General features: G+C 38.8%; 3 protein-coding genes and 1 long non-coding RNA gene across 12 annotated transcripts; 2 read left to right on the top strand and 2 right to left on the bottom strand.

Annotated features, from left to right (window-relative positions):
• Positions 1–1,947: 1,947 nt before the first annotated feature.
• On the top strand, positions 1,948–20,921 carry LOC103434046 (leucine-rich repeat receptor protein kinase HPCA1-like). Its single transcript, XM_029101361.2, has 20 exons — positions 1,948–2,134; positions 2,746–2,852; positions 5,096–5,219; positions 5,332–5,403; positions 16,668–16,742; positions 16,848–16,919; positions 17,010–17,171; positions 17,285–17,359; positions 17,446–17,517; positions 17,616–17,687; positions 17,786–17,854; positions 17,946–18,020; positions 18,138–18,209; positions 18,296–18,430; positions 18,525–18,985; positions 19,072–19,221; positions 19,301–19,440; positions 19,531–19,750; positions 19,862–20,097; positions 20,239–20,921. Exons 1-20 carry the CDS (start codon positions 2,091–2,093, stop codon positions 20,749–20,751), a joined length of 2,946 nt encoding a protein of 981 aa, XP_028957194.2. The 5' UTR covers positions 1,948–2,090; the 3' UTR covers positions 20,752–20,921.
• A 7,010-nt stretch (positions 20,922–27,931) lies between these two features.
• Positions 27,932–69,279, top strand: LOC139195347 (probable galacturonosyltransferase 7). 4 transcript variants are annotated; one of them, XM_070820756.1, is made up of 10 exons: positions 27,932–28,488; positions 33,821–33,852; positions 33,959–34,009; positions 34,099–34,158; positions 35,252–35,429; positions 35,515–35,573; positions 35,686–35,829; positions 36,788–36,946; positions 37,996–38,137; positions 69,044–69,279. In XM_070820756.1, exons 1-5 carry the CDS (start codon positions 28,344–28,346, stop codon positions 35,393–35,395), a joined length of 432 nt encoding a protein of 143 aa, XP_070676857.1. In that variant the 5' UTR covers positions 27,932–28,343; the 3' UTR covers positions 35,396–35,429; positions 35,515–35,573; positions 35,686–35,829; positions 36,788–36,946; positions 37,996–38,137; positions 69,044–69,279. The 4 variants fall into 4 exon arrangements, with proteins under 4 accessions (XP_070676857.1, XP_070676859.1, XP_070676856.1 ...); XM_070820758.1 differs by lacking the exons at positions 36,788–36,946; positions 37,996–38,137; positions 69,044–69,279 and adding an exon at positions 35,018–35,144 and having other exon boundaries at positions 27,940–28,488; positions 35,252–35,573; positions 35,686–36,271; XM_070820755.1 differs by lacking the exons at positions 36,788–36,946; positions 37,996–38,137; positions 69,044–69,279 and having other exon boundaries at positions 27,940–28,488; positions 35,252–35,573; positions 35,686–36,271.
• Positions 59,579–68,187, bottom strand: LOC139195348 (uncharacterized). Of its 6 annotated transcripts, none has more exons than XR_011580189.1 (5): positions 67,986–68,187; positions 67,759–67,824; positions 67,582–67,666; positions 66,894–67,016; positions 59,743–59,921 (listed from the first exon to the last, which is right to left on the bottom strand). XR_011580189.1 is itself a non-coding variant. In XM_070820761.1 (4 exons), exons 1-4 carry the CDS (start codon positions 65,857–65,859, stop codon positions 59,840–59,842), a joined length of 351 nt encoding a protein of 116 aa, XP_070676862.1. In that variant the 5' UTR covers positions 65,860–66,188; the 3' UTR covers positions 59,579–59,839. The 6 variants fall into 6 exon arrangements, 1 of the variants encoding a protein (XP_070676862.1); XR_011580190.1 differs by lacking the exon at positions 59,743–59,921 and adding an exon at positions 62,281–62,301; XR_011580188.1 differs by lacking the exon at positions 59,743–59,921 and adding an exon at positions 65,558–65,818.
• On the bottom strand, positions 61,346–62,017 carry LOC114823902 (uncharacterized). Its single transcript, XR_003771978.2, has 2 exons — positions 61,877–62,017; positions 61,346–61,607 (listed from the first exon to the last, which is right to left on the bottom strand). It is a non-coding gene; the product is annotated as an uncharacterized lncRNA (long non-coding RNA).
• Positions 69,280–72,089: the final 2,810 nt, after the last annotated feature.

The following is a 72,089-nucleotide window of genomic DNA, read 5'->3' as shown; positions in this document are numbered from 1 at the left end:
TAAAATTCCAACACTAGAAAACCCGGGCCATGCCATCACTCCAAACCCTAACCACCCCCAATTTCTACCCCTCCCCAACCCCCCCACTGCCATCTTCTTATCACCCACAATGAAACCCCAAAGATCTCAGCCATCAATGTCCATTTCCCGACCTTTTGCCGGCCACACAATAGCTCTCTCTTCCATGCAATCCTTCTAACATATTTGAATTATGCCGAAATTGTCGACGTGTCGAGTCTAATTGTGTTGGACCATATGTTAATAATAATCTCATTAATTTTTCCAAATATATATATATATATATATATTTACATGTTTCTTTTGGGTTTTTTAATTGTGGGTTGTTGGGAATAATGTTCTAATTTCCAAATTGTTGTGGGTGGTAAGGGAGGTGGTGGTGGGGAGTTGGGGAGGTTAGAAATTGAGGTTTGAAGAGATAAGGTGGCTGGAGTTGCCTATTGCTAATTTTTTTTTTTTTTTTTGGTGCTTGTTGGGTTTAGAAAGAGAATTATTGGGCACATTTGGAATTTGAAAATAAAAAATAATAAGTTGGGTGTAGAAAGAGGATAAATGGGTCTATATAAAATTTTCCATATTTTATTTATTAGACAGTCTTGGTTAAGGTGGTTTGATCATCTGAAACGAAGGCATATATAGATGTTCCGGTTAGAAAATACGATTATGAGACATAGGCTTAGGGCAAAAGGAGTAGAGAAAGACTTGGAAGGAAACTTTGAGAAACACATCGAGTATTTGGAGCTAGTGGAATACTTGACTCAAAACCGAGTCCAATAATGTTCTAAGATTTATATAGCCAACCCCACTTAATGAAATAAGGCTTTATTGTTGTTGTAGACACATTCACACTCTAGAAATCGTCTGTTTGAATAAGATGTAAATTTTTATTCAACAATCATGGGGATCTAAAATTTGATTAAATGTGCTTGAATGCTAAGAAAACAAAAGGAGAAGAAGACCCTACCTTCATAAAAATGACCTCAACCGTCACCACCACCAAGTGGAGGCAATGACATTAGTTACAGACACACCATAGGTCGTCCTTACTCCTTACTCCTTACTCCTCTTATCCATTTCTTACGAAAACTGGTTCCTAGTTGCAGATAAATTAGGGTTTAACTTATATGTTGTTTTAATGCCATGTATTTCTAAAATACGAGAGAAACTTGCTTGCAAGGACTATTGGCAGCATCTCTGTTAATAACGTGTGGTCATGTGTTATAACTTGTTCAATATCTTTTAAGCCTATAATGCGTCCTCGTATGTTTTAGTGTGTCGACCTAGACACGAATACAATCAATTTACCAAACTGATTGCATGTAAGTTCTTCTCATTTAAGACGGGCAATACACTTAAGAAAGAATGACCATATAAACAATTACTATATATATATATATATATATATTATTTTACTCCTTACATATAAAAAGTTATTTTTCTTCCAAATGAACATCTTTAAAAAAATTATTTGATTTAGAAATCCTTTAGTTATTCATATGAATCACACAAATTGATGGTTCATAATGAGGATGTTACTTGTTATCATGACTGCCGATTGGTCTGACATATATGGATGACTAAATTGTGTCCAAATGAATAAATTTTTGTATAGATGGTTGTTAGATGGTGATAAAAAGAATGAACAATTTCGATAATAATATGACCAAATCATATCATGTCATGGCTGAAGGAGGAAGAATTAACACATGTATTGTCTCTTAATTTTAATTGGTCAAATTGATTTTTTTTTAAATTACAATTGTTGATTGTCGATATTTGATTGTTATGTCCTTATTATGTGATCGATATATCGTTATCTAATTTTGATTAGTTCTGAACATATAAGATATTTCCTTAGAAAACGACCAAACCGTGTTCATTATTTCATTCAACAAGAAAATGGATGAAACCAGGAATCGGTCCCAGCCGAAGGAGGAGAAGCCCGTCGCCTTTAATTTGCAAGTTGTAATCTTAATTAATTTTCATAATTTAATTGAGAGTCCCATTTGGTCATATATTCAAAAGAAACCTGCTTTGCTTGTTCATATTGCTGCCTTCACTGTATTTGTATTATGCGTTTTGTTCTCTCAAATCGCGCGGGCAGGCGGAGGAAACGGTAAAACCTCCCACTTTATTTAATTAATTTAATCACTTTATTTAATTAGTTTAATTTCATCTAATTCTATGCTAATGGACTATGATTACGGATAGAGAGTGATGAGGATGATGGTTGTTTTTTGTTCTGGACTAACTGGAAAGATCAGATGATTTTGGTTTGTGGGTTTAATCAAATTGCTTTGGCTTCTAAGACAAGGCTTAATCATTTAAAAGAAGCTGAAAAAAGCCAGCCCTAAGCCTTTCTCTCTCTCTCTCTCTCTCTAGTTTCTCTCTCTCGAGATATTGTAGCCTGCAGGGTATTTTTTTGGAGACAGTTGAAATAACCCAACTCAGGAAATCCAGCTTCATTGCTCAGAAATAAGCAGAGCTTCCAAAAAAAAAAGCACTTTTTTGGATGCTTGGTGGGAACATGGAGATTTGGCATGTACATGCATGCGTGGGACTCTTATTTCTTCATTAAATAAAATTCCAACCATCCAAGTGGTGTAGTAGTTGGTATGGTGGAAGAAGATATGTTTGAAAAGTGTTTTTTTTTTTACATTTCAAGGAAGTAAAATTTTGTACAAATGTGCTTTTTGGCTTCTGCTTACTAGCTGATCGGTCTCACAGATTCACACACAAATTTCCCAAGGCAACCATGCGGCTACTGCAGCTCTTTCTGGTTTTCTGCTTCTCTGGAATTCATGTGGTCTCTTCTTCTACACACCCGGATGATGGTATGTAATAGTCTTAAGTATCAATCAATATATATATATATATTGATCTCTTAATTCTTGGGAAAATTGGGTTTTGTGTAGTTTCTACTTTTGTCTACAATTTCAAAGCTAGCATCATATCCGTTGACTTGATAGGTTTTTTGTGATATCATGTTCATCTTCTTATTCTCCGTGACAATATTCCAAATCAATCATCTGTTATTATATGGGAAAGTAAAAACGGTGACACAATGTGATTGGTTTGGGATATCACCTTGGTATAGATTCTTTTGTGTGTGTTGACACACCTGACCCCGATATCCTTCAAATACTCGAGGTAGGCACGTGCTGGCCGACACCCGAAGGTGACAAAGCCATACTAACATGCATGTGAAGTAACGAACATAAATAAAAATTATAAATTTAATTACAATGCTTATGCTATTGAGGAACGTGTTCAGAGCATACAACTAATCCTAAACACTAAAAAAGAATAATATAAAATTGAATGAACAAAGAGATGGGTCTTACACTGAGAGGACTCGAAGATGTCGATGCGGGAGTGCCTTGACGCAAGAATTGTACGCCTTGATTCTAAGTCTTGAGATGGCACAAAACAAAACATGAGTGGACCAAGTTGATATATATAAGTAGTACAAAAATAGTTATTCAACAACGTACCAACCCCCAAAGTTTATGAAAACTCAATAACGTAATATATAATAGGTTTTCCAAAACCCTAGCATGCCATAAAAACATTCATAAAACATATATTATATATAGTGTGCTTAGTAGTCGTATATATATAAGGCATATACATATATATAATATTTCATTTGCTCGAAGGCATATAGAACACTTCTTCAGTCATCTGAAGGTTCTACATCACGCGTTCGTAGGTAGATCATTCGTCCGTAGGCAGTATCATTCGCTTGTAGGCACTACATCTCCTGGCCGAAGCCAATATAAATATCTTCCACCCGTAGGCCCTACACATGCCCGGCCGAAGCCAATCATATATCTCCCACCTGTAGGCACCAACCAAACGCCGGGCCGAAGCCAATCATATATATATATATATATATATATATCATATGTATCCAACCCACACCCGGCCGTAGCCAATCATATAAGTATTGTTTGCCCATAAGCAGTAACATTCGAATAACCACTAAGTACATAAGGACATTAACATAATATTTCCAATATCTATTTTAATCGGAGTTCAGTAGCTAAAACATCATATCGTAAAACCTATTCGTAGTATATAGTCATCAATCATATATACTACGAAGAACGTAAAATCGATAAAGCATGGTAATTCGTAAAGCATGAAACTAATTTACTCATAAACGTTTCATAAAATGTAGCCATTAAACCATGCTTTTCATGTATGCATTTCTAAAAATTAAAACATGCATTTTGGAAGGGGTCCACTTACCTTACACCGTTGGCGAAGAGCCGTGCAAATAAGCGTGGATGGAAATACTACTAACAATTGCACCTAAGCACATAAGCGTAGCAATTAATTAAACTATACTAAAATGATTTAATTCGTGAAAACGGACATCTAAACCGAATTCAGGACGCCGAATTTAGTCTATGAGGGGTCTTGGACGAAACCCGAAAAAGTCAACCCAAAAGTCAACATTGACCAGTCAACGGTCAGCGGTGATCGGAAGTCAACGGTCAAATGGGTTAGTCAAACATGTCCGGGTCAAATGGGTTCGGTTGGAACTAGTTAGGGTTTAGGGTTTTGGACTTAGATTAAGGTTAGGTTAGTGGGTTAGGGCCTAAGCTAATGGGTAGTAGATTGGGCTTTGGGTTTGGGCCGATTGCATGGCCCAATGGTTAGGTTATTGGGTTGAACCTGGGTTGGGTTTGATACAAATTTGGGCTTGGGTCACAAAGGCCCAAGGTTTGGGTTGGTTTTAGGTTGGGACTTAGGTCACGGTTCGGGAAGAAAAAAAGGGAGAGGGAATAGTGGTTCGGGGGACAAATTTGTAAGAGTAGGCCCCAAGTGGCTCTCTATTTAAGACCAATCATCAACCCCAATTTAAAATAAAATATCTCACCCATAATGAAATTATGAATTGCCCTCCCATTACATAATATCTGAGACAAGTCGTTACAATGTAATTAGCGATTAGTCCATTTAATTTTGGTCTAATGTGAATTATTTTGAAGTTTTGGTTAAATTTCGTTCTAAACCCTCATTGTTCCTATTAAGGGTAGTTGATTGATTTAAATGTGTGTTGATCCAGCTAATGCACTCCAATCTTTGAGGCAGACATGGAGCAATGTTCCACCCAGCTGGGGCAAGTCAAACGATCCATGTGGGGAGCGCTGGGATGGCATCACTTGCAACGGTTTGAGGGTGACTGCATTGTGAGTGTTGTTCATCTTCGAATTCTAATGTGATCATTGTAATTATGGGCATTCTTGCTTACTTTCTTAATCAGATTTTGAACCAGGACCTCTTTTAATGTTCACTGTGCAGGGGATTATCAGGAATGAACGTGAAAGGGAAAATTGAAAGCGACATCGCGGAGCTTTCTGAGTTGAGATCCTTGTGAGTGTGATTGTTCCTCTTTCATACCAGCATTATGTTTGAAGTAAATTATCAACTGAGCAACATAACAAATTTGATGTCTAATTATAAAAAATGCATAAAACATGTTTTATTTTTGCAGTGTCAGTTATTTTGTTTAGCTCAATCTTGATTATGGATGGAATTCTTTTTTTTTTTTTTTTTTTGTCGATAAGGGAGATTACAACCCAAAGAGAACTACAAAACAACAGCAAAACGAGTCAAAGGGACTCCAGCATCATCATCAATGAGAGCTGATCTAATCCAAATAGGAGGCTTATAAAAAACAAGAACACCAATATCCATATTATAACTCCAACTAGCCAACTGATTCGCCACAATTTTCTTTTCTCTGTAAATGTGATTCAATTCACACCTCCTTAATTGTCTCATCATTAATTTGCAGCTATGCATAATTGTCTCCAAAGGATGGAAATTATCAACTTGGGTTTGCTTCAACAACATAACAATAGCCTTGGAATCCATCTCAATATGAAGATCAGTAGCACCCTTATCAATAGCAAGCTGTAAACCAATGTATAAACTCCATAATTCAGCATCACAAACTTGCCTTTGTCCCAAATTCACAGCAAAGCCACCTAACCAGTTGCCATTATGATCTCTTAGTACGCCACCAGCCCCAATTCGACTAGAATTTGTCCTTCTAGATCTATCCACATTTAGCTTACACCAACCTACATCAGGATGATCCCAAGAGAGTGAAATTTGCCTCTTGACAGGATTAACGAAAGACTTCACACAAGCCTTCAACCATTCAGCCACATCTCTCATGATGATTGTTTTTGGATCCATAGGCATGACAAAATTGACATAAAAAATCTGCTTGTTTCTCCATTTACAAATATACCAGCAAATAAAAAGGAAAAGAGTACACTAAGCACCCTCATTGGTCCTTTTTGAACTTACTTTCAGATTTGCCAGCAGCCAAGCCTTAAACTCAAGATTTTGGGCATTCCTCAATTGCCTTAGAACTCCCATACTTTCTCAAATACACACAACCCTGGAACAATCTTTAAAAATATGAGCAATAGATTCAATTGGTCCACAATAAGTGACACGCCCGACCCTGATATTCCTCGAACACCAAGGTAGGCACGTGCTGGCCAACACCCAAAAGTGACGAAGCCATATTAAAATGCATGAGAACCAAAAATGTGAATAAAATAATAGAAATTTAAAGGCAATGAATATACATTTAAGGAACGTGTTCAAAGCATACGACTAACTAGAACACTAAAACAAATAAAATAAAATTGAATGGACAAGGTAGTGGGTCCTACACCGAGAAGACTCGAAGATGCCGATGCGGAAGTGCCTTGATGCCAGGATTGTATGCCTCGATTCTAAATCCTGAGGGGGTGCAAAACAAACATGAGTGGTCCAAGTTGATATATATATAAAATAACACTGAAACAATTAACAACATACTAACCCCCAAAGTTTTATGAAAACTAATAGCATAATATGTGATAGGTTTCCAAAAACCCTAGCATGCCATAAAACATTTCATAAAACATATCTTGTATATAGTGTGCTAAATAGTGGTATCCAATAACAATATCTCCCGCCTCTCAGCCAACAACCATGTCTCTGTGCCCTAAGCCAGAGATTATTGTCTCCCGACCCAATGCCCATGTAACGACCCAAAATTTACTTCGGAAGCTAATTACTAAGATATGCCCGAATTCCTTTTCTTAGCCAATTTTCAATAAAAGATTAATCTCAATTATTTTATTATGGCTACATCTAACCTTCTCATTAGACTGCCTACGTACCCTATGAAGGGATCGAGCCATTCGTAGTTCACCAATTCAATTTCTAACTCATTTCCGAAAATCATTCAAGTGACTAACAATCACTAACTACGTTCAAACAAGTGATCACACCAAATGCATATCAAATATGATTTCAGAATATCAAAATTGGCAGCTCGGCCCACTGGCCATGCGTCGAGTTCAATGAGAGGAACAACTTTCATACCTAGGCCAAAGTGCAATGAGAGGAATAACTTTCATACCTAGGCCAAAGTGCAATTCGGCATGGAAACACCTCAATTTCACTCGAACCAGTCGGAAACCCTAGAAATGGGTGGTTTCGATCTGTTACCTTCGGTGCTCTACCACCCCAACCAATGTTTGGGCTTTGTTCCTGGCCACTAGAAAAGTGTTTTAATGGTGGTAATTGCAAGAAATAGCTTCAAGATTTGAGGAATCATCTCACGAACCCGTCGCACCCATCGACGTTCTTCACCCATTTACAACCAATTTTCTTCTAAATTTGGATGGAAATGGAAGAGGGAAGGGCTAGATGATGATTGGGAGTGGTGGCTAGGTCCAATTCATGGGAAATCTGATGGAAAACCATCGAAAAATATGGAGAAAACGGGTTGAAGGAAGACCCAGTTCTTTCCCCCTATTTCATTCTCTCATTTCCCTCATTTCCTTCTTCCTTGATTGGTCCCGTGCTCTCCACCCTCTCACTGCCTTTCACGTGACACTCCCATTGCTCCAGATTTTCTGGAGCCTTCCAAAATAAATGGTAACATGACTATTTTGTCCTCAACTGCAATCATTAATAACTTCTTCGTTATAACTCCATTTCACAAACGGTTTTTGCCTACACGCTGGTGGAATCGTCCTATATCCAGATATGTCAAGAAATATGATAAAATATACGGGGATAAAATATGTCCTCGAAAAATTCAATATAGCCAACTAAGGGTATTTTCATCTTTTCCCCTTTTTGATAAATCTCATAAACATATATTTAAAAAATTTCAAGGTATTACAGCCAGCTCCATGTCTCTAGGCCCAAAGCTAGAAATTATTTCTCTTGGCCCGTAGCCAACAACAAATCCTCGCTCGTAGGCAAAACAGTGACCACTAGATACACACAAAACATTGAACATAATATTCTAAAAAAACATATATCATATAACTCAAAGCCACTTCATAGTATATAGTAATCCATCATATATACTATAAAGAGGGTGTGTAAAAACATGTTTGTAAGTAGTATATCGTCATCCATCAGATAAACTACAAAGAACACCAGTTCAATAAAATATGGTATTCTAAAATATTCTCAGTATAGCATAATATCTCATAAAACATTTCATAAAACGTAATCATTAAATCATGCTTTTCATATATGCATTTCTACTATTAAAACATTCATTTTAGAAGGGGTCCACTCACAGATACTTTACCGCCGAAGTGCTATGCAAACTAGCGAAGACGAAAACACCATAACAATTGCCCCTAAGCACATACAGGGTCCCAATTAATAAAACTATACTATACAATTGAATTTGGAAACGAACGTCAGAAATGGATTCAGGACGTCGAATTACCCTAAGAAGGGTCCTGGGTAAATTTTGAAAAAGTCAACAAAAAGTCAACACGGGAATACTCCACGAAATATTCCATCAGGTAAACAGCCCGTCTAATGGGCTGGGTCAACATGCCACAAGGTTGGGTTGAAAGGTTAGATGGGTTTGGGCTTTAAGCCCGGCCCAATGTTTTGGGTTGGGTTAAAGGGTTTTGGGTTATCCAATTGGGCTTGCTCTATGGCTCAAAGGCCTGAGACTCAACTAAAGGTCACCATATAATATACCAAAATGAAGATAAAAGAGTGAGGATTCGAGTAGTACCAAGATGAGACGTGTCGAGGTCGGGATTGGCCAGCAAATGGCCTGAGATTCAAGGACCTTCGCCGCAAAACTAGAAAGAGTTTTCCCCGGGTATTCCTGCGTCCAAAAATATCCCAAAACGTCTCAAAAGCTACCTAATCACTTTTCTTAACCCGATTTAGGAAGATTTAGAGGTGAGTTCGACTTACCTTGTCGGAGAGACAAGAGGGTCCGATTTGTGGTGACGGTGGTGTGATGGTAATTGCCCGTATGTATGTATGTTTGTGTGTGTGTGAGTTTGCCGGTGAGGAGAGAAGGGTGAGGTCGAGGGAGAGTTTCGGGGGAGAGAGTGAAGAGAGAGCAAGGAAGACAACAGAGAAGAAGGTGGAGAAAGAAAGAGGACTTGGTAGCCATAGGGGAAGGGAAATCGGGAAACCAAAAAGAAAAAGCGTCTCACCCGACTCACCTTTTAAGGTTTTAAGGCAATCCCAAATAAAATATCCCCTTTTTCGTAAAATTACAGAAATACCCATTCGTTCCGTAAAATTCGTAAATAAATCTGGGACGGGTTGTTACAACAAATCATACAAGAAGAATAAGAAGTTATTTGTCTTCTAACTGGCTGCTCATTAGAAAGCAATCTCCCTTTACTCATCAACCAAAGAAAAACTTTTAGCTTAGGTGGAACATTAATTTTCCAAATAAAATCCCAGTAAGAATCAGGCAAATCCTCTCCATCAAAGAAGAGATTATAAGCTAATTTAACGGTGAAAACTCCATTTGAAACACATCTCCAAATAATTTTATCCATTCCTACACCAGTAGTACCTGCATGCCGACATATAACTCTTTCAACCATATCCTTGGGCAACACATCTCTGAGCTTTTCAAGATCCCACCAACCATTACTTAAAAACTCAGAGACAGCACAATCAATATTGGAGATATTAGCAACATCAATAGTTTCAATTAAAGGGACATTTAAGACCGATGAATCCTTCCAAAATTTCACACTCTCACCATTGCCAATTCTCCAAGTCATGCCCTTTTTAAGAAGATTAGCTCCATACAGAATTCCTTTCCAAGAATAAGAACACTCGGTTCTTTCATGAATTTTGGGGTCTAAAATAGAATAACCTTTTCAAATACTTGGCCTGATAAATTTGAGACCAAAGACCAAAGTCCTTAGCATGAATCCTCTACCCTAACTTGGCCAAAAGAGCATGATTCATTACACAAGCTCTCTTAATCCCCAAACCACCCTTACTTTTAGGTCTGCAAACCATACTCCATTGGCATAGATGAACTTTTTCCTTTTGATCGGTATCCCCCTATAAAAAATCCCTGTTCAACTTGTCTAACTCTTCACACACACTAGCAGGAAGCTTGGTCATTTGCATGGCATAAACTAGTATGGACGAGGTAACATCTTGAAATAAGGTAATTCTTCCAACCATGGACAATACCTTGCTCTTCCAAGTTGCCAACCTCTTCTGAACTTTATCAATAACGCCCGAATAAGTAGCCTTTGAAACTCTAGTTTGAAATAGAGGCATTCCTAAATAATTCCCAAGACTCTAAGAGATAGGAGAAATATAAATTGCACTAATACTATTAACAACAACCTTGGACGTGTTTGGAGAACAATAAAGAACATATTTTTCAAAGTTAACAGCTTGACCAGAAGCTTTGCAAAAATTTTCAAGGAACCTTTTCATTAATCTTGCTTGCTTTGGAGTAGCTTCAGAAAACAAAATTAAATCATCAGCGAAAAAGAGATGAGAGACCCCAGGTCCAGATTGAGAAGCCTTAACAGGTTTCCACCTTCCTTTGTTCATAGTTGCAGAAATTAAATGAGAGAGTATCTCAATACATAGCACAAATAAATAAAGGGACAAAGGATCCCCTTGCCGAATATTGTTTTGAGGAGTAAAACAATCTGTTAATTCACCATTGAAACAAATTTGGTACTTAACGGTGGATACACATTCCATCATAAGTTGAACCAAATTTGAAGGCAACCCAACCTCATTCAATACATACTCAATAAACTTCCAATTAAGTCTGTCATAAGCCTTAGACAGATCAATTTTCCAAGCTAAAAATCCTTTTTGGCCTTTTCAAATTCTAAACTTGTGAAGAATTTCTTAAGCAATAAGGATATTGTCAAAAATTTGTCTACCAGGAACAAAACTAGCCTGATTATGACTAATCAGATGAGCCAAAAAATGTCTGATTCTAGCAACAATGATTTAGAGAGTACTTTATAAAGAGTGCAACAAAGACTAATAAGTCTAAAATTCAACATCTGTTGAGGATTATCAATTTTAGGGACCAAAGTTATCAGCACACTGTTTAACCTCGCATTCAATCTCCTTGACTGAAAAGCATTCCATACCATTTCAAAGATATCATTAGCACATATATTCCACTGACTTTGATAAAAGCAAGCAGGAAAACCCTTAATACCTAGAGCTTTAAGGCCTCCAATATTAAAAAGGCTTTCCTTGACTTCAACCATATCGATATCTTTGATAAGAGCTTCACGATCATCATTATGTATATTAGGAAAAAGATTAGGAAGAGATTCCATTTGCTAGACATTTGCCCATGCGAAAAAATAGTTTGAAAGTACTCCACTGCCAACTTTTTCAGATCAAAAGACTCCGATATCCAAGCACCTTGATTGTTAATGAGCCCTTCAATTCTATTTCTTCTCCTCCTTACAATAGTAGTGAGATGAAAAAAGTTTGTATTACGATCACATTCTTGAAGCCACCTCAACCAAGACTTTTGATGCCAATATATAGCCTCCTCATTTAGAACTACATTATATTCAGAAATCAACTCATCCTCCAATTTAGAAAGAGATTTATTAGGCCCATGACACAAAGCGTTTTGAATCCCATCAATTCTTGCTAGAAGTCTGCGCTTTCTCTATTTCAGATGACCAAAGACTTGAATATTCCACTTCTTAAGCAGTTTAACAAGAGCACAAGTTTTATCAACAACCGAACCTCCACCATTACGCCAATAACTATCAACAAACTCCTTAAAATTTTCATGCCTCAACCATATAGCTTCAAAACGAAAAGGACGATGCTTAGGAGAAAATGAATGATGAGAATTTAAGCATATCTTAATTGGACAGTGATCTAACTTGGTTCGGGGGAAATAGTGAACAAAAGCTTCAGAGAAAAGGCTCATTCAACTCATATAACAAATCCCTTGATCAATTCTTTCTAAAACTTTTTTATTAGTCCAAGTAAATTTAGGACCAATAAAACCCAGATCAATCATATAATTCCTATCCACCCAGGATTTGAAGCCTTTTAATCAGCATAATAGAGCACCACCAAGTTTATCTTCCACACACAACATATTAAAATCCCCAACAATTGACCAAGGCAATTGTTGGCAATCGGTTACAAAATCCAAATAATCCCACAATATCTCTCTTTTAGTAACACAAGGGCTAGCATAGACATCTGTGAAAATCCAATGGTTCTGACCAACACCTCTCACAGCAACAGAAATAGCTTGGTCTATGGTACCGATAACTTCCACCTTTAATCTAGAATCCTTCCACAACATCCACAATCCACCAGAGAAGCCAACAGCATCCACAATCTCAAAGCACGGAAAACCAAGAGATTTTACTACTGAAATAGCTTTCTAACCACTAATCATGGGTTCACAGATAACCAAAATCTCCATTTGGTGAATATTAATTAACTCTGCAACATTATCTTTAAACTTGGTGCAACCAGCACCTCTAGAGTTCCATACTACAATGTTCATCATAAACATGGAGGAGATAAATAAAACCAAAGCATAAAGCCTAGCAACCCATAAGGGTTGCCTCCATATGGGAGGCACACATCTCATCAGACTTAGCTGAATAAGAATCCTCGGATGAACAAGATCGTTGAATAATTGAACCTAGAATAGCATGATCAGTATTCATCATCTCTTCACCTGGATCCAGATCACACGTAGCTAACTCAACATCGCTGCCACTTGCATTAGATGGTTGGTGACCAAAAATACATGTTCCCTTCGACATATTTGAACCATAGTACATATCAATCTTGAAGGCATTAAAATTAAATTTGAACGACTGAGCCTCAACATTACTAATCAAAATAGAACTTAACCTTTTCACCAAAGGTTGTCTTAGCTGCCCCAAATTATTAGTGCTCGGTCAGGAAGGAGCATTTGGCTTACGACCAAAGTTAGAGATTTTAGCAAGTGCATCCCGATCACCAGTTTCCTTCTTCTTCCTAGCCACCCAAATTTTCCTTTCAATAGACCCTCACCTTTCTCACCATCTATGCCACTTCCCACATTGCCTTCATTCAGACTTTTATCTTCCCCATTAAGCGCACTGAACCTTGACCCCTACCCATTAAAACAAACATCCACACCTCCATGTCCATTATTTATTTTCCGAGGTCTACCTCTATGCTTAACTTGCACCCTTGTACCATGAATAGTAGAAACATCATCGCTACTTTAAGCAGACTTTACTATAGGCTCATCGATATTCATACTATTACTCTCATTTTCACCACCATCAACCTTTTCCGCCATAGGATCAATGCTCCAAGGACAACTCTCCCTCTTATGCCCATAGCAACCACATCTGAAACAAATTTCTGGCATACCCTTGTACTCCAAATCGTACCTTCCTTTATTAATTTGAATAAATGCTTCAAGAGGCTCAGTCACATCAATCTCAACACAAATTTTAGCAAATTTGCCCCTGTATTGAGGATTGGTGTTTACATCAATCTTCAACAGTTTTCCCAGCACACAACCTATCTTCCTCATTGCCCAAACATTAAAATACTCAATTGGAACACCCAGTATCCTAAACCATATAGCCATATGAGTAATAACCTCAGTTGCAGGCACAAATCCTAGTCTCCATTTTTGAATCATTAAATACTGACCCGCAATTATCCAAGGTCCACCAGTTAAAACAAACTCCTTATCCTCTTCCAAATCAAATTTAACAATATAAAAATCATGATCAATGTCAATAAGTTGCATACCTCATTTTAATTGCCATTTTTGCCTTAGCATGTTCAACAAAAAATTATAAGTGTGCAATCGCCCAAGAAGTTTGATGACCAGAGCATCATGCCAATCTTTACCAAATTTCTTCACAGCTTTTTCAGAGAACGTAAGACCATCTCCAATCGAAGGGTCCAAAGGGCCAAATGGCCAAAAAAAATCCAAAAACCGTCTCCAACCGAGGGTTAGGCCAAAGGGCCAACCGGCTGACCCAAATGAGCCAACCAGCCAACCCCAGGCTGGGCCAGAAATTTGAGTATTCCTGTCAGATATAACAAACAACAATATAAAAATATTGCTGTCGGTTATATCAAACAGGAATGCTAGGCCAAATTTTCATATGCAACGGCTAGTTACCGTTGGATTCAATTTTTTTTTTTGGGCCAAATTGTTTTTTTTATGAATTTAAAAAATATAAGTTAATGTTGTTTTTAAATTTAAGTTGTAGTTTTTAAATTTAAATAATAAATTATGTTTGGTCATATGGCTCTTTGGCATTCGATTGAAGACGATTTTTTGTGACAGGGCTAAAACAAGCCCTATGACCCTTTGGCCCTCAATTGGAGATGGAGGCAAATATGCCCTATACTGTTTATTAAAATATTAATATCTTGGAGGACCAAAAGGCTGAAACGAGCCATATGGCCAGCCTTCGGTTGCAGATGGTCTAACGATAGACCCTTTCACCTCACAAGAGAAGGAAGCGTCCCTGTCAACGAGATCAGGATCACACTAAAAATCAGGGACAGCAACCGAGTCAAGTCATCGAGTTGATTTCATAAGCTTGTCTTTGAAACTCACATTAGGCTCCAAGTGCAGATCAATCATGTCACGTTCAGCATCCAAATTTGGTCCATCAATCCCATGAATTCTCTTACCAGATCGGGAAGAATCAGGACCATTAGCTCCAAATTCAATCGGTGAAGAAACTGATTCTCCACCCATCCTCGAGGACTTCACCCAGAAAAAGCACGAACAGGTTATTTCTGGGTTTTTGGTTCTCAGAAAGTGAGGCGCGTTCAAAATTCTTTAATTCTCAACGCGTGAGGTCCTAAGTGTAACTAAGCAAGGATGGCAATTCTAACTGTTAAACCCGATAACCGTGGATAACCGCTTGAATAGATTGGATTTGATATAAAAATTTGGGTATGGTATGGATATGGGGAAAAACTGTGAACTTTATTCGGTTATGGTTTTGGAAATGGTTATAGGAGCCCCCAATTCATATTCGTCCCCGAATCCGAATTGAATATATTGTGTGTGTGTGTGTGTGTGTGTGTATTTGATATATAATATAATTTTATTCAACTCACCGAACCCTCCCTATACTAATTCATTATGCATGCATCAAACCCTATAATATCTTTATTATGCACCAAACATCATGCATGGGGCATACCAACAACCTTATCAATTCAATACTCTTAATGTTATACCTAACCAAATTAATTCATTGAATCATTTTATATATCAATTATGAAATGTTCCAAGTTTATCAGATTCATCTCTCTTCAAAAGTCTCACTATCAAGAAATTAATTCATTAAATCAATTTCTTTTGTCTTCCTTTCGTATTTGCTTTTGTCCTTTTTTTTTATTGGACCAATTTATCATATTGGCTTATCATAAACAGCTTCAAATACATTGTTATGTTTTTTGTAATTTGTTTATACCATACTTGACCAATCCCGAAACTACCAAGCACCGGTCAACGTTATACCGTCAATGACCTAGATGAGTTTCCCTCCAACTAGGAGGCCAATCACAGCGTGACACGTGTCGACATCAAAATCCAATCATAGCGCGACACGTGTCAGCATCGAAAGCCAATCACAACACGACACATGTCAATGTCAAAACAAAGCTAGAAACTCTCTTCTATAAAAGGAGATCATTCTCCCACAATATTGCCTAATGTCATTTGTACTAAATCATTTACTAGTACTCACTAAAGGTGAGCTTGATCCTATGTACTTGTGCAAACCCATCACAATTAATGAGAACTCCTCTACTCCGTGGACGTAGCCAATCTGGGTGAACCATGCACATCTTGTGTTTGCTTCCCTGTCTTTATCCATTTACATACTTATCCACACTAGTGACCGGAGCAATCTAGCGAAGATCACAAACTTAACACTTTCTGTTGTACCAAAGTTCTTACTGATTTTGTGCATCAACATACTTGGATGTTGCTATTTAATGATGGAATTAGTATCTACTAAAATTTAGAGTGCATCAATTGGATGAATATATATATTTTTTTAATTTTTTAACGAAGATGGATATAACCGATAATCGATTGAAAATGTATTAACCGGTGAATATGGTTATGGATAATCCTCGATGGTTAATTTGCAGTTATGAATATAGTTAATTTTCGTGGTTACGGGGATGGATATAGCATTTCCGTCCGTAAACCGAACCGTTGCCATCCTTATAACTAAGAGAGTTCTACCATTTCATGAGAGTCGGGATGGAATTCTTTTTGTAACGAAGCTGAAACGTTAATGTTGCAGGGATCTATCATTCAACAAAGGCCTCACCGGTTCTCTCTCTCCACGATTAGGGGATCTGAGCAATCTAAACTTCCTGTAAGAACAATTTACCCAGCTATTTTTCACATCTGCACCTTTTGAACTTTATGGAACATGAGTTTTTATATCGGATAATTATACGAGACTGTTTCCATCTTTTAGGATCCTAGCTGGTTGCAGCTTCAGTGGAATTATTCCAAGTGAATTGGGGAAACTTGGAAAGCTAACCTTCTTGTAAGAATTGGACTAATTATTCATACTGTTAGTGCAAACCAATATGATGTTTTTCTTTTCCCAAGTTCATATAACTTTGGTTTTTCTCAGGGCTTTGAATACGAATAACTTCACCGGTAGTATACCTGCTTCTTTGGGTAATCTCTCCAACCTCTATTGGCTGGACCTGGCAGACAATCAGTTGACTGGACCTCTCCCAGTTTCAAGCGGCACTACCCCCGGCTTAGACCAACTGTTTAAGGCTAAACATTTGTCAGTATTTTCCGTTTTGAAACTCTCTCCATTCTGAAAAGAAAATGAAATTCTAGTAAGGATTATGCCACTGCTTATTGCGTAAACATTAAACAGATTATATGAATTTGCAGCCATTTGAACCAGAACCAGCTTTCAGGTACCATTCCACCCGGACTTTTCAGCTCCAAGATGATACTGATCCATGTGTAAGTTGATCCGAACGATCAGTTTCTAATTTCTGTCTATCAGTTTATGTTCTATACTTAAACTGCTTGTCATTCTTTATTTGCAGATTGTTTGATGGAAATAGATTCAATGGGACTATTCCATCAACAATATTTTCCGTTCAGACTCTCGAGGTTCTGTGAGTAAAAAGCCATCTTGAATTTTCTTTTTCCTCCACATTTAAGCGTATCTGCTTCTTGACACTTATTAGACTAAAACCGTTCTTTTCTGCAACAGGCGGCTTGATAGGAATGCTCTGACGGGACCAGTCTCCTCAAATATCTCCAACCTAAAAAATCTCAGTAAATTGTGAGTACAAACTCTCAAAGAAAATACTTTGGTGTGCTTTTACCGTAATCTTAGTGATGGTTAATCAGCTTTTACACGGTTTTTATATTCTCTTCCAGAAATATCGCGCACAACAATTTGGACGGCCCTTTACCCGACCTAACTGGATTGAATGCCCTCAATTATGTGTGAGTACATGGCATGGAGCTGTCATTTGCAGTTTCAGTTTTCCGGGTTGTTCTTGTGTTGTACTGATAAATCCTAATGATTTTACTTCAGAGACCTTAGTTACAACTCGTTTGATCCATCAGAAGCTCCGGGTTGGATCTCAACCTTGCCCTCGCTCACCACTATGTAAGTCTGGTGGAGGTTACATGAAAATGTCTTGGTATATATTGATGAGCCTTGGAAAAGGACAGTGAAAAATTTATTGTGATATCATTTTGAAATTATTTACTGTTATGATGCCAGCGTTTTAGAAAATGTAGCACTTCAAGGGACTGTGCCAGAGCAGATGTTCAGCATACAGTCATTGCAGCAAGTGTAAGTATAAGGAGAATAACGGAATAATTCATCTACGTGCTGCAATTTCAGTAAACTGGCCATTCATCTTTTCTGTTACTCGACAGGAAACTGAAAAACAACGCGTTTAACGACACATTTAACATGGGTGATTACATCAGTCCGCAACTGACGCTTGTTGATCTGCAGAACAATCAGATTCAGAAAATAACCCAGAGTTATAAGTACAAAAATACATTAATGTAAGATGGTTCACAGGCCTCGATCTTAATTTTCTATGATGTTCTGTATTTTCATGGGACAATCATTCTTAGTTGTGACTTTTTCATATTGCAGACTTGTTGGGAACCCATTGTGCAATGAATCTAGCTCGAGTCAGTACTGTCAGCCTCTACAATCAAATACAAAAACGTATGCTACTAGAACGGATTGTCCATCCATTACATGCCCTGGGGGTCAGCAGCCAAGCCCTCAGAGTTGTCAATGTGGATATCCTTTTGAAGGAACACTGGATTTCCGAGCGCCCACTTTCAGGGATTTGACAAATGGGACTCTGTTTCAATCCCTAGAACAATGGGTGAAACTTCACCTCACTCCCGGTTCAGTGTCACTTGATAACCCTTTATTCGACAACAATGACCATCTTAAAGTACATGTGGCTCTCTTTCCACCTACTGGAACATATTTTAATAGGTCTGAGATTAGCAGGATTGGTTTTGTTATGAGCAGTCAGCCTAACATGCCGCCAGACGGATTTGGACCCTTCGTTTTTATTCCAGCTCAATATAATTTCCCAGGTAATTTTAAATCACAGTGTTCATATACACCTTCCCTGCATTAGAAGATCAATTAAAATGACAGTAAAAAACCCGAATTGTTTCAGTCACACATAAAAGCTTTATGAGCACTGGTGTTATTGTTGGGATATCAGTTAGTTGTCTCGTTCTTGTTCTGGGCCTTGTGGTAGTAGGAATTTACGCCATTAGGCAAAGGAAACGTGTGGAAAGAGCCATTGGTTTAAGCAGACCTTTCGGTAAGAAATCATTCTGAAATTCTGTCACTAATACTAGATACTGCTCAGCTTATATTCACTACTCTCCTCTATCTTCCAGCTTCTTGGGTGCCAAGCGGAAATGATAGTGGCAGTGCACCACAGTTAAAGGGAGCAAGATGGTTTTCGTATGATGAGCTTAAGAAGTGCACCAATAATTTCTCTGACAGTAATGAGATAGGATCTGGCGGCTACGGGAAGGTATATATACAACTCCTTCAGTAACATCTATGAAATTGTGCTTGAAGCTAAAATATTTTTTTTCTGTACTTTTCGGTTGGCTATCCATAGGTTTACAGGGGCATGCTTTCTGATGGACAAGTGATAGCAATCAAAAGAGCTCAGCAAGGATCAATGCAGGGAGGTGTCGAGTTCACGACTGAAATTGAGTTGCTCTCTCGCGTTCATCACAAAAATGTTGTTGGTCTTTTGGGATTCTGTTTCGAACAAGGAGAGCAGATGCTGGTTTACGAGTATATGCCTAATGGAACACTTAGGGAAAGCTTGTCAGGTCAGTTTTAGATTTTACTTTTCGCTATTTCATATTTTTAGTTTTATGTGCTTCATTTAGTACCATTGATTTAACATGTAATGATAAGATTTGTTCTAATACGAGTTGCAGGGAGATCTGGTATTCATCTCGATTGGAAGAGGCGACTCCAAATCACTCTTGGCTCGGCAAGAGGACTGGCTTACCTACATGAGCTTGCAAATCCTCCTATAATTCACAGAGATGTGAAGTCCACCAATATTCTATTAGATGAACATTTAACGGCGAAGGTTGCAGATTTTGGCCTGTCGAAGCTGGTCAATGACAGTGGAAAAGGACATGTATCGACTCAGGTCAAAGGAACAATGGTAAGTTTACAATTAAGCATTTCGAATGTTATCATTTATAACTACCTAAAATGTGATATGCTAGGGTAAGCACTAAGCAGGAAAATCGTGTTTTCCAGTTTCAACATTTCTTGTATTGTTAGTTACTGTCTACACTTTCAGGGCTATCTGGATCCTGAGTACTACATGACTCAACAATTGACCGAGAAGAGCGATGTATACAGCTTTGGAGTCGTTATGCTTGAACTGATAACTGCTAGGCAGCCAATCGAGAAGGGAAAATACATTGTCCGCGAGGTACAGTTGGTGATGGACAAGAATGACGAAGAGCATTACGGTTTGAGGGAGTTAATAGATCGAAACATTCGAAACTCAGGAACTCTTATTGGGTTTGGGAGGTTCTTGGAGCTAGCCATGCAATGTGTCGAAGAATCAGCTGCAGATCGTCCCACGATGAGTGAAGTTGTGAAGGCTATCGAAACCATTCTGCAGAACGATGGGATGAACACAAACTCAACATCAGCATCTTCATCAGCCACAGAGTTTGCAGCATCAAAGGGTGCTCCGAAACATCCCTACAACGGTGGCTTGCCGAAAAAGGAATTCAATGACAGCACCGGCTCCCTTGATTACAGCGGTGGATACACTGTTTCAGCGAAAATCAAACCCAAGTAGTAATTATGAAGTGCAACGAAGTTTTGTGTCAATTAATTTCTTCTTTCGTAATTGTAATTTTCTGTATCCATATATACAAAAATGTAGCAAAAGAATACGTAGCGTTCTTGATTTCAACTGACAAATAGGCATGTAATATTTTTACATTGTGTCTTAGATCTTTTGGATTTGATGCAAGACTTCTTTAAACGTGCTTTCTAACATTTCTTCGAGGAGAAGCAGCACCTGAGTGCTTTTTTAGAAAGCACTGAAATAAATCATTTGAATATATAATAGAAATTTCGACATGTTTACACTAGTAGCCTTATTAGCAGAGTTGCTCCCTATAAAAAAAGTCTCTCTTTGAGGTAGAAAAACTTAAAAAGTACTTATGATAAGAAACACTTCAAACTATTTTTCAAAAAGCACTTGAATTTAATAAAATTTCAACGCTGTTCCAAAAAAAAGCAATTTTAGCAGAATTGAAATTCAGAGAATCATTTCACTCCACACTTCTAACTATACACAAATACACAATCCCATCTTAAAAATTCAATCGTCAACTTCTTTGGAGAAAGAAAAAAATGAGAAACAAACATAAGGGAACAACTAGAAATGCAGCAACCTTGAGCAACTCCTCACTCTCTTTTGAGATGGCTCCAATCCTCGACCAGTCTCCACTGTATCCCGCATCGATGAATCCCAACCTGAACGCTGCAACCGCAGCCCTAGGGAACGTGAAGTTTTCCGGCGTTGTTGAATCTTCAGACATGTCTTTCAAAGATAAGGCTCTTTTATGCGGCCAACATTTTTTTCTTCCCTTTTGATCAACTTCTGAATTTGGTAGCTATATCTATATGACTTGGCTTCTTTTCCCGAAATACACCAAAACGGTTGAATTAGTTTAGTTGTTGGACGGCCGCAACTACTTTGCTTCCAGGAAAAAGATTGTTTGAAACCTCAACAGTTGAATTTTTACTGAAGGGTGAGCTAACACTCACGATTTGTAACCAGATTTGCGATTAAAAATTTATGTAGGACATTTCAGAGATGTTCCGACTGTCAAAACGGATTTGATCGTGGTCACAAATATTTTTGGTTGATTTTTACGTTTTTTTTTTTTTTGTCAAACGATAAATTTTGTTAGATTAGCCATCAACATAATTTAAACTCGCGCCGTCATGCAAGGATTCAACACATTTCCACAATGTAGTAAATGACCATTTGCTTCACAAGATTAAATATTCAATAAAAATACTTATGTAAAATAATAAATGGTGAAACTGCTTACAAATGGTGTAAAACTCAATGGTCGCAAAAGTGGGTGAGTGTTACTCAATAATCACATTTTCACAAAAAAAAAATTGAAAATATGAGCAAGCATACATAAAAAATTAAGCGTTTGTTTGGAAGCTTTTAAAATAGTCGAAAGCATTTTCAGTGAAAATGCTTTTGAAATCATCTTTAATAAAAATACAAGTGAATTTTAGAAAAATACTTGAAGCGTTTCCTGCAAGGAAGCACTCCCACACGAGCCCAACAATCTTTCCATGCCTTAATTACCCGATTCTAACATGTATTTAATTATCTACTAGCAATCCTTCCATCCTTTTCTCTCTAAAATTAACTTTTACCCCTATTGTTCGATTTCAAATATAAGGCAAAATCTGATAAAAACTTAGGTAATGATAAAGACTTATTTTATCATCCAAATAAAGGAACACTATCCAGTTGGCAAAGGAGATTGAGCAAATTATAGCACGATTTTGGTGGAGGGATCAGAAGACGAAAAAGGGTGTCCATTGGATTGCTTAGCATAAAGTTGCAAAAATGAAGGCTTCTGGAGGTCTCGGATTTAAGGAGATTGTTGAATTTAATTTAGCAATGTTGGCTAAGGTGGGGTGGCATCTTATATGCAATCCGGATTCGCTATTGACTAAAGTACTCCAAGCCAAATATTACCCTAATTCGTCATTTCTTGAAGCTTTGGTGGGATGGGGAACCTCATGGTGATGGAAGGGGATTTTGCAGGGGAGGAAAATATTGAAGGCCAGTATACGATGGAGGGTTGGTGATGGGAGAAGTATTCAGGTTGTGAAGGATCCTTGATTGCCCACACCAAGGACGTTTCGGCCTATTTCAAGACATACGAAGATGCCTAAGATGGTTGCCGATATGGTGTCCATTGGAGGTACATGGAAATGGTAATTAAGAGGTGTTTTAATGAAGACGAAGCACATATTATTCTGAGTATGTTGCTGAGCCAGTTTAGGTGTTCTGATCGTATCATTTGGCATTATACTCGAAATGGGGTATATTCAGTGAAGTCAAGGTATCTGGTATCTCAGGAGATGAATCAAAATGGAGAACTTGGACGGAAAGGAGTGAAGCAATCCAGTAGGGACGATAGCAAGGATGCGGTATGGAAGGCTCTATGGAGATTGAAGGTCCCTTCCAAGCTGTGCCATTTTGTTTGGAGAGGATGTCGGAATATTCTTGCAGTCCGTACCAATTTGCAACGGTGGGGGATCCGCTTGGACACTAGTTGTCCTTTCTATGAATGTGAGGAGGAAACACAGGTACATCTTTTTTTTAGATGCCTATTTGCTCGTGTTTTTTGGTTTGGATCTCCAGTCCAATTAGATGTGACTATGGTGGTAGGAGATGATTTTCTGGAGTGTTGGAATTAGTTGTGTGTGAAGTATGGTAAGAAGGTAGAGGTTTGTGCACTTTTGCGATGGGTGGTTTGTGGTTTATGGAGAATATGGAAGTATCGTAATAGTGTGGTGTTTGAGAAGATTGAGGTAGAGCCCAATGTTGCAATGCATTTACTTTGGCAACAATGGGAGGAGATAGTAGTAAGTGATGGAGAGCTGGTGTAGTGCCTAGTATGTGGGCAGGAAGGGAGAAAGGTGAGTTCTGATGGGTGAGTAAAGCCGTTGTTTGGAACAATAAAAATTAATTGTGATGGAGCTTGGTGTAATCGTTCTGTTGTGGGAGGATATGGGTGGGTAGCGAGGGATTTTGTGGGCATTTTCAAATGTGTAGGCGGTGTGGGGAAGGTACTGTGTGGTTCGAGCATCATGGCGGAAGCAGAAGCACTTAGGTTGGTTGTATTGGCTTGTGTGGAAAGGGGCTTTGGATCTGTTCAATTGGAAACCGATTCAAAGGTCCTTGTTGACATGCTTCATAGAAATTTGCAACCAGAGGCAACCATGGAAGGTATTTTGTGGGATATCAATGCTATTAAGCAACAATTATGTTCTGTTGAGTTTATTTATACTCCTCGTGCCTGTAATGAGGTTGTGCATCTGGTGGCATTTTATGTCACGCGTGTGTGTGTGTGGGGGGGTGTTCATTCTTGGGATGATTTCGAGCCAGAGTGGCTGTTTAATACTCTGGTGTCTAATGTAACATTTTGATTTGTATTTAATATTATTCACTCTTTTGACAAAAAAAAAGGAACACTATTTTATTTTTACCAAAATAAAAGGTTTGTATTATCGACAAAAAATAAATAAAAATAAATGACAAAGACTAGTTTAACAAATCGAGAAAATTAATAGATCATCGGGCAAGCAACTGCCTCTATTTTTGTAATTTGGTGACATTTCTGAAATTCAGATACCATAGTTAACTACCAAACATAAATAGAACTAAAACAATAAAAAAAGTTTATAATAAATAATGTGTAAGTGTATAATCTATAGTTTATTGGGTAGTAAACAGATATACCCGTACCAAATACACGAGAACAACTTGTATGGAACAAAAATTCATCCTCATTTTGCATTTCATTATGACAAGTCATATGTAGGGAAACTTAAGCATAACACTGGACTAAAACACTAAGGTGACAAAGAACTCATTTTACGAGGTCATCTCTAGTCAAAGGACTAAGGCAACATTAAGCTCTAAAATTGACAAAATTAGTAGCTAATCAAAGGGCTAAAGAGAATAAGGCTAAAAGAATTAGACTAAGTTTGGCCACATCGAATGCAACATGCAGCCTCAAAGTAGACTAAGGGCTGGTTTGGTATTGCTGTGCTTTGAAAAAAAGCTGTTGTGAGAATAAGCGGCTGTGCTGTGAGAATAAGCGGCTGTGAAATAAATCAGCAGAGTGTTTGGTAAACTTTTTTGTAAAAGTGCTTTTGGAAAAAAAAAGCAGTCTAATAGTGGGTCTTTTCATTAAAGAAGCATTGTAGCTACGTGTGCTTTGAAAAAAAGCCAGTTTTCCAAAGCTGCAAATAGCAGCTTCAGCTTTTTCCTTTGATTTCAGCTTATTCTCACAGCAGCTTTCAAAATAAGCCCTTTTTTTTTCAGTTTACCAAACACCTAAAACCCTCACAGCTTTTTTTCATGGGTATTTTTTTTTAAGCACCTCACTCCCAAACTAGGTCTAAGTTTGTAAAGTAATATAATATCAAGAGAAATCAATTATAGCCTTGCATAGTTGTAAATAAAAAATTTAACCCTAAAATAGTCTTAAAATTTGATGGGCTAAAACATAGTTAAGCACTATGTTTAGCCTTCCATTATTGTAGATAGCCTATGTTCTTTTTAGAAACACAAATGTAAAATAATATCACTACGCGTCTGTATACACACACACACACACACGTATATAAAGGGGATATTGCTCCTATTTTTGGCTTTATAAAAAGGAAGAGGAGTCCAGTGACGAGTGATATCCTCACAAACGTTAGATCATCTCCAATGGTGGGCTAAATGCCTAATTACCCCCAAATTCCCTTCCCCCTCAAACAATCTCCAACCCATGCTAAAAACATTGGGCTAAATGCCAAATGTTAAAGTTGGGCCAAATGCCCCCCAAAATTCCCCCTGGTGCTACTGAACTCGTTGGCAATTAGGCCAGTCTCAGCCCGGTCACGCTCCAACGCGCCCCACGCGGTGCACTTGCAAACCTTTCCCGATAGGGGTGGGCCCCACTGTCAGTCATTTGTCGGCCACCCAAAAATCCCAACGACTATAATTTGAATCCAAGGGCTTGGTTTAAAGGATTGTTGGTTGATCCAATGGTCCATATTCAAATTTAATTTTTTTAAATACGTTATTTTAAAATACATTGAATTCAACGACTGAGATCGAATATAATCAAATCTAACGGTAAAAAAAAAAAGATCTAATAGCCCAAATTTAAATCCAACGGCTAAAATAATTTTAAAAAACTATTTATCTCAAAATTCACCCAAAAACTTTATAAATACCTATGTATTTGTTCAACACATCCACACAAAACTTAATTTTCTCCTACAATTCTTCCAATTTATCTTTCTACCATTTCTTTCCATTTCCAAATTGTTCAACATGGCAAGAGAGCATATTAGAGGTCGTAATTGGACATGTGAGGAAGATGTTGCTTTATGTTTGTCATGAGTTTCTGTTAACGAAGATGGTGCAGTTGACACAAATCAAAATAAGAAGGTTTTGTGGGATAAAATCATTGCAAAGTTTCAAGAAAACTGCAATGGCGGTGGGCAGGATGATGGTGGTGTTTATGATCGGTGGAAGATTATCAACAAAGCATGCACTTTATGGAAGAGAAGCTTGAAGAGAGCCGTGGTTGGCATGGCTAGTGGAAGGAGCGCCACATAAATTATGAGTTTTGTTCTTATTATTTTATTTGTCATGTACATAATATTATTTTGCAACTAATTATTTTTATGTATTTTTTGCATAGGGTGACAAAGCAATTGAAATTTACAAGATAAGAGTAACACCAAAAAATCAAGTTTTTAAGTTGCAACATGCTTGGGACATCCTCAAGGATTGTCTGAGGTGGGGAACTGATGCAGACCAACAATGGGGAAGATTATTTCAATGTGAAGCCGCACAGACAAATGTTGGAGATGAAAGTGTCGATGAAATGACCTCATCTCCTTCTTTTGCAAGGCCCCCGGGAAGAAATAAGAAAAATGAAGCAAAGAGAAAAGGGAAGTCCTAAGATTCGATGAGTGGACACTTTGGTACCGAAATTGCAAAATTGAACGAAACTCATAGTGCTTGCTAAGAAAAACGGCCCGAATGCGTTTGCAAATGAAGGAAATCTCAGATAGGGAGCAAAATAGGTTTGAAATTGAATTCATGATGGAGGACCTTAGCAAATACACTTCAGAGAGGAAGAAGTTCTTACGTGGTAAGTAAAAGGAAATTTTGCAAAAGTCTGTCTCAAGTAATATGTTTCAAGATGATGAATCCTCTGAACCCTATATCCCAAGATTTCAACGAAGTCCATCACCAAGTGAAGATGGTGGATATGATTATGAAATTTATGTAGTGTATGAATTATGTGCTTTATTAATTAAGTTTATTAATTGTCGTTTGTATTAATTTTATGTAGTTTATTAATTATGTAGTTTATGTATTATCGGTTGTATTCGCCATGGTGCTCCGTGACAGTACTACGATGGCTAGATTCACCATGGTGCTCAGATTGCATAAACGAGTTCACAAGTTCAACTTTGGCGTTGAACAATTCTACATGCTCAATCTCGATCCTTGCTTGGTATTGTGTCATCTGCATTGTCATGCTACACCTTCTTCTATCACCCATTGATGAGATATTGAGGATTTTTAGGAAACAAAAACTCTTTGAAAGTTGAAAGATTGGTGAATATAAAGGATGATTGAAGGTTAAAAGGTTGTGTGATCAACAAATATTGGACATATGTTTATATAGAGGATGATTGATGAAAGTTGAACGGTTGGTAAAAGTTGAAAGTTTGGTGTTGAACAGTTGGTGAATTGAAAGTTAGCCCAAGGTTGAAAGATTGGTGAAAGTTGAAGCTTGCTATGTGAAAAGTTTAGTGATTTTTCAATATTTATCGGAATTTAAATTTTTTTAGATTAAAATGTTCATAAAATTAATTTACGATAGTTTACATAATTTTTTTTAAAATTTAATTTAAGAAAAAAATCGCCTAAGTTCATTCTTTAATAATTCCGGGCTAAAATTTTAGATCAGAACGGTTGGAGCAAAAAAACTATTTTTAGACTAAAAGTTATATTTTTCGGTTTAAAATATTTAGTTTTTAGCCCAACTATTAAAGATGGAGTGACATCCTCACAAACGTTAAAGAATTGGATCTGACCCAAAAATTAATAACAAACAAAAAATAAATAAATATTAACTGCAAGGGATAAAAAATTTAATCCCACCAAAAAGGCCAAGACAACGGTAAGCTCTTCTTTTCTTCTCTTTTTCTTTTCAGAAAAAAAGGAAGAACAAGATCACAGTTTGTTGTGCTAAAAGTAGGAAAATCCAATCCGTGCCGGACTGTCCAATCCAGTCCAATCCCATCCTATCCCATCCAGCCTTTGATTCGGAATCGAAGTGAGCTCAGAAACAACCAATCAAATCATTAGAAATGGTGATTCATGCCACAGAGGAAGCACCGCGTTTCACTTGTTGATGCGACGGCGTTTGGGAGTACGAGTGCGAGTGGGACTTCGCATTTGATATTGACACTGCAACAACAACCGGAGAAGAAGAAGAAGAAGAAGAAGAAGATGGAGAAGGGTTAGTGTTAATTGTGGTGGATTTGGTGCTTAATCGCGGCAATGAAATTAGATTAGGAGGGGGTGACGGAGCAATGAAGGGCGGGGTTGCGGGCGGTAGTTATTCTGGGAAGCGGCGGTGGAAGGGGTTGGTGATTGATGTGTTGGGTCTGGTTTTTCTTTCCATGCTCGTTCCTCTTCTCTTCCTTCTCGGCCTTCACAATGGCTTTCACCCTCCCGGTTACACACTCTCTCTCTAGATCTGTTTCTCTCAGATCCGATTTTGCTTTTGCAATGGTAGTTTTGGATCTCTCTCAAGTCTTGATTTGTTCTTTTTGTTCAAGGGGTAGAGGAAGACCTAGGAAAACTTTGGAAGAGACTCTAAGAAAAGACTTAGAGTACTTGGATCTAACGAAGGACATGACACAGGATCGAGCACAATGGCGTTCTAAGATTCATATAGCCGATCCCACTCAGTGACTTGGATTTTCCAAGTCTCCAATCAAGAAGTTTTCCTCACTCGGGAAATTAAGGGAACACTACCCCAACCTACATGCTCCACTCAGAAAGCTTCAACATACAAGCTTCAACAAAAGAAAATTCAAAGAACTTAGCGAAGAAGGCTTTGGTGTATTTAACACAATACGTTGAAATGAAGGAAAGCTTATTTATTGATATCCCCGATAAGCTACAAATATGTACATATACATGAGTCAAAATAAACACACAAGAGGGAGCCTTCACAAAGGTTGCTTAGGAGAAGTCTCAGCAGTCGGTAGAGCCCCAGAAAGAGAAGGCACCGGAGGGGGATCATTTGGAGCTTCAGTACTGGACAGAACCCTAGGAGGAGGAGGCATCAGAGGTTGATCATTTGGAGCTTCATTACGCGGTACAGCCCCAGAAGACGAAGGCAATAAATGCCTTTGGAACAAACCCACAAATCTCTGATGATCAAGTAAAACCTGACCATCAGTTTCCTTCATCTGGTCAAGCTTCCTCTTCATGTTTGTAGCATAGTCATGTGCGAGCCGGTGCAACTGTTTATTCTCATGCTTGAGCCCTCTAATCTCCTGTTTGAGACTCATCACTTCAGCCGCCAATGATTCAACTTGGCGGGTTCGAGCAAATAGGCGTTGGGCCATATTAGACACAGAACCTGCACACTGAACACTGAGAGCCAGCGAATCCTTAACAGCTAACTCATCAGACCGTTTGGAAAGTAGTCTGTTATCTTTGGGAGTGAGAAGGTTCCTGGCCACCACCGCAGCGGTCATATCATTCTTCATCACGGAATCCCCAACGGTAAGAGGACCAGTTGGGGAGACGAAGGATGGGCGCCATATGTTGTCTGGAGAAGGCGGGGCTGCCTCTTCAACAAGGTTCAAGTCAAAACGACGGTCGGAGGGGCCAGACATTTTCAAAGGTGTTGAAGAGAGAAGAGGTCGGACAAATCAAGATATTAGAAGTGCAAGAATGAAGCTTCTACTGGTGGAGATTCAAGTGTGCTTTGGAACTTAATGCCAGCCTCTATAAAAATCTGCACTCGACGGAGCTTCAGAAATCAAAGAGGCGCCTGCTCAGAAATCGAAGAGGCGTTTGCTTTCTCAAAAGTTGGGCTGCTTAGAGATCACGAGGGTTGATCTCAGAAATCGAAGAGCCGTTTGCTTTCTCAAAAGTTGGGCTGCTCAAAGACCACGAAGGCCGATCTCAGAAATCGAAGAGGCGCTCGCTTTCTCAAAAGCTGGGCTCCCTAGAGACCACGAGGGCCGATCTCAGAAATCGAAGAGGCACCTACTTTTCCAGCCTTGTCAGCACCTGTCACACGCACACTCAGCTTTGCGGAAATTATGGGCATTCTGTCAAAGACTTCTGGGGAAGTAGAAAACACATGAATCTTACTGTTCAATCACCCACTTCCCACACGCAACAATAGCTCATGGGTACCACAGATAACTTTGCCAAAGTTCTCTGCCAAAGTTGAGCACGTGAAGCTTGCAGCTCCCACTACATCGCTCTGACCAAGAAGGGTAAAAGAATAGCAAAGAAACAGCACTAACAAAGTTTAGACCCATAAATTTTGAAGGTCTAGCTACCATATTATTACCCACAAGGGTAAAGGAACAGTACCACTGCTGGATAATTGGAAAGTCCATGTATGTCAACCTCTGTGCTTCGTGGCAAGGTAGACTAGCAAACATGCCCAACCTTTACTCACATTCGAGAAAACACTCCCAATAAGATTGCTTGCTCCAAAATCGAAGAGGCACCGTCCTCCGAATCTAAAGAGCCAGACTCCTAACATGACTACTTTCTTAAAAATCGAAGAGCGGGTAAAGGAACAGTACCATTGCTGGATAATTGGAAAGTCCCTGTGTGTCAACCTCTGTGCTTCGTGGCAAGGTAGACTAGCAAACATGCCCAACCTTTACTCACATTCGAGAAAACACTCCCAACAAGATTGCTTGCTCCAAAATCGAAGAGGCACCACCCTCCGAATCTCGAGAGCCACTCTCCCAACATGATTACTTTCTAAAAAATCGAAGAGACACTGCTCCCCGAATCTCGAGAGCCAGACCCCTAGCATGATTGCTTTCTCAAAAATCGGTGAGGCACCGTTCTCCGAATCAATCGAAGAGGCGCTCGCTTTCTCAAAAGCTAGGCTGCTCAGAGACCACGAGGGCCGATCTCAGAAATCGAAGAGGCACCTACTTTTCTAGCCTTGTCAGCACCTGTCACACGCACACTCAGCTTTGCAGAAATTATGGGCATTTTGTCGAAGACTTCTGGTGAAGTAGAAAGCACATGAATCTTACTGTTCAATCACCCACTTCCCACACGCAACAATAACTCATGGGTACCACAGATCACTTTGCCAAAGTTCTCTGCCAAAGTTGAGCACGTGAAGCTTGCAGCTCCCACTATATCGCTCTGACCAAGAAAGGTAAAAGAATAGCAAAGAAACAGCACTAACAAAGTTTAGACACATAAATTTTGAAGGTCTAGCTACCATATTATTACCCACAAGGGTAAAGGAACAGTACCACTGCTGGATAATTGGAAAGTCCCTGTGTGTCAACCTCTGTGCTTCGTGGCAAGGTAGACTAGCAAACATGCCCAACCTTTACTCACATTCGAGAAAACAGTCCCAACAAGATTGCTTGCTCCAAAATCGAAAAGGCACCGTCTTCCGAATCTCGAGAGCCAGACTCCCAACATGACTACTTTCTCAAAATCGAAGAGAGGGTAAAGGAACAGTACCATTGCTGGATAATTGGAAAGTCCCTGTGTGTCAACCTTTGTGCTTCGTGGCAAGGTAGACTAGCAAACATGTCCAACCTTTACTCACATTCGAGACAACACTCCCAACAAGATTGCTTGCTCCAAAATCGAAGAGGCACCGCCTTCCGAATCTCGAGAGCCAGACTCCCAACATGATTACTTCCTCAAAAATCGAAGAGACACTGCTCTCCGAATCTCGAGAGTCAGACCCCCAGCATGATTGCTTTCTCAAAAATCGAAGAGGCATCGTTCTCCGAATCTCGAGAGCCAGATACCACAGACCACTTTTTCAAAGTGCTCTGACAGAGTTAAAACATGTGAAACTGGCAGCTCCCACTACCGTGCTATGACCAAGCAGGGTAAAGGAATAGCATTACTACTTGTTGTTAGGGAGACTCCTATATATGTCGACCTCCATCCCCAACGGACAGGCAGACCTGCAAAAATGCTCAACCCTTCATCATATCTGAGAGGGCACTCCCAACAAAGCCTTTCGAAATATTCAGCTTTCTTTCCCCCCGATAATACCTCTGCAAACAAGCTATACTAGAGCAAGAATATCTCATATCATCAGGGTTAAAAGCAAGAGTATCCCATATCATGCTTTTTCCCTGTTTTTTCTTTTGGCCTTGTTTTTACCTGCAAGACAAGGAGAAAGAGAGCAATCAGTCAGTACTTGGAATCAAGCTTCCAGCCAGGAACTGACTGCCTGGAACCCCTTACCTGATTACTTACCTGGCATTGCTCTCGAGTACTCATCTTCATCATCTTATGTTTCCAGGGAAGATTCCGCATCTGCTTGAGGAACAGATAGGGCAAGTGCGAAGGATACAAGGAAGCATGTGGAGACAAGCGTAACAGCACACGTGCCGATACATCCATTACTCTGTCAAAAGCAAAAGTATCCCATATCAGCAGGGTGGAACGTACTCTAGATTTGATGGACTTGTTTTGACCCTCAAATTCTCCAGTCGGCCTTATACTCTGGAGGAAACCAGAAAACCCTCCAGCTTAGTTCAAGAATAAGCCTGTGGAAAGTTACTTCTTCAAAAGCAAAAGTATCTCATATCATCTCTTCTCATTTTTCTTCTCTTTATCCTTCATGCTGCTGCAAGATGGGGAGAAGGTGAACAATCAGTCGGAGCTCTGATTGCTTACCTTGTCTGTCACCTCTTTCAGCAGACCCCCTAGCTCGGCGACTTGGGGGACTCCTACTACATGGTTTGTATCGCGCTTGACCAAGCCTGAAACTACAAGTAAGCTTCAAGTGAAATTGATACATTACCTTGTGCATCTCCACCAGTTAAAGATACCACCCCTGGATGGAGGAAGAGTACTTCCAGAGAAGATGCCACATCTACCTATGAGACAGATAAGGCAAGTCAAGACGACACCACACTCCGATACTTAGAAGTTTCGTGATTACGAGATCATTATCCCACAATATTTCCTAATGTCATTTGTACTAAATCATTCACTCGTACTCACTAAAGGAGAGCTTGAACCTATGTACTTGTGTAAACCCTTCACAATTAATGAGAACTCTTCTATTCCGTGGGCGTAGCCAATCTGGGTGAACCACGTACATCTTGTGTTTGCTTTCCTATCTCTATCCATTTATATACTTATCCACACTAATGACCGGAGCAATCTAGCGAATATCACAAAAAGCGACCGTTTTCGTTACCTAGGATCTATCTTGCAAGAGAACGGAGAATTAGATGGAGATCTCAACCATAGAATACGAGCTGGATGGAAAGAGTGCATCCGGCGTGTTGTGTGACCGTCGTAGGCCACTGAAGCTCAAGGGAAAATTTTATAGGACGGCAATAAGGCCAGCGATGTTGTATGGCAGAGAATGTTGGGTGGTGAAGCATCAACACGTACACAAAATGGGTGTAGCGGAGATGAGGATGCTTCGTGGGATGTGTGGGCACACGAGAAAGGATAAGATTGGGAATGAGGATATCCGAGGTAAAGTAGGAGTAGCCGAAATTGTAGGAAAGATGAGAGAAAATCGGCTCTGGTGGTTTGGACATGTGCAAAGAAGGCCGACTGACGCTCCGGTTCGAAGATGTGACTACGGGACAGAGGTTCAGGGCCGAAGGGGTAGAGGAAGACCTAGGAAAACTTTGGAAGAGACTCTAAGAAAAGACTTAGAGTACTTGGATCTAACGGAGGGCATGACACAAAACCGAGCGCAATGGCGTTCTAGGATTCATATAGCCGACCCCACTTAGTGGGAAAAGGCTTTGTTGTTGTTGTTGTTGTTGTTGTTGTTCATTATATGCAGGATATGTACCAGAACAACAAAATTCGCCTTCAGTAAGAAGTAGAACTTTGTTGTTAATTTGGAATTGTTTTCTGTATCCTACATTCTTGGTGTTGATCTGTTTTATTTTTCTTTTTCGAATTTTCGAATCGGTGACAGATTGGAGGATATGGTACAAAAATCATCATAAATGCTTCTAATCTGTCAGTGGTAAACTATACTAGCCAGCTTTGTAAATCTAATTCACGGGTAGAAACACATTGGTGAAGATAAATTACTGATTATTTGGTTTCTTGCAGGGGGGTGGTTCGAAGCATGTAGATGATTTCGTGAAAAATTTCACACCAACCCTTTCAAAGGTTCGTTGCTTACTGCTCTGGTGTTAGGTTTTTGATGGTGCCGCTGCTTTTTGTTTGATACAATGCTTAGTTAGTTATAGGGAAATAGGCTTGTAGATGAAACATCACTTAGCTTCCAGACAAATGCTACTGAAATGTATGATATTAATTGATAAGGGCAATGTTTACGTGTTAAAATTCTTCAAAATTAGACATTGTGTCTCGTTGAGATAAATTCTGCTAGGAATTTGTTTATCTATTTAAGAGTTGTGATATTAATTGGTAAGTCTTAACTATTAATGTGTAAGGGGCCGGAAAGAATTTACAGACGGTATTCATCAACTTCCTCATCCACCCGGGTCATCTAAGAATTTTTAAGTGTTGGCGTGGTCCTCTAAAAAGTGTTAAAACTATGGGAAAATACAGCAATAATACAAAATAATCTCTGAAGTATAACTGGTTTGTTCAGTTACCAAAGATCATAATCTTTTGATTGTGTTAAAACTATGGGGAAATCCGTGGCCCTATATTCTATGTTTCTAACTGTAGGATATGTGTACCTTCGGAGAATCTGAAAACTAATTATGGGCACATACAAATTTTTTTTCTGTAAGTCTTGGCATTTAATCTGTCTTTGAGATGAGAAAATTAAAGATCCACAGTGAAGAAATATCTTTATAATTTACCATACTAGTTTCTCCATCTGTGGTTCTATTTATTTCGCGGGTCTTCCCAGTCTTTCATAGTTGCTGCCTAATTAACAGAATTTGTATCTTGGAAACACCTGCCTATCCAGGTTCTTGTGGTTTGGGTTAAGGCAGCCATTCACTAATCCATGATATGAGAATTAATTTTTTGACTCTCGTGTTTGGCATTTAAGGCCTATAGGAACCATTGCAGCAATATTTTATTCATTTGGTCTACAAACACGGTCAATAATTGGGGGTAAGGCTAGCCGACATTCACCTCTCCCAGACCCTGCGTAAAGCGGGAGCCTTGTGCACTGGGTACGACCTGTCTACAAACACGGTCAATAATTTGAGTGATGTGATTCAGGCATCTCAAGTCTTCAATGACCTGATTGATTTCTCTACCTTTATTTGTTTTGTGCCAGGATATACTAAAGAATATTTCACGTGAAGCTATTTCACATAAAGCTGAAAATGAAACCAAAAATATTAGCGCCGTTCACAACAATGAACAAGCCAGTGTCGTTCACAACAATGAACAAGTCAGTGTCGCTCTCAACAACGAATAAGCCAGTGTCGTCCACAACAATGAACAATCAAAGGGCCTGTTAATGTTCAATGCCTTCTAAGGTTTGTCTATCCTTTTTACTTGCCACGTAATAGATTCTAACTTGAATTTTGTTTTCAGTAACTGCAGGAGTTTCAGCTCCACCTCATGATGGTCCGCACTCACTTCCCCTTGAAAATGTATGCATGAATCGGCCATCTTTTTTCCTTGGATTCTGATTAACATGCTAACAGATTATGTTCTTGTATAGCTATTGCCTTCTGCTCTGTTTAATTTGGATCTTTGTGGCAGAAATCTAAAGCTTGTGACTCAGCTCAAGTCATTGATTATGCGAAAGGTGGTGTGGATCAAAGTGGAAAATCATGCGAGTTGAAGTTTGGGAGCTACTGCCTTTGGGGTGAACAACATAGAGAAGACATGAAGGATGCTATGGTTGTTGAAATGTCCCACATCGACCGTATCCATGATAAAATAAGAGTTTAAATATCCTAAACTCACTCTAACTAAACCAAGACATTTTGTGATAAAACCCCACACCTGACGGATTATGCAGGTGGTAATTACTTTGTTAGGGATAGTATCGGTGTTGTTGGAAGCCCATCTCTCTGATAATTCTACATGGTATCAAAGCCAGGGAACGGGCCCGTACTGTACTGCCACGTGATGGGTGGGTCCCCTTGGCCCCAGCGATGATGGTGGGTCCCTTGGCTCCACGTGTTGGGTGAGTCCCCTTGGCTTCACGTGGTTGTCGATGTGTGGATCTTCCACGTATGGCCCACTAATTGGGTCTCACGTGAGGGGGCGTGTTGAAATGTCCCACATCGACTGTATCAATGACAAAAGAATAGTTTAAATACCATAATCCCATTCCAACTAATACCGAGACCTTTTGTGATAAAACTCCACACCTGACGGATTGTGCAGGTGGTAATTACCAAGTTGGGGACAATATCGTGTTGTTGGAAGTGGGTCGTATGACCCCTTTCTCTGATAATTCTACTTGGTATCAGAGCCAGGGAGCGGGCTCGTACCATACTGCCACGTGATGGATGGGTCCCCTTGGCCGCGCGCGATGATGGTGGGTCCCTTGGCCCCGCGTGTAGGGTGAGTCCTCTTGGCTCCACGTGGTTGTCGATGTGTGGATCTCCCACGTGTGACCCACTAATTGGGTTCCACGTAAGGGGGCGTGTTGAAATGTCTCACATCGACCGTATCCATGATAAAATAAGAGTTTAAATATCCTAAACTCACTCTAACTAAACCGAGGTCTTTTGTGATAAAACCCCACACCTAACGGATTGTGCAGGTGATAATTACCAAGTTGGGGACAATATCGGTGTTGTTGGAAGTAGGCCGTATGGCCCGTCTTTCTGATAATTCTACAATGGTGAAGAGAGAGATTGAAGGATCAACTATTTGTGGCTCGAGCATATTTTCCTAGTATTGCGAAACTTCCATCACAGGACAAGTTGTCTTGTGAGTTGAGACAAAATATTCAGGAGGTGGAGCGTGTTCTTAGTGAAAGTACTACAGATGTTGATCTTCCCCCATAGTAAGCCATGAAAACTATTCGTTTATATTCCCATTTTCCGCTCATTCAATGACAACAAAAATGGGTTTGTACTACAGATGTTTGTGCCTTCTGGTGCGTTTTCTATTTGTACCGATTTTTTCTCCCTAAGGTTGTCTCCAACGGGAGGGTGGAAACAAAAAAACCCCAAATTTTTGGGTCCAAATTATATTATATGTATTACAACCTAGTTTTGGGTTACTGTTGATCATTAGTGTGTGGGCGGTTGCCCCTCCAGCTGTTACCATCTTCAACCTATTTCCCTGGGTTTCACAGTAAATTTACTAATTTGCCCCTGATGTGCACGTGTTGGTCATCGCGGCTTTTCCATTTGTTTCCAGGACAAAGTTTTTAGCATTTGTTCCCAGATGAATCTCTCCATTTTCCCTTAAATTGAAACAAAAACCTGTGTTCATCCAAATCAACCTTACAATCCCGAAACCAAAATTCATCCAGATCGTTCCAATCTTCAACCTCAAATCGAAATCATAGAGTATCGTGAATGGTTCACCTTCCCTATCTCAAAAACGAAAACATCTCAGAAACTTAGCCTTCCCTCTCGCAGTCGAATCTTGTTCGGATTCGAAGAAAATTTTGAAACCCAGAAAAACCATGGGTTTCCTGGTGAGTTCTCCGATTTTAGGAAAGATTGATGGGTTTGGTTCCTGGGTTCTATTTTATTTGTTGGAATTTTTTATGATTTTAATTCTTGAAATCTGGGTTTTGTTTGTTGATTGGGATAAATTCTGATGGGGGAAGCCCCTTTGTTTTTCTCGCTTCTCATCTCTCAGATCACTTCTTTCTCTTCCATCCCTCCCACTGTCTCCGACTCTTGACCTTTTGCATGTGTATTTTACTGTGGAAAAGTTTGAACTTGAATGAATATTTTTAGTTATTTCTGGCAATATTGCATAATGGTTTGAATGTTTGCTTGATTTTGCACTTCCATTTTATACTTTTGTTCGTTTTCTGGCTGGTTGGTGCTGTTTTGTCATTTATTTATACCTGCATACATATCTTTGCTTTTAAAGGTATGCGCGTTTGGGCACGAACACCATCTCTTACATATGAGTTATCCTTGAGGAGATGCATATGAATTGAATTGCAGCTGAGGCAACTATTTTGTCGCTGTCCCAGACTCCCCAACCATGCCAGGCATGTAATTCATTATTGGTACGTTAAATTATGTTATGCATGTTAAAACACAAGTTTTGGTTTTTTTGTTCCGTAATTAGCCATGTACTAGCAAAAGAACCCGCACGATGCTGCGGGTTTTAAAACTTGTTAAACATCAAATATATTAAAATCTAATTATATCCATATCAAAGAAATATCTATTTACATCCTCATATTCAATAAGGTAAAAAGATAAATATATGTAGGATATATCACATATTCAAATCTGTCCACGTCCATACCATAGTCTATTTGCATCCTTATGTGTAATAATGAACAAAAGATAGGTATTTGAAGAATACATTACATAGAAAAAGATGTGGTTTAAGTTGTTCATACAAATACAACAACAACAACAACAACAACAACAAAGCATTTTCCCACTAAGTGGGGTCGGCTATATGAATCCTAGAACGCCATTGCGCTCATTTGTATCATGTCCTCCGTTAGATCCAAGTACTCAAGTCTTTTCTTAGGGTCTCTTCCAAAGTTTTCCTAGGTCTTCCTCTACTCTTTCGGCCCCGAACCTCTGTCCCGTAGTCACATTTTCGAACCGGAGCGTCAGTAGGCCTTCTTTGCACATGTCCAAACCACCGGGACCGATTTTCTCTCATCTTTCCTTCAATTTTGGCTACTCCTACTTTACCTCGGATATCCTAATTCCCAATCTTATCCTTTCTCGTGTGCCCATAAATCCCACGAAGCATCCTCATCTCCGCTACACCCATTTTGTGTACGTTGATGCTTCACCGCCCAACATTCTGTGCCATACAACATCGCTGGCCTTATTGCCGTCCTATAAAATTTTCCCTTGAGCTTCAGTGGCCTACGACGGTCACACAACACGCCGGATGCACTCTTACACTTCATCCATCCAGCTTGTATTCTATGGTTGAGATCTCCATCTAATTCTCCGTTCTCTTGCAAGATAGATCCTAGGTAGCGAAAACGGTCACTTTTTGTGATCTTCGCTAGATTGCTCCGGTCATTAGTGTGGATAAGTATATAAATAGATAGAGATAGGAAAGCAAATACAAGATGTACGTGGTTCACCCAGATTGGCTACGTCCACGGAATAGAGGAGTTCTCATTAATTGTGAAGGGTTTACACAAGTACATAGGTTCAAGCTCTCCTTTAGTGAGTACAAGTGAATGATTTAGTACAAATGACATTAGGAAAAATTGTGGGAGAATGATCTCGTAGCCACGAAACTTCTAAGTACCGGAGTGTGGTATCGTCTTGACTTGCCTTATCTGTCTCATAGGTAGATGTGGCATCTTCTCTGGAAGTACTCTTCCTCCATCCAGGGGTGGTATCTGTAACTGGTGGAGATGCACAAGGTAATGTATCAATTTCACTTGAAGCTTACTTGTAGTTTCATGCTTGGTCAAGCGAGATACAAACCATGTAGTAGGAGTCCCCCAAGTCGCCGAGCTGGGAGATCTGCTGAAAGAGGTGACAGACAAGGTAAGCAATCAGAGCTCCGGCTGATTGTTCACATTCTCCCTATCTTGCAGGCAGCATGAAGGATAAAGAGAAGAAAAATGAGGAGAGATGATATGGGATACTTTTGCTTTTGAAGAAGTAACTTTCCACAGGCTTATTCTTGAACTGGGCTGGAGGGTTTTCTGGTTTCCTCCAGAGTATAAGGCCGACTGAAGAATTTGAGGGTCAAAACAAGTCCATCAAATCTAGAGTACGTTCGACCCTGCTGATATGGGATACTTTTGCTTTTGATGGAGTAGTGGATGTATCGGCACGTGTGCTGTTACGCTTGTCTCCACATGCTTCCTTGTATCCTTCTCACTTGCCCTATCTGTTCCTCAGGCAGATGCGGTATCTTCCCTGGAAGCATAAGATGTTGAAGATGAGTACTCGAGAGCAATGCCAGGTAAGTAATCAGGTAAGAGGTTCCAGGCAGTCAGTTCCTGGCTGGAAGCTTGATTCCAAGTGCTGACTGATTGCTCTCTTTCTCCTTGTCTTGCAGGTAAGAACAAGGCCAAAGGAAAAGACAGGGAAAAAGCATGATATGGGATACTCTTGCTTTTAACCCTGATGATATGAGATATTCTTGCTCTAGTATAGCTTGTTTACAGAGGTATTATCGGGGGGAAAAAAAGCTGAATATTTCGAAAGGCTTTGTTGGGAGTGCCCTCTCAGATAAGAGAAAGGGTTGAGCATTTTTGCAGGTCTGCCTGTCCGTTAGGGATGGAAGTCGACATATATAGGAGTCTCCCTAACATCAAGTAATAATGCTATTCCTTTACCCTGCTTGGTTATAGCACGGTAGTGGGAGCTGCCAGCTTCACATGTTTTAACTCTGTCAGAGCACTTTGAAAAAGTGGTTTGTGGTATCTGGAAAGCTGATGTTGCGTGTGAAGATTAGAGACCTGTCGGGGGTCTGGCTCTCGAGATTCGGAGAACGATGCCTCTTCGATTTTTGAGAAAGCAATTTTGCTGGGGGTCTGGCTCTCGAGATTCGGAGAGCGGTGTCTCTTCGATTTTTGAGAAAGTAATCATGTTGGGAGTCTGGCTCTCGAGATTCGAAGGGCGGTGCCTTTTCGATTTTGGAGCAAGCAATCTTGTTGGGAGTGTTTTCTCGAATGAGAGTAAAGGTTGGGCATGTTTGTTAGTCTACCTTGCCACGAAGCACAGAGGTTGACACACAGGGACTTTCCAATTATCCAGCAGTGGTACTGTTCCTTTACCTTCTCTTCGATTTTTGAGAAAGTAATCATGTTGGGAGTCTGGCTCTCGAGATTCGGAGGGCGGTGCCTCTTCGATTTTGGAGCAAGCAATCTTGTTAGGAGTGTTTTCTCGAATGTGAGTAAAGGTTGGGCATGTTTGCTAGTCTACCTTGCCACGAAGCACAGAGGTTGACACACCGGGACTTTCCAATTATCCAGCAGTGGTACTGTTCCTTTACCCTTGTGGGTAATAATATGGTAGCTAGACCTTCAAAATTTATGTGTCTAAACTTTGTTAGTGTTGTTTCTTTGCAATTCTTTTACCCTTCTTGGTCAGATCGATGTAGTGGGAGCTGCAAGCTTCACGTGTCTCAACTTTGTCAGAGAACTTTGGCAAAGTTATCTGTGGTACCCATGAGCTACTGTTGCGTGTGGGAAGTGGGTGATTGAACAGTACGATTCATGTGCTTTCTACTTCGCCAGAAATCTTCGACAGAATGCCCATAATTTCCGCAAAGCTGAGTGTGCGTGTGACAGATGCTGACAAGGCTGGAAAAGTAGGTGCCTCTTCGATTTCTGAAATCGGCCCTCGTGGTCTCTGAGCAGCCCAGCTTTTGAGAAAGCAAGCCTCTTCGATTTCTGAGATCGGCCTTTGTGGTCTTTGAGTAGCCTAGCTTTTGAGAATCTCTGAGTAGCCCAGCTTTTGAGAAAGCAAACGCCTCTTCGATTTCTGAGCAGGCGCCTCTTCGATTTCTGAAGCTTCGTCGAGTGCAGATTTTTATAGGGGCTGACATTAAGTTCCAAAGCACACTTGAATATCCACCAGTAGAAGCTCCATTCTTGCACTTCTAAGATCTTGATTTGTCCGACCTCTTCTCTCTTCAACACCTTTGAAAATGTCTGGCCCCTCCGACCGTCGTTTTGACTTGAACCTTGTTGAAGAGGCAGCCCGGCCTTCTCCAGACAACATATGGCGCCCATCCTTCGTCTCCCCTACTGGTCCTCTTACCGTTGGGGATTCCGTGATGAAAAATGATATGACCGCTGCGGTAGTGGCCAGGAACCTTCTCACTCCCAAAGATAACAGACTACTTTCCAAACGGTCTGATGAGTTGTCTGTTAAGGATTCTCTGGCTCTGAGTGTTCAGTGTGCAGGTTCTGTATCTAATATGGCCCAACGCCTATTTGCTCGAACCCGCCAAGTTGAATCATTGGCGGCTGAAGTGATGAGTCTCAAACAGAAGATTAGAGGGCTCAAGCATGAGAATAAACAGTTGCACCGGCTCGCACATGACTATGCTACAAACATGAAGAGGAAGCTTGACCAGATGAAGGAAACTGATGGTCAGGTTTTACTTGATCATCAGAGATTTGTGGGTTTGTTCCAAAGGCATTTATTGCCTTCGTCTTCTGGGGCTGTACCGCGTAATGAAGCTCCAAATGATCAATCTTTGATGCCTCCTCCTTCTAGGGTTTTGTCCAATACTGAGGCTCCGAATGATCCCCCTCCGGTGCCTTCTCTTTCTGGGGCTCTACCGACTGCTGAGACTTCTCCTAAGCAACCTTTGTGAAGGCTCCCTCTTGTTTGTTTATTTTGACTCAAGTATATGTACATATTTGTAACTTATCGGGGATATCAATAAATAAGCTTTCCTTCATTTCAACGTATTGTGTTAAATACACCAAAGCCTTCTTCGCTAAGTTCTTTGAATTTTCTTTTGTTGAAGCTTGTATGTTGAAGCTTTGTGAGTGGAGCATATAGGTTGAGGTAGCGTTCCCTTAATTTCCCGAGTGAGGAAAACTTCTCGGTTGGAGACTTGGAAAATCCAAGTCACTGAGTGGGATCGGCTATATGAATCTTAGAACGCCATTGTGTGGCTAAGAAGAGATCATATGCCATTGCAAAATCCAAGATAGCTTCCCCATCCTCGTTTCTCTCCCCAAAACCATGGCCACCATGAAAACCTCCATAATTGCCTGTCTCCCTGCCCACGTGTCCATTTAAATCTCCTCCTATAAATAACTTCTCCGTCTGAGCAATTCCTTGCACCAAGTCTCCAAGGTCTTCCCAAAATTTCTCCTTCGAACTCGTATCCAACCCTACTTGAGGTGCGTACGCACTAATCACATTGATAAGTTCTTGTCCTATTACAATCTTGATTGCCATGATTCTATCTCCTACCCTCTTGACATCTACAACATCTTGTGTCAAGGTCTTGTCCACGATGATGCCAACACCGTTTCTCGTTCTATTTGTGCCCGAATACCATAGTTTAAACCCTGAGTTTTCTAGATCCTTTGCCTTACGACCAACCCACTTAGTTTCTTGTAGGCACATAATATTTATCCTTCTCCTCACCATAACTTCTACTACTTCCATAGATTTTCCCGTCAAGGTTTCTATATTCCACGTTCCTAAACGCATTTTGCTCTCTTGAACTCTACCCTTCTGTCCTAGCTTCTTCACCCTTCCCCGTCTAATAGGATCAAAGTACTTCTTTTGTGTGTCCCGTGTAAAGTTGATAGGAGCATATGCTCCCAAACAACTTTGAGTGGAGTCGTTCGAAAAGAAGTTTCTATAGCCCCCTTGCTCATTTAACACTGTATCCGGGTGCCGACGGAGATACAGCGACCCTTGCTCACTTATCACTGTGCTCAGGCCACACATCGCGCCACTTACGGGTGACGCCCTAGCTTTAGCGCGATTTCGTTCTGGATTCATTTTCATAAGGATTCGACGTGATCATGGAGTGCCGGCTGTCGACTACCTGACGCCCTCCCCCTCCTCCTTTATCCGGGCTTGGGACCGGCAATGTAAGATAAACTTACACGGCGGAGTTTGTTCATACAAATACAATCACACAAAAATATATTCATTTTTCATATGAGAAGGACAACCAATTTAGAGTTTCGAAACATAAATAAAAATTCCAATTCTCACCAAGAAAAGAGTGCCGAAGGAATACAATGGGTTTTGAGGAGAGAGAGTCTTTACCAACTAACAAATGAAGTAAATCATGTTGTTCAATATTTGAGCTTCCAATTTGGTACACTTACATCTTTAATCTCTAACAAAACAAAAAAAAAAAAAAAGGAAAAATCATTTAGTATACTTCTCATAACATGTTACCCAAATTGCTTCACCGTTCACCTATATCCTCGGTGCTATAAACTTGACTAAAAAACCAGTAAATAAAAGTGGTTAAGCAAAAACCCTCACTTCTCATTACATGAAGAAATTTCTTTACCCTCTAAACCTACTCCCGCTGTGTTACTTTTGTAGTGCATACACTACGAAAACCAAAAAGAAAATGCTGCAAAGGAGAAATTGGAAAATCATACCACCATCAAACATTGCACGGAAGGTATATGAAGAAGCAAGCAGGCAAGTTCTGTAAGCATACCATCTACCTGCAATTGGTCAGTAAACAATAAAAAATTTACAGAGGTCCTTAATGTTAACAATACATCACACATGCTAATTGAATACTGTGTACAACAACAACAACAACAAAGCCTTTTCCCACTAAGTGGGGTCGGCTATATGAATCCTAGAACGCCATTGCGCTCATTTGTGTCATGTCCTCCGTTAGATCCAAGTACTCAAGTCTTTTCTTAGAGTCTCTTCCAAAGTTTTCCTAGGTCTTCCTCTACTCCTTCGGCCCCGAACCTCTGTCCCGTAGTCACATTTTCGAACCGGAGCGTCAGTAGGCCTTCTTTGCACATGTCCAAACCACCGTAACCGATTTTCTCTCATATTTCCTTCAATTTTGTCTACTCCTACTTTACCTCGGATATCCTAATTCTCAATCTTATCCTTTCTCGTGTGCCCATACACCCCACGAAGCATCCTCATCTCCGCTACACCCATTTTGTGTACGTTGATGCTTCACCGCCCAACATTCTGTGCCATACAACATCGCTGGCCTTATTGCCGTCCTATAAAATTTTCCCTTGAGCTTCAGTGGCCTACGACGGTCACACAACACGCCGGATGCACTCTTACACTTCATTCATCCAGCTTGTATTCTATGGTTGAGATCTCCATCTAATTCTCCGTTCTCTTGCAAGATAGATCCTAGGTAGCGAAAACGGTCACTTTTTGTGATCTTCGCTAGATTGCTCCGGTCATTAGTGTGGATAAGTATATAAATGGATAGAGATAGGAAAGCAAACACAAGATGTACGTGGTTCACCCAGATTGGCTACGTCCACGGAATAGAGGAGTTCTCATTAATTGTGAAGGGTTTACACAAGTACATAGGTTCAAGCTCTCCTTTAGTGAGTACAAGTGAATGATTTAGTACAAATGACATTAGGAAATATTGTGGGAGAATGATCTCGTAGCCACGAAACTTCTAAGTACCGGAGTGTGGTATCGTCTTGACTTGCCTTATCTGTCTCATAAGTAGATGTGGCATCTTCTCTGGAAGTACTCTTCCTCCATCCAGGGGTGGTATCTGTAACTGGTGGAGATGCACAAGGTAATGTATCAATTTCACTTGAAGCTTACTTGTAGTTTCATGCTTGGTCAAGCGAGATACAAACCATGTAGTAGGAGTCCCCCAAGTCGCCGAGCTGGGGGATCTGCTGAAAGAGGTGACAGACAAGGTAAGCAATCAGAGCTCCGGCTGATTGTTCACATTCTCCCTATCTTGCAGGCAGCATGAAGGATAAAGAGAAGAAAAATGAGGAGAGATGATATGGGATACTTTTGCTTTTGAAGAAGTAACTTTCCACAGGCTTATTCTTGAACTGGGCTGGAGGGTTTTCTGGTTTCCTCCAGAGTATAAGGCCGACTGAAGAATTTGAGGGTCAAAACAAGTCCATCAAATCTAGAGTACGTTCGACCCTGCTGATATGGGATACTTTTGCTTTTGATAGAGTAGTGGATGTATCGGCACGTGTGCTGTTACGCTTGTCTCCACATGCTTCCTTGTATCCTTCTCACTTGCCCTATCTGTTCCTCAGGCAGATGCGGTATCTTCCCTGGAAGCATAAGATGTTGAAGATGAGTACTCGAGAGCAATGCCAGGTAAGTAATCAGGTAAGGGGTTCCAGGCAGTCAGTTCCTGGCTGGAAGCTTGATTCCAAGTGCTGACTGATTGCTCTCTTTCTCCTTGTCTTGCAGGTAAGAACAAGGCCAAAGGAAAAGACAGGGAAAAAGCATGATATGGGATACTCTTGCTTTTAACCCTGATGATATGAGATATTCTTGCTCTAGTATAGCTTGTTTACAGAGGTATTATCGGGGGGAAAGAAAGCTGAATATTTCGAAAGGCTTTGTTGGGAGTGCCCTCTCAGATAAGAGAAAGGGTTGAGCATTTTTGCAGGTCTGCCTGTCCGTTAAGGATGGAAGTCGACATATATAGGAGTCTCCCTAACATCAAGTAATAATGCTATTCCTTTACCCTGCTTGGTTATAGCACGGTAGTGGGAGCTGCCAGCTTCACATGTTTTAACTCTGTCAGAGCACTTTGAAAAAGTGGTTTGTGGTATCTGGAAAGCTGATGTTGCGTGTGAAGATTAGAGACCTGTCGGGGGTCTGGCTCTCGAGATTCGGAGAACGATGCCTCTTCGATTTTTGAGAAAGCAATCTTGCTGGGGGTCTGGCTCTCGAGATTCGGAGAGCGGTGTCTCTTCAATTTTTGAGAAAGTAATCATGTTGGGAGTCTGGCTCTCGAGATTCGGAGGGCCGTGCCTCTTCGATTTTGGAGCAAGCAATCTTGTTGGGAGTGTTTTCTCGAATGTGAGTAAAGGTTGGGCATGTTTGCTAGTCTACCTTGCCACGAAGCACAGAGGTTGACACACAGGGACTTTCCAATTATCCAGCAGTGGTACTGTTCCTTTACCTTCTCTTCGATTTTGAGAAAGTAATCATGTTGGGAGTCTGGCTCTCGAGATTCGGAGGACGGTGCCTCTTCGATTTTGGAGCTAGCAATCTTGTTGGGAGTGTTTTCTCGAATGTGAGTAAAGGTTGGGCATGTTTGCTAGTCTACCTTGCCACGAAGCACAAAGGTTGACACACAGGGACTTTCCAATTATCCAGCAATGGTACTGTTCCTTTACCCTCTCTTCGATTTTTGAGAAAGTAATCATGTTGGGAGTCTGGCTCTCGAGGTTCGGAGGGCGGTGCCTCTTCGATTTTGGAGCAAGCAATCTTGTTAGGAGTGTTTTCTCGAAAGTGAGTAAAGGTTGGGCATGTTTGCTAGTCTACCTTGCCACGAAGCACAGAGGTTGACACACCGGGACTTTCCAATTATCCAGCAGTGGTACTGTTCCTTTACCCTTGTGGGTAATAATATGGTAGCTAGACCTTCAAAATTTATGTGTCTAAACTTTGTTAGTGTTGTTTCTTTGCAATTCTTTTACCCTTCTTGGTCAGAGCGATGTAGTGGGAGCTGCAAGCTTCACGTGTCTCAACTTTGTCAGAGAACTTTGGCAAAGTTATATGTGGTACCCATGAGCTACTGTTGCGTGTGGGAAGTGGGTGATTGAACAGTACGATTCATGTGTTTTCTACTTCGCCAGAAATCTTCAACAGAATGCCCATAATTTCCGCAAAGCTGAGTGTGCGTGTGACAGGTGCTGACAAGGCTGGAAAAGTAGGTGCCTCTTCGATTTCTGAAATCGGCCCTCGTGGTCTCTGAGCAGCCCAGCTTTTGAGAAAGCAAGCCTCTTCGATTTCTGAGATCGGCCTTTGTGGTCTTTGAGCAGCCCAGCTTTTGAGAAAGCAAACACCTCTTCGATTTCTGAGATCGACCCTCGTGGTCTCTGAGCAGCCCAGCTTTTGAGGAAGCAAACGCCTCTTCGATTTCTGAGCAGGCGCCTCTTCGATTTCTGAAGCTTCGTCGAGTGCAGATTTTTATAGGGGCTGACATTAAGTTCCAAAGCACACTTGAATATCCACCAGTAGAAGCTCCATTCTTGCACTTCTAAGATCTTGATTTGTCCGACCTCTTCTCTCTTCAACACCTTTGAAAATGTCTGGCCCCTCCGACCGTCGTTTTGACTTGAACCTTGTTGAAGAGGCAGCCCCGCCTTCTCCAGACAACATATGGCGCCCATCCTTCGTCTCCCCTACTGGTCCTCTTACCGTTGGGGATTCCGTGATGAAGAATGATATGACCGCTGCGGTAGTGGCCAGGAACCTTCTCACTCCCAAAGATAAGAGACTACTTTCCAAACGGTCTGATGAGTTGTCTGTTAAGGATTCTCTGGCTCTCAGTGTTCAGTGTGCAGGTTCTGTGTCTAATATGGCCCAACGCCTATTTGCTCGAACCCGCCAAGTTGAATCATTGGCGGCTGAAGTGATGAGTCTCAAACAGGAGATTAAAGGGCTCAAGCATGAGAATAAACAGTTGCACCGGCTCGCACATGACTATGCTACAAACATGAAGAGGAAGCTTGACCAGATGAAGGAATCTGATGGTCAGGTTTTACTTGATCATCAGAGATTTGTGGGTTTGTTCCAAAGGCATTTATTGCCTTCGTCTTCTGGGGCTGTACCGCGTAATGAGGCTCCGAATGATCAATCTCTGATGCCTCCTCCTTCTAGGGTTTTGTCCAGTACTGAGGCTCCGAATGATCCCCCTCCGGTGCCTTCTCTTTCTGGGGCTCTACCGACTGCTGAGACTTCTCCTAAGCAACCTTTGTGAAGGCTCCCTCTTGTTTGTTTATTTTGACTCAAGTATATGTACATATTTGTAACTTATCGGGGATATCAATAAATAAGCTTTCCTTCATTTCAACGTATTGTGTTAAATACACCAAAGCCTTCTTCGCTAAGTTCTTTGAATTTTCTTTTGTTGAAGCTTGTATGTTAAAGCTTTGTGAGTGGAGCATATAGGTTGAGGTAGTGTTCCCTTAATTTCCCGAGTGAGGAAAACTTCTCGGTTGGAGACTTGGAAAATCCAAGTCACTGAGTGGGATCGGCTATATGAATCTTAGAACGCCATTGTGTTCTGTCCTGTGTCATGTCCTCCGTTAGATCCAAGTACTCTAAGTCTTTTCTTAGGGTCTCTTCCAAAGTTTTCCTAGGTCTTCCTCTGCCCCTTCGGCCCTGAACCTCTGTCCCATAGTCGCATCTTCTAATCGGAGCGTCAGTAGGCCTTCTTTGCACATGTCCAAACCACCGTAACCGATTTTCTCTCATCTTTCCTTCAATTTCGGCTACTCCTACTTTACCCCGGATATCCTCATTCCTAATCTTATCCTTTCTCGTGTGCCCACACATCCAACGAAGCATCCTCATCTCCGCTACACCCATTTTGTGTACGTGTTGATGCTTCACTGCCCAACATTCTGTGCCATACAGCATCGCCGGCCTTATTGCCGTCCTATAAAATTTTCCCTTGAGCTTCAGTGGCATACGGCGGTCACACAACACGCCGGATGCACTCTTCCACTTCATCCATCCAGCTTGTATTCTATGGTTGAGATCTCCATCTAATTCTCCGTTCTTTTGCAAGATAGATCCTAGGTAACGAAAACGGTCGCTCTTTAGTATTTCTTGATCTCCGATCCTCACCCCTAACTCGTTTTGGCCTCCATTTGCACTGAACTTGCACTCCATATATTCTGTCTTTGATCGGCTTAGGCGAAGACCTTTAGATTCCAACACTTCTCTCCAAAGGTTAAGCTTTGCATTTACCCCTTCCTGAGTTTCATCTATCAACACTATATCGTCTGCGAAAAGCATACACCAAGGAATATCACCTTGAATATGTCCTGTTAACTCATCCATTACCAACGCAAAAAGGTAAGGACTTAAGGATGAGCCTTGATGTAATCCTACAGTTATGGGAAAGCTTTCGGTTTGTCCTTCATGAGTTCTTACGGCAGTCTTTGCTCCTTCATACATATCCTGTATAGCTTGGATATATGCTACTCGTACTCCTTTCTTCTCTAAAATCCTCCAAAGAATGTCTCTCGGGACCCTATCATACGCTTTTTCCAAATCTATAAAGACCATGTGTAAATCATTTTTCCCATCTCTATATCTTTCCATCAATCTTCGTAAGAGATAGATTGCCTCCATGGTTGAGCGCCCTGGCATGAACCCGAATTGGTTGTCCGAAACCCGTGTCTTTTGCCTCAATCTATGCTCAATGACTCTCTCCCAGAGCTTCATTGTATGACTCATTAGCTTAATTCCCCTATAGTTCATGCAATTTTGTACATCGCCCTTATTCTTGTAGATAGGCACCAAAGTGCTCATTCGCCACTCATTCGGCATCTTCTTCGTTTTCAAAATCCTATTAAAAAGGTCAGTGAGCCATGTTATACCTGTCTCTCCCAAAACTTTCCACACTTCGATTGGTATATCGTCTGGGCCTACTGCTTTTCTATGCTTCATCTTTTTCAAAGCTACACCCACTTCTTCCTTCCGGATTCTACGATAAAAAGAGTAGTTTCTACACTCTTCTGAGTTACTCAACTCCCCTAAAGAAGCACTCCTTTCATGTCCTTCATTGAAAAGATTATGAAAATAACCTTTCCATCTGTCTTTAACCGCGTTCTCTGTAGCAAGAACATTTCCATCCTCATCCTTGATGCACCTCACTTGGTTTAGGTCCTTTGTCTTCTTTTCCCTTGCTCTAGCTAGTTTATAGATATCCAACTCTCCTTCTTTGGTATCTAGTCGCCTATACATATCGTCATAAGCCGCTAACTTAGCTTCTCTCACAGCTTTCTTCGCCTCTTGCTTCGCTTTTCTATACCTTTCACCATTTTCATCGGTCCTATCCTTGTATAAGGCTTTACAACATTCCTTCTTAGCCTTCACCTTTGCTTGTACCTCCTCATTCCACCACCAAGATTCCTTTTGGTGTGGGGCAAAGCCCTTGGACTCTCCTAATACCTCTTTTGCTACTTTTCGGATACAACTAGCCATGGAATCCCACATTTGGTTAGCTTCCCCCTCTCTATCCCACACACACTGGGTGATTACTTTCTCTTTGAAAATGACTTGTTTTTCTTCTTTTAGATTCCACCATCTAGTCCTTGGGCACTTCCAAGTCTTGTTCTTTTTTCTCACTCTTTTGATATGTACATCCATCACCAACAAGCGATGTTGATTAGTCACGCTCTCTCCTGGTATAACTTTGCAATCCTTACAAGTTATACGATACTGTGTAATTAAGAAAAAGAAGAGGAACTCACGCTGTGCTTCTTGGAAACTGGCGAGAGAGAACTGGAACTGGGTTGGAAGTAGATCTATAAACGGGTCGGGTTTATTGGGTTTGGGTCGGTTGAACCCGACCCGTTAAGTTAACAGGTCACCCGAATCCGACCCGTTAACAATTATTATTATTATTTTTTTTGCATAAAATTTATTTTTTGTTATTAAGACTTTACTAAAATTACTAAAATATCATCAACTAACGGGTGTTAACGGGTCCTAACGGGTTGATCCAAAGTGACCCGTTATTTAACGGGTTGTTAACGGGTTCACCCGTTAACGACCCGACCCGTTAAGCATCCATCTAAATACAAATATTAACGGGTTGGGTCGGGTCGGATTAACGGGTTGGGTCCAAAATGCCAGGCCTAGTTGGAAGAATGTACTGGAAGCAAATGGAACACTCCAGCTTTTTCAGCCTCGTAATGAAATAATTTTAACAATTCGGTCAAGTATAAAATCATCTGCCAGTTATGGTTTTGGTAAATTATGTAGAAGCCAAAAATCTAATAAATAGTCTAACAATAAAGGAAAACCTCACGAAAGATTAAGAATCTTTTTACCTCTGTCCGTGAACAATCTTTTTTACTCCTATGCAAGGCGGTTGAGATTCATGAGTGTATCTGCCCTTCTGAGATGCAAAATATAAGTAAACGTCAGAAAAATAGAAGATCACTTTTTTTTTTTTTTTTTTTTGTCAAATGCAAGAAAAATTAAATCACCTGTATAAAAATATTCAAACTTGGCAATGTACCGATTAATTGCAAATTGCAAAACAGTAAAATTCAACACAAAACCAAAATAAAAAGGAGGTATATTAAGTAGGCAAAAGTATTTAAATCATAGGATTTGAGAAATTATAATTTATAAAATTATCCAACAGAAATGAAGATTTCGGGGGATGAGCATATCAATAATGTAAGAGACTGGACAGAGGGGTCTGATTTCCTGGTGGAAAAAAGAAAAACTCCATATACGGATATAAGCTACTCCCAAAATAAACTTTTGCGGAAACTATACATAAACTTTCTCAAAGATACAATGTCCGGCTTCAATACTACTCAGTCATTGAAAATTATTCAGGAGGGGAACAAAATTTACCTTAACACCGCCGTAAGCAAATCAGCATCATGGAGAATTTTTGTTCAAAAACTGAATGGAAAATCAAGAGTTTCAAATTCAAACAGGGAGCATTATTTAAAACCCGAAACTGAATCATCACAAAAGGAATTCAGTGCAACCATTATCAAACCTGCTGCTCTTTCTGATCAACTACAGCTCCTTTCTCATTTTTCATTGAATTTCGAACACTTTGTATGCCATTGATTTGGATTGCCTCATTTTCTTTGGTATTTCCACTAAACTTCCTGGGAACGCCTTCTCTCTGCATTTCCCTAATCAAACACAATCACAAATTAGTCAATTATAAAAAAAAAAAAAGTATAAATGGCGCCGCATAGTGGATTTATAGAGGGTTTATAAATATAACAAAGGCACTTGATTTAATAGTTTATGACAAAATAAATCATACATCGTTTTGAATAGTTCCAATTCAGGTATATTTGGGTTGATGAAAAACATGGTTGAGACAGTTTTCCCTACATGTTTATTAATGAAAAATTGGATTTGTAATATTAAAAATGGAGTATGAAGAATGATTAAAAAAATTAAAAAAAAAGTTGAATACCTTGGAATTGTTTAACCTCGAGATTTGTGAAAGCGCCAAGCATTGTCGTTGCCAACGGTTCTAAACTTTTGAAGCAAAAAGCTTTTGGAATGACACCTCGCAATGTGATTCTAACATTCTTTTTCCTGGATCAACATATATGTTAATAAGAGGTGTAACAATTAGAGCATGTATAAATGCTTTATTAATTTTTTTTTTACCTGATATTCTCAATATAAATTTCATATTTGGCCTCAAGAACAGTTGACACCAAATGGAGCAGAATATCATTGTCGCAGAAGAAATCCAATATCTTAAACTCCAAGTATAAAAACATTAGGCTCATTCATTGTAATCGAATGCAAAACTCTATCCTCAGAAGTGTTCAATCATGATCATCTCAAAACCCATTTTCTGCATGTCCCATTTAAAACTCACCCATAAATGTTAGAAACTAACATAGTTTTTCGACAAACCGATCCTCCACGCTCATCGTCAAGTGCCTGCGAGAGATCACTGTAGTGTTAAGTAACACGTGGTTTGACTATTGGTTGAAAAAAACAACTTAATTAATTATGAACATAAAGAATTGAAGATCACTATAGCTACTAAATTATTAATAATAATAAGCGACATAGCTACTAAAATTATTAATGCAGGAAACTGTAGAAACATAATTTAGATAAACTGTTACCATGGCTGATCAGTTCACCAATAAGATTGCTGTAATATTTTACATCCTTGGATTGACATGTCCAGTTCCATCTGAGAGAAACAAACCGATTATTGTTTAAGTGTGAAAGCTACTTGTTTTGTTCAATCTGAGTTATTATTTGGTGATCATGCATGCTTGGGATAAGTCTTGACCATGAGATGGAAAATCTAATATGCCTTCAAACCAGTATCCACCATTCGTTGAACATCTTCCTGCAATGGCATATATAATATATATGATGCGTGCGTATCAAACAGCATCAGTATGTTTCTAATTAGTATGATATGGATTCCTACAGTACAAAAAAAACGCTTAGTCCCGAAATGTTTATTCTAGTTTAATTTAATAAATGCCCCTAAAATCCCCAAGAACCCCAATTTATAAACCCCGAACAAAGGCAAAAAGGAGATATAAAACCCAAATAAAGGGAAATTTGAGGAATTCAACAAACCGTAATCACACGGAGGACGCTTTCCGATGGTTATATTCTTCGACGACGGCGAAGGTTGTCCACCGTCGCTGTACCTCCAGTACGCGTCCGCCATGTTTGAAGCTTGTTGATCGTCACTACTTGGTTTGTTGGCTCCACGGAGAGAGAGATGGGGGTGCGGAAAGAAAGGAAGAGCAGAGGAAGATGAAAGATTATGGATTTTCCAGTAGAGAATGAGAGAGGAAGAGTGAGAGATGAGAGGAGATGAGAGCGGAGAGAGTGTTAGAATAAGAAGAAAATGTAGTACAACAATGGAGGATATGCTGCAATGACTAGAGTGAGAGAGAGAGAGAGAAAGAATGAGAGCAGAGAATATGACACTGCAAATTCTTCACACACGCACTGTTTGATTGCTCACAAAGTGAGAGAGGAACATCTCTCTACACTTAACAGTTACACTTCCAAACTTTTGGCAGTATTCAAAATTACATCTAAGTAATCCTAGCCATCCATCTTACACCCTATGAGATGAAGACACATGTACACTCACTTACTTAAGAACTATGAGACTTAGATAAGAAAGCATACAACCAATTTAGCTAATCATCCTAGCAATATAAGCTAGAAATACAACTACCACATCAGATCACAATTTAGACACTAACAGCCCCCTTTAAATTGTGAACTGATTTAACTCCAAGAAGTTCCCTCAGATAACTGAATTGTTCTCTTGCCAATGCCTTTGTAAAGATATCAGCAATTTGCTCTTTCGTAGGACAATGCAACAGCTCAATTACTCCTTGCTGCAATGCTTCCTTTATGAAATGGTATCTCCTGTTGATGTGCTTGGTCTTCTGATGAAAAATAGGGTTTTTAGTGATAGCTATGGCTGAAGTATTATCACAATTCATTGGTGTTGCAACTGTTTGCATTTCACCAAAGTCCTCCAAAACAAATCTCAGCCATGTAGCCTGTGCAGTTGCTTCAGATGCACTAATGTACTCTGCTTCAGCTGTTGATAATGCAACACATTGTTGCTTGACTGAAGACCAAGAGAAAACTCCACTGCCAAAGGTAAATGCATACCCCGATGTACTTTTCATATCATCTTCTGAACCGCTCCAGTCACTGTCACAAAATCCCATTAAGATTGCTCCTTTGCCTTTCTTGTATTCCAAGCCAAAATCAAGAGTCCCTTGAACATATCTTAGTACTCTCTTTGCTGTCCCAAGGTGCTTGTTGGTTAGACAGTGCATAAACCGTGATAGCAGACATGCAGCATACATTATATCAGGTCTAGTTGTTGTGAGATATAGCAAACTGCCTACAATTTGTCTATATTGAGCTTCATCCGCAGTCCCACTTTCATCCTCTTTTCTCAATTTATCACTTGGAACCAATGGAGTACTCACTGACTTACAGTCTTGAAGTCCAAATTTCTTCAGTAGAGAAGAAGCATATTTTCTCTGATGAATGAAAATATACTCCTCAGTTTGCATTACTCCCATACCAAGAAAGTGATGTAAGAGTCCAAGATCATTCATTTCATATTTGAGCATCATATCAGATTTAAAGTCATCCATCAATTCCTGACAACTTCCAGTGTATATTATGTCATCAACATAGATAGACACTATAATCATTTCTGAACTTTTCCTCCACTTGGTATACAGAGTTGCTTCGCTAGTGCTTTTCTTAAACCCACAGAGTGTAAGATATGAGTCTATTTCACCATACCAGGCCCTTGGTGCCTGCTTCAGATCATACAGTGCTTTATGTAACCTGTAGACCTTATCTTCTTCCCCTTGTACAATAAATCCATCCGACTGATCAACATACACTTCTTCTTCTAGTACACCATTCAAGAATGCCGATTTTACATCCAATTGAAACAACTTCCATTTGTTCTTTGCTGCCAGGGCAATTAATGTTCTGATTGTATCCAACCTTGCCACAAGTGCAAAGGTTTCATTATAATCAATTCCGGGCTTTTGTGCATAGCCTTTTGCAACAAGCCTAGCCTCGTTCTTTTGAACTGATCCATCCAAATTCAATTTAGTTTTGTACACCCATTTCACACCAATCACAGGTTTATCAGATGGTCTTTTCACTAATTCCCAAGTCTTATTTTTCTCAATCATGCTGATTTCATCTTTCATAGCTTTCTTCCATGCTTCATCCTGTGCAGCTTCATAATAGGATTCTGGTTCAACAATACACACATGACATCTTTCATAGATTTCACTCAAACTTCTATATCTCAAAGGAGTATGATCAATCTGAGATGCAGAAATTGAGTCACTAGCACTTCCAGATTCAATGAGTGGAGAATCTGTAAGTTGAGTCTGAGAACCTTCAGCAACAGCTTGTTCCATGGAATCCGAATCCTCATCAGCTTCTTTCATCTCTGAAGATTCACTTGCAGCAATTGGAATGTACACTTCTTTGATCTTCTGACTATCCCAATCCCATGTACCATTCTCATCAAAAATAACATCTCTTGAAATGATTACTTTCTGATTTTCAGGATTAAGCAATCTGTACCCCTTTTCACAAGTGCCATATCCAATAAAAATACCAATGACACTTGTTTCATCCAGCTTCTGTCTCAGGTTTCCAGGAATAAGGGAATAACCTAATGAGCCAAACACTCTCAAGTGTTGAATTCCAGGTTTTCTTCCACTGAATTTCTCAAAATGTGTCACATTTTCCAATGCTTTTGTAGGACATCTATTTAGCAAGTAGACAGATGTAACTACAGCTTCACCCCAAAGACTATAAGGAAGACCTTTCTCATGAAGCATACACTTTGCCATCTCCACTATAGTTCTATTTTTTCTCTGCAACTCCATTCTGTTGTGGAGAGTATGCAACAGTAAGCTGCCTCTCCAAACCCAAAGCTTCACAAAACTGTTCAAATTCATTTGAGGTAAATTCTCCTCCTCTATCTGTTCTCAATTTCTTCACTGAAAAACCACTTTGGAGTTCCACCATAGCTTTGAATTTCTTGAATACATGAAAGACATCTGACTTGTGTCTCAAGAGATATATCCAGCACATCCTCGAATAGTCATCAATGAATGTAACAAAGTATCGATTTCCACTCATGGTTGGTGTTTGCATAGGGCCACACACATCTGAGTGTATAAGTTCCAATGGCATTCTTGCTCTCCAGATTGACTCCCTTGGAAAGGACACTCTATGATTCTTACCAAATGCACATCCCTGACATACACCTTCACTGTCATGCATTTCAGGTAACCCAAGAACCATATCATGCTCCTGCAATTGTTGCAAACTTCTAAAATTCAGGTGGCCAAACCGTTTATGCGACATTGTACTACTCTGATGCACATTGGTTTTCAGTACCAAATGATCGTTTGACTTGAACACAAATGGAAAGCATCTGTTTCCCTTTTGTTTCACACTAACCACTAAATTTGTCAGAGTTCTATCATAAAAAATATCCACCTTATAATCACCAAATAACAGAAAATACCCATGTTCAGTCATCTGCCCAACAGTGAGAAGGTTTTCTGCAATTCCAGGTACCAACATAATTTCTCTTATGTACCTTTTTCCTTTATCCGTGTCAATGACCAAGGTTCCTTTGCCTTTCACATCAACAAGAACCCCTGTGCCAACTTGCACTTTTGCCTTAATACTTCTATCAATTTCCACAAGTAACTCCTCTCTGGAAGTCATGTGATTACTGCACGCACTGTCAATATATCAGGCATCACTCACAGCTTTCACTTCAGTTGATTGCTTGACCATGAAGAGATTTCCAGGTTCTCCCACCTTGTTTGTAAAATTCCTTTGCTCTCCCACTTTGTCTGCAAAATTCCTTTGCTGAGCATTTTTGTTTTGATTGCAGATCCTAGCAATATGACCAGGTTTTCCACACTTGTGACATTTAATCTTCCCTTTTAGCCAACATTCACCATAGTGAAGTTTATCACAGTATTTGCATGCCCCTCCAGTGTTGTTAGCTTCATTTCTTACACTTGGAGTAAACCTGTTAGTCCACTGCTTCCTTTTGAACTTGAAGTTCTTCTGATATTTTGATCCACCAGTATTGGTATGTTGATTACCAAATTTACTATTCTTAGATGAGATATCTAAGCTGGCAAATGCACGTTCTGTGCTACTCTCTTCATGTCTGATTAATCTTAGTTCAAACCCTTTCAATATGGCAACCACATCTTGTGCATCAATTACATCAATATCTTTAGTATTTTCTATAACAGAAGCAATGCTATCATATTTTTTGGGTAAATTGATCAATAACTTTTGCACAATTATCTGATTACTAAGATCTTCTCCATAGCTTCGCATCTGATTTATCAGATCAAACAACCTAGCTAAATATACAGCTAGAGATTCACTTTCACTCATAGGGGTATATTCAAAATCACGACGCAGACCTTGTAATTTCACAGATCGTACCTGTTTGTCCCCTATATACTCTTGCTTCAGAATATCCCAAGCTTCTTTCGTAGTTTCCAAGGTTGCAATGCGTGGAAAATTTTGATGCGATACGGCTCCCTGAATGATTCCAAGAGCCCTTGCATCCTTGACCAGATTTTCACTCCGCAACTTCGTTTCCACCTCAGTGAGTTCTCCTTCCCCTTTCGCTGAAGTGGTAAAACCTTTTTCAACAATATTCCATAACTCGTGAGATCGGAAGATTGTTTTCATTCGAATCTGCCAGAAATCGAAATTTTCTCCGTTGAACACCGGAGCTCGAAGCTCCCCTCCACCAGATCCAGCCATGTTAGACTTAGATCACACCTCTCTCTACTATTTTCTTTGCAACGATGTGTTGCAAACACTTGCTCACTATCTCTCACAGAATCGACGCCCAGAGATTCAGACCCAACAAGGCTCTGAGGCCATGTTAGAATAAGAAGAAAATGTAGTACAACAATGGAGGATATGCTGCAATGACTAGAGTGAGAGAGAGAGAGAGAGAGAGAAAGAATGAGAGCAGAGAATATGACACTGCAAATTCTTCACACACGCACTGTTTGATTACTCACAAAGTGAGAGAGGAACATCTCTCTACACTTAACAGTTACACTTCCAAACTTTTGGCAGTATTCAAAATTACATCCAAGTAATCCTAGCCATCCATCTTACACCCTATGAGATGAAGACACATGTACACTCACTTACTTAAGAACTATGAGACTTAGATAAGAAAGCATACAACCAATTTAGCTAATAATCCTAGCAATATAAGCTAGAAATACAACTACCACATCAGATCACAATTTACACACTAACAGAGAGGCTCTTCTTCTGAGATCAGTGAATGGAAGTAACTGGAAAAAGGGTAGCTTCTCGTCGAGGATCCCACGCGTCACAAAACTGGAACTCATTTGACAGCAAAGCAGTAGGGGCAAAGTTGAAATAACAAAAAAGAAGCAGGGGTGAAAATGGAAGAACACTGTGCTTATGAACAGTGTTTCAGTTCATTTTCTCTTTTAGTATATACTAGAATTTGTACCCGCGCGTTGTTGCGAGGTTGAAAATCATATAAAAGATTATGGAACTGCAATCTTCATAAGTAATGTTTGAGTCAAAAATTGATTTATGAATGCTAATGCAACCAATGCAATTTATTCACGACTTATAATACATGACCCAAGAATATTCATGCAGATCTGAACAGCATCAGCATCAAGATCCTGAAATTTAACATTTATTCTCTAACCACAAAACTACATAGTTAAGCAAACATGGACTAAAGCTGATTTTAAAAGTTATTTAAAAGGGAATGGTAAATCTTATGCATGCCAAAGAAGATTCAGAGCAAAATATTACGAAACATTTCCAACTCGTTTACTTTTGGAGTGCATATATGTGTGTGTGTGGGTGTGTGTTTATAGTTCTTAAACTAATATATTGTACAAAATTGGGTCAATTTTCAGATTTTCACCAACCTAGCAACTTTAAATTCTTCGACAATCGACATTCACATACACTGGTAACACATATTGTTTTCATCTTACTTATTCCCAAGCAACAACGAAAGGATATTCCCAAACAGCTTGCTTTCCTCCGTGCTTTTTCAATAGATACTGGAAAGATGTTCTGCAACAACATAAATAAACATATTTAGACAGCCTAACATGGTTGGAACATTAAGTATATATCAGTCGAGCACATTAGCCATAATAACACATGTACATCAAGCTTCGTAGTTTCTTGTTATGTTGGGAGTGTGCGAAACCTATTTCTTGTTGTTTCAAACTTTCTAGTTACATATCAATGTAGGAATCTTACCGAAAATGTCTTCGCAAAGAACAGCAGGTTCTCCAAAGTAGGCCTGTAAACGGGTCGGGTTTATTGGGTTCGGGTCGGGTTGAACCCGACCCGTTAATTTAACGGATCACCCAAACCCAACCCGTTAAGCTAACGGGTCACCCAAACCCGACCCGTTAAGCTAACGGGTCTTAACGGGTCACCCGTTTCATGTTTTTTTTTTTTTTTTTTTTTTTTTTTTTTTTTTTTTTTTTTTTTTTTTTTTAGGTTCTGTTCCATTGGGGGTATTATGCCAACAGCTCTGCCTGCTGTCATGCCTCACCAGCATATTACGACGTCAAAGCAAATTACAGGAAAGTAAGAAACAACACAATGGACCAATGTTCCAATTGTAGAGATCAAGTCGGAAGAACCTATCTTGAACTCCTTGTAGGACTACAAATTTCTGAAACAACTGCATTGCATGCCATGCCCTGTTGCTTAACAGAAAACTAAACTAACTCACTCCAAGAAATAGTACTGTAAATTGTCCGTGAGACATCTCAACGCACAAAACGATCGAACGAAAAACAAGCTTGAGACAGACAATCCATATTCCGAAGAAGACAACATATATCTTAAATCATTTGATGTTTATCTGCCTACACTCGATAGTCGGTGTATTCTAAACTACAGAAACAACAATTACTTTAACACCAAACAAACAAATCATATTTGATCACAATTAACCATATATCCCATCAAGCGGGTTTTTCTAAGACAATACAAATCAGAAGATTCGAATCAAAATTCGTAAAAAATCCAAATTTTGATTTCTGGGTTTTCAATCTCCACTCAAAATTAAAAAAACCCCAGAGTTGAGTATTAACACTACAATTGTATTTGTTTGTGAATCAGAGTCCGCCTAGAATCAAACCACACAATCTGAAAGAGACATGCCGAACTTTTGAATGTGAGAGCCTCCAAATTCAAGAAGTTCAAGGACTTGTGCATAAAAAGCATGCATGTGGAGTGCGGACATTTCACAACAACACATGCTCTAACAAGCTATGAGCAACACGCTATCTATGGGAGAACAGACAAATTACGCAACATAAACTGAGGATGGAAACACAAAGGGTCCGTTTCGAAATGTTTCTATTTTTGTTTTCCATTAAAGATAGAGGAAAAAAGAAGAGAGAGAGAGAGAGAGAGCGAGAATATAGAGTTCGAAGCGCTACTACAAAGGAGGTCTTGAATCAAATCACACAGCATGCCAAAGAAATTTTCTATTTTCTATATTGTGAATACCTTTCAATTCCCCATACAAAGGCTAAGCCGAAACAAGTGATTATCCAGAGAAGAATTATACAGGAACTGCCTTCTATTTATACACCCAAAAGCTTAACAGAGACTCCAATGTATAAGGAAAACAAATATATCATCATCATGAGACCTGCTCCGTGTTCCTACCTCCATGATTATCCGCACTCGCCATAGAAAATTTGTAAATGGAAGAAATTATCAAAGCCCTTCCTACAGATAATGACCATTTTAGAGTGCAGCGACAAACCGAGGAGTCAAAAGTAGTCCAAACAGATTCCAAAGATTCAAACCCATGAACAAAACGCATGAACAAAACCCATGAACAAAGAAATCAATACTCTGTACACTAAATCAATACTCTGTACAAAACCCATGAACAAAACGCAAAACTCATTATCCAAAACACAACCAAAAATCTAATCTGCAGAAACGAAAAGTAATCGAAATGAAAGAAGAGGTGGAAGGAAATCGGAGCTTACCAGAGAGAGAGTGGTGGAGTTCAGTAAAGTTTTTGAGGGAAGAAGATGAAGGAGATAACCGGAGCTAGAAGGAAGGAGCACAGGCTGCACAGCGATCTCAGTCTCAGAGAGCAATGGCGTGTGAGGCAGCGAGAGAGGTGAGGAACGTGAGGGCTGACGGCTGAGGTCCTGACGTTTTGAATTAGGGCTATTGAAATTACACAAAAATCCTTACAAACGGGTCTTAACGGGTGGCTAATGGGTTTCGCGGGTTCACCCAAACTGACCCGTTATGTAACGGGTGACTAACGGGTTGACCCGTTAACTACCCGACCCGTTAACCACCCACCCGAATACTAATTTTAACGGGTCGGGTCGGGTCGGGTCGGGTTAACGGGTTGGGTTAAAAATGACAGGCCTACTCCAAAGAAATGAATCCATCTTTTCTGCCACGTAATTCAAACTAAGCAAATAAGAGAACGGACAACACAAACTAAGCAATAAGATAATGTTATTAAACTGTAATAATTAGATAACTATACTTCAATTTGAATGGATGAACACAACTATTGTAATCATTTAGTTTACCTCCATCATTATGTCTATGTGTAATAGACCAAATTTCTTAGTTGTAATCATTTAGTTTACCTCCATCATTATGTCTATGTGTAATAGACCAAATTTCAATAAGGGATACATAATTGAACGGATAAAAAAAGTCCAGCACAAAAGAAAAAATAGTTGTTAGTCCTGGTACTTTAAAACAGATAACAAAGAGAAAGCATTTGTCATTCTATGTATAAAAGCCCGACACAACCCTTGCAGAAGAACTGGAACAAAGAGCAAAGAGTTGGATAAAACTTTGTCCAGTTCATAGACATCATGGTTTTTGCTTTTATTTAAGCCATGTTACCAGACCACAACCTCCCTTGTCACAAAACCTCAAATAAATAAAAATAAAAATAAAAAAATTAGTGCAAAAGAGCCCAGCCATTTTTCTCTTCCACCCCTGCCCTCCCGTTTAAATCTTTCATCTTTGATCTCAATTTTTTAATTCCAAGTCCCCTGTTTCCAGATCTTCATTTGTTAGTTCCATTTACACAAGCTCTCAGCCGTTGGTCTGATTCTGCGTTCCGTACATAAAGCATTCAACTTTCCAGGTTGGGAATCCGAGTTTCCCATTTTTTTTTTGTACTTTTCAGTCAATTAAGCATGTCATTTGAAGATCAATTTAACTTTTGTCCATGTGGCCTAAACTATTGAACTAAAACAAGATAATTTGACTAGAAAATCCCCTTTTTTGCCTACTTTTGAATGAATCAAGCAAGGCATTTTAAAGCTCTGTATAAAAAATTATATAAACTAACTAAAAATCATTTCCCCCCCCTTCTTTTGAATGAATTAAACATGTTATTTCAAAATTAGTGTGGTGTATTGAAATTGCAATAAAAAAAAAATGTTGACTCTTTTTCATGGCAACTTATTTTGAAGAGATTTATAATGTTGTCTGTCATGTTAAAATTTTGGATCAGTTTTTTTAAATTTTTTTATCAGTTCTCTGCCTTTGCAGTTGAATTGAATTATTCTAAAGTACATAAATTTGGCAATCATATTCGTGGGACCTCAATTTTCTTTTTGTTGTTATGATGAGTGGCTTGAGTGATGTTACAGCTTGTTCTATGTTTCTGTGGAGATTTATTTTTTTCTATTTGGAATTGTCTGCAGATTAATATCAGCGTAAAAAAAATAAAAAAAAATAAAATTCTGCTGCGTTTGAATTTGGATTCCAATTCTTCTGCACTTAAGCTGCTTTCATCTATCAAACTGATTGGCCATTCTATATATTTGTAAGTATTCCCTCTGCAGATATTGTATGAAATATTTTATTTCTTTCTTCTCTTGGTCAACTGTATAATTATTTTCTGTGAAGCTGTGAATCGCATGGGCCTCTATTATACATGTGATAGTTGTTTTTAGAAACTTTTTTAATTGCATTGCAAGCTTCAGCTACATTCAGACTATAGTTTGAGCTCTATGCTGTGCATGAAAAATGGGGTTGGTTTTATCAATAAAATTTATGTATTCTGCATTTTATCTTTGTTCCTATTTCTTAATTAGAACATGGGATTCAACTACATTCAAATTTTAATTTGAGGTGCACAATGTTTGTTGAGATTGACAGATGCATGTGTTTAAGTGCATGCATCTGTTTTTGGGAATTAATATGTTCTTTGAAAAACTTTTATTGTCTTTTGTTTTCTCACATTTGTATTCGTAATTTGAGGCTTAATAAGTTTTAGAAACTTATGTCCTTCAACTGGTCCAAAAGGCTTTCCAGATTTGATAAAATCAAGCATGTGATCAAGTTTCATTTTAAACACTCTAGAAATTATATCAGGTCTATCTTCAGGTTTAAATCCAGGTTTGTTCTCAAATTCTCTTGTTATCTCTGGCCATTTAACATTACAGGTAAATGTTATGAACAAATCAGGATGTCCATATTCTCTACAAATAGCCATAGCATCTTGATAAATATTGATCATGTATCCAGGACTTCCTGTATATGAAGCAGGTAACACAATTTTCTGTCCTAAATTATTTTCATCATTATCACCTTTTGAGAATGCATCATATATTCCTTTATAAACTTCACTTCTCAAATTCTTTTGATTTTTTCTAATGTAATCTAATCTATCTTCTTCAAGTGTTGCAAAAGAATCCACCAAATATTGTTGAAAAAGTCTACCTCCTCTTAACAATGTAGGTAATGGTAGTTCTCGTTCTTGAATTTGATAAGCGATAAAAGCTCTCATGGGCACTCTGTCTCTTATTTTTTTTACCTTTAGAATTTTCACTCCACTTTAAATCTGGCCTATAACCATCTTCACCATATGGAAAAAGAATAGGATACTGTAGAGACATAAATTTAGGATTCAATTTTGTAACATGTTTTAATTCTTCACTTTTAGACTCAATAATAATATCTCTATTGGAATCAAAGAGTTCTATATCTCCAACTATCAAACCACCTATTTCATCACTTGGAGGTTCCTCATATTGTTTTCCATCATTTACTTGTCTTCCTAACAATGTCATTTTCACAGAACAAAGGCCATCATTTTCAAATTTATCTCTCGCTGTTCGAAATATTTTCAAATCTAATCAAACCTTCTACAATTGTTGGATCAAGTCTTTCATTCTTTCCATCAGAATTAAAAGCTCTAAGACGATTTTCAACCTCATTATATGTATCATAGACATACAATTGAGCAAATTTTTGTGACTCATTATTAGCAGGTAAAAGAGATCCCATTAAATGACAAACTTGACCGCTAATTTTGAAAATATAAGGACCTGAACCATTGTTAATTGAGTGATCAACTTTTGCTCCCATTGAAGTAAATGAAAACATAGAGTTGTAAGCTCTAATATTTTCTCTAAATGATGAACATTTTTTACCTTTAGTTGGATCAAGCAAGTAATCTAAAAAAGATGGTGGCGATTTTGGATTTGGAAACTTAATTTTTCCTTGTTGGCAACAAAGAGTAAAAATAGGCTGATCATTTTTGCACTTTTGTTTCAGAGACTCTTTTAGCCAAAAATGAGCACCACAATAAATGCATTTATAACTTTTATCTCCTAAGTCGACATATTCTTTAAGAACTCCTACACGATAGGATATGCACAAAAAAAAAACAAAAAGGAACAAATGATAAGTATAATATTATTAAGGCAGTGTCAAAATCATAATTTACAATAAATTAAATTAATTTATAAATAAAAAACATACCTGCTCTATTTCTCTGAAAAAACGCTTGACCTCTATTGATAAAATTGTCATTCTGGTTATGATCAGTTTTTTCAATGCTGTTTGTCGCATGATCTAATGCACTAACAACGTTTTTTCCACTTTTATTAGCAAAGCGAGAAGTTTTTCGAACGGAAATTATATGCTCTGATTCACTGGAAATTGCAGAGGAAACATCTTGTTGACCACGACACATGCTAGTGCCACATTGATATTCACTTTGTGAATTTTGATGAACAAAGGGACTACTTTTGGATGACACAGTGTTGACACAGTTTTCTATGCAACTTATATTCTACACACTCTTTTACGCTGATGGCTAAATTCAGGTAGGACATTGTGTTGGCCATCGACAAAATCTTTTTGCTGCTCTATAGCATGAGTTGTTAAGGCATTTATAGGTCTTTTTGAAATGATGGAAACCAATTTTTATAAAACTTTCAAGCAAATCACTGCAAACCATATTAAAACACTGAAAAAAAAGAATTCAATTTCATGAATATAATTCTAATTAACAAAATAGAAAACAGAGAACTACAATATAAATTTTGGACATAATAAGAAAACAAAAAATTAAAACTGAGAAATCAACAAAGACCAAAACAGTAAGAAACAAAGAACAATATCGATCAACAATGACCAATTCACAAACAAAAGAATAAACAGTCAAGCTGAATTCACTGACAATAAACTGCAAATACCAATATTATCAACAATATTCACACTCAGTGCAAATAAATAAAAATAAAAACCGTAACCAAACAACATCTCATCGACCACGCACATATTAAGCCTCAAATTACGAATACAAATGTGAGAAAACAGAAGACAATAATTTTTTTTTAAAGAACATATTAATTCCCAAAAACAGATGCATGCACTTAAACACATGCATCTGTCAATCTCAACAAACATTGTGCACCTCAAATTAAAATCTGAATGTAGTTGAATCCCATGTTCTAATTAAGAAATAGGAACAAAGATAAAATGCAGAATACATAAATTTTATTGATAAAACCAACCCCATTTTTCATGCACAGCATAGAGCTCAAACTATAGTCTGAATGTAGCTGAAGCTTGCAATGCAATTAAAAAAGTTTCTAAAAACAACTATCACATGTATAATAGAGGCCCATGCGATTCACAGCTTCACAGAAAATAATTATACAGTTGCCCAAGAGAAGAAATAAATAAAATATTTCATACAATATCTGCAGAGGGAATACTTACAAATATATAGAATGGCCAATCAGTTTGATAGATGAAAGCAGCTTAAGTGCAGAAGAATTGGAATCCAAATTCAAACGCAGCAGAATTTTATTTTATTTTATTTTTTTTTACGCTGATATTAATCTGCAGACAATTCCAAATAGAAAAAGATAAAGCCTCCACAGAAACATAGAACAAAGCTGTAACATCACTCAAGCCACTCATCATAACAACAAAAAGAAAATTGAGGTCCCACGAATATGACTGCCAAATTTATGTACTTTAGAATAATTCAATTCAACTGCAAAGGCAGAGAACTGATAAAAAAAATTTAAAAAAACTGATCCAAAATTTTAACATGACAGACAACATTATAAATCTCTTCAAAATAAGTTGCCATGAAAAAGAGTCAACATTTTTTTTATTGCAATTTCAATACACCACACTAATTTTGAAATAACATGTTTAATTCATTCAAAAGAAGGGGGGGAAATGATTTTTAGTTAGTTTATATAATTTTTTATACAGAGCTTTAAAATGCCTTGCTTGATTCATTCAAAAGTAGCCAAAAAAGGGGATTTTCTAGTCAAATTATCTTGTTTTAGTTCAATAGTTTAGGCCACATGGACAAAAGTTAAATTGATCTTCAAATGACATGCTTAATTGACTGAAAAGTACAAAAAAAAAATGGGAAACTCGGATTCCCAACCTGGAAAGTTGAATGCTTTATGTACGGAACGCAGAATCAGACCAACGGCTGAGAGCTTGTGTAAATGGAACTAACAAATGAAGATCTGGAAACAGGGGACTTGGAATTAAAAAATTGAGATCAAAGATGTAAGATTTAAATGAGAAAATTTGAAGAGAAGGAACATGAATTACATACCTTAATTGGAAAAGGGCTTGCAAACACACGGCAACAAAAACCCTAAAATTGCAACACCAATCTTTCCTGAAATAAACAACATAATCAGATCAAACAGCCACACGCAAAAAACCCAAAATTAAGAAATCAGTCAACGCGAAAGACCAAGACTTGAATGTAACAAAAATGAATTTGAAAATTTTCTTGATAACCAAACAAAAAATAAAATAACAGATGAAGAAACGCACCTAAAACGACCCGATTCGTTTGCGGAAGACGGCAGAAACAAACAGAACAACCAGACTCCTAAGCGATGAGATCGGATTGAAGAGAGAGAGAGGGAAAGAAAGAAGCAGAAAAAACGATGGTAACTGCAAACCCTTCCAGCGACTTCGGTGTGAAGAACGACGAAGAGGCAACCACGGTGGCCAACACGTGCACACCACAGACCAAATCACCCTGATGATCAACACGCGGCACCAACACGCAGTAGCAGATATAAGAGGGGCAGAATTGCCAAATCACTGCACAATCCAGAAGACCGAAAAAAATTGCCCAACAACCGAGGGGCAAAACAGTACGCACACTGTTAATGAACAGTTAACTTCCGCTGGGTTTTAGGGGTGGTTTAGGAGTGAGATGCTTAAACAAAAAGCACCCATGAAAAAAAACTGTGAGGGTTTTAGGTGTTTGGTAACTGTTCATTTAATGAAAAAAAGCTGAAATCAAATGAAAAAGCTGAAGCTGCTATTTGCAGCTTTGGAAAACTGGCTTTTTTTCAAAGCACACGGAGCTACAGTGCTCCTTTAATGAAAAGACCCACTATCAGATTGCTTTTTTTTCCAAAAGCACTTTTACAAAAAAATTTACCAAACACTCTGATGATTTATTTCACAGTCGCTTATTCTCACAGAAGCTTTTTTTCAAAGCACAGCAATACCAAATCAGCCCTTAGTATATAGATAATTTGCCTTAATCTGCATGTGTGTAGTGTAGATAATCTTAACCAACATTATAGAATCCATGTTCTGTTGAAAATTTTGAATGTTCTAATATGGAAAAGGTTACGATAAATTGGAAGGTAGAAATTCTATTATGAGTTCTCCAGTTGATTTGGGGTAGGTAATATAAACTTTTATGTAAAGTTGATTTGTTATTTATTTATTTTGGATGCTTAATTTCATCCGGAAACAAATAGTGTTTATCATCACCAAGTGTTACAAAGAGTATTTTAAAGTGTTTTTTAACCAATCTATTGTCGAGTTTTCTGGCGGGTTTCTTATTTCATTTTCCGTTGTTTTGCAAGAAACCAGAGCCTTTCCATGCTCAAGAGTTCCACAGGTATGTCACCGCCCTTTTACATATTTCTGCTTTGATTTCCAATACGAGGTTAAATCCTTTGATTTCCAACAAATTTCAGTTAGGTAATTTGATTTCCCTCAAAAGACATAAATTATGTGTTTTCTTTAATCATTTTGTTATAATATACAACCCATTTCAATTTATTACCAACCGAATCCTAATTTGTTCAATTTCTTTTCATCTGGCGATTGAGTGTGGTTGTTTGCCGTTCTCTTTGAGGTGAGATAAAGTATATATTTGTAAATATATGTATCTTAACAACAACCAACCATGGGGGTTGCTAATGACTTTTTTATTCACTAAATTTTTTGTTTTTTTCAAGTGCTTCTCAAGAATTTAATCTTTTTTGTCATTATTTATATTGCAGAAATTACAAGCTATGCTACAATCCTAGTTAGTGTTTTAAGTTGTTAACTTACTATTTAAACTTCAATTTACAACCCCCATTACAAAAATTTGCTAGGCTTTTCAGGTGATGTACATCCATTGCCTACCAGGGTGGACTGTGCATCAAATATATATATCTTTGTGTGTCTATTTACTTACCCTTTTCGAACTTTATACTTCTTCGAGTGAAATGGTAATTTAATTTCTTAAGCTTACCGTTTATCGCTGTAAAAGATGGCCTATTTTCTGAGCATTATAATGTCTACGTTTACACATTATCCAACTTGCTTCCAGGAAATTAAGATTATTAAATGCATGTATAGAATTTTGTTTAGGGGGAGAAAGAATTTTGAATTTTAGTCTTTATTTGATCTTCTCAAATATATGTATAATTAAAGGAAAGAACATGTATGCTTCTTTGGTGGATTTGATTCAAATTGGTGGATTTCGGTAAGAAAGAAACTTTAATTTTTTCTTTCGGCGGTTTTAAGAACTGAAATGGACATGCAAGAGATTGAAGAATTTTTGGTTTATCGTACTGGATGAGAGGGTATTGTCAGAACAATTTTTTAGGATGACAGTATTAAATAATCAATTTGATAAATTAAAATGGTGTGATTGAATAAGATTATCTGTTTGGTTAACCTATATATGCTTAATAAATTGTTTACTGAATTTTCAATCTCTGTGTATTTGAGATTGCCTCTTTTTTTTTCTTTTCTTTTTTTAATTTAAATTTTATTTGTGTATGTATGGTCAAGGAAAATTCTTGTACCCTAATCATTTGACTTAATTTTATTTCCAGTTTTAAAAGTTTTTCTTGTAATTTTCTGTAATAAAAGTATTGTTTTGTTGCAAAAAGCAGGGCCACTCCGTTTAGGGCTTGAAGATTTCTACATTCGTTTATCTTCGACTTCAAGTATTTCATTCCATTGACGACTTAAAGTTTACTGCAACAACACAGTTTGGTTATGATTGGGAAAAATAGGTTGATTATCTGCATATTTCATGAGGATATAAATAGGGACTATCTATCAAACTTTTGTCTGTAAATAGTATATATATACACATCAAATATTATTTTTTGTATGTAAACAAAATTACATACAAAAAAATTTGTACGGTTAAAGGACAGTTAGGAGTTCAATTTGTAAAAGATGCAAATATTAGAACAATGGCAATAGAACCGCCAATCCATATGGTTGTAAATATATTCCTACATGTAAATAGTATTGCATATTGTATGTATTTAGAACTTTCTACATATTTTATACAATTTTAAAACTCGTAGCATTGCGCGGACACCGTTGCTAGTATATACTAAAACTGTTAGGGAAATCACTGTAGAGCTACAGTGGATTTTCGATTTTACCCCCCGGTTTTTTTCGGTTTTTTAAACTTTGCCATTTTGTCATGCTGTCAAGTGCAGTAGCGTTCCTGAACACGTGGGATCCCGTTCCATTGACACTTCTTGCCTACTCCCCCCCTTTCGCTCTTGCTCACCGCTTCATGCCACTTTATCTCCTTAGTCGCTCACAGTTATCGCAAACAACCTCAAACCAACAAATCCATTTTTTCAATTTCTCTCAGAATCGCTGTTTCTCTCTCGCTGACCGCTTCATCGTCAACAAATCTCAACCGCAGCCGCACTACAAACCCATCTAGACGGAAAACCTATGAAGAAATCTTGGTCGTCGGCCAACAATCGGACTGCAACGTCATCTTGACTCACCCCAGCATTAGCAGATTCCAACTTCAAACCATCTCCGACCCTTTTACCTAAAAGCTCTCTCACCGATTTGTCATCAAGTGATATACTGGAGTTTTTATTTGGCATTTGATTGAAGTTTTCTTTGCTTAAAATAAGAAAACAAACTCAAACCATCAAGCTAACATATAAAATTCTACAAATTTTCTCACATTTAATCGAATTGATCTCAAGTGTTAAGGTTTTAGGGTTTCGATCTTCAAATTTCGATGAATTGTTTCCGTCTGAGCATCGGTGACAAAATATGTTGTTTGGTTGTCGAGAAAATATGTAAAAAATGATATTCTTCTCAACATATTTAGATAATTTCATTGGATAAGTTCGTCCATGCACCTTAAATTTTATCTTTGATTAGTATATGTTTTCATAATTAGATCATATCAAGCTCCATTCATGTCCACTTCCATTCCTAAGAGCCCGTCTTCTGTCAATGGCAACAATGGAGGCTAGGCCAAAAGCCAAACCAGAACCAAAAGAAGTTGAAGAGAGTTCTGAACCTCTTCTCAAATACAAGTTAATTAAAACTAAAATATCTTTTTTATGAACACCAATTAACTTCTTTGCCCCTAGGTCCATTGTTCTTCATTTTGCATGTCTTTCGAAGGATATTTGAGGATAGGGATTTAATACTCCTCAATTTGGGATTTATGTGTTGTAGATTTTGTGACAGTGGTTGAATGGGAGACAAGGAAGTCGTTGGTGATGGAGAGGGTGAAGGTTGCTCCACCTAAGGCCATGGAAATAAGGGTAAAGGTCAAATATACCTCAGTTTATCACACTAAACTTTACTTTTGCTAAGGTCAGCAATAATAGCTACTACATACATACAATATAC

The sequence above is a fragment of the Malus domestica genome, chromosome 04 (assembly GCF_042453785.1).
Source record: "Malus domestica chromosome 04, GDT2T_hap1".
In the NCBI taxonomy this organism is placed as follows: Eukaryota; Viridiplantae; Streptophyta; class Magnoliopsida; order Rosales; family Rosaceae; genus Malus; species Malus domestica.
Note: the sequence above shows the minus strand (reverse complement) of the source record. Positions and strands in the feature narration are given on the sequence as shown.

Coding starts and splice junctions, on each gene's coding strand:
- LOC103434046 (XM_029101361.2), top strand. CDS start 2,091: ATGCGTTTTGTTCTCTCAAATCGCGCGGGCAGGCGGAGGAAACG. Junction 17,518..17,615: donor GTTCAGACTCTCGAGGTTCT/GTGAGTAAAAAG, acceptor TTTCTGCAACAG/GCGGCTTGATAGGAATGCTC. Junction 19,441..19,530: donor GATCTGGCGGCTACGGGAAG/GTATATATACAA, acceptor GGCTATCCATAG/GTTTACAGGGGCATGCTTTC.
- LOC139195347 (XM_070820756.1), top strand. CDS start 28,344: ATGAAGGGCGGGGTTGCGGGCGGTAGTTATTCTGGGAAGCGGCGGTGG. Junction 33,853..33,958: donor AACAACAAAATTCGCCTTCA/GTAAGAAGTAGA, acceptor AATCGGTGACAG/ATTGGAGGATATGGTACAAA. Junction 34,159..35,251: donor TCACACCAACCCTTTCAAAG/GTTCGTTGCTTA, acceptor GTTTTGTGCCAG/GATATACTAAAGAATATTTC.
- LOC139195348 (XM_070820761.1), bottom strand. CDS start 65,859: ATGTGTCGTGGTCAACAAGATGTTTCCTCTGCAATTTCCAGTGAATCA. Junction 59,922..60,113: donor TCTTTGCGAAGACATTTTCG/GTAAGATTCCTA, acceptor ATGTTGTTGCAG/AACATCTTTCCAGTATCTAT.